The 53322-nt window shown below is 49.3% G+C and overlaps 1 protein-coding gene across 1 annotated transcript; it reads right to left on the bottom strand.

The window, feature by feature from the left end:
• Nucleotides 1–16394: 16394 nt before the first annotated feature.
• LOC147109857 (uncharacterized) lies at nucleotides 16395–28224 on the bottom strand. The gene is made up of 3 exons (XM_086003895.1): nucleotides 27885–28224; nucleotides 18694–19050; nucleotides 16395–16754 (listed from the first exon to the last, which is right to left on the bottom strand). Exons 1-3 carry the CDS (start codon nucleotides 27934–27936, stop codon nucleotides 16444–16446), a joined length of 720 nt encoding a protein of 239 aa, XP_085860021.1. The 5' UTR covers nucleotides 27937–28224; the 3' UTR covers nucleotides 16395–16443.
• Nucleotides 28225–53322: the final 25098 nt, after the last annotated feature.

Here is a 53322-nt window from a genome sequence, read left to right as displayed (position 1 = left end):
GACGCTGTGAGACCTTACCTGGTCTCTGGGGACTTTTATACCCCGCTCTGCCGCTCAGGATTCCCGCCGACGCACTGAGGCCTTACCTGGTCTCTGGGGACTTTTATACCCCGCTCTGTCGCTCAGGATTCCCGCCGACGCACTGAGGCCTTACCTGGTCTCTGGGGACTTTTATACCCCGCTCTGCCGCTCAGGTTTCCCGCCGACGCTGTGAGGCCTTACCTGGTCTCTGGGGACTTTTATACCCCGCTCTGCCGCTCAGGATTCCCGCCGACGCACTGAGGCCTTACCTGGTCTCTGGGGACTTTTATACCCCGCTCTGTCGCTCAGGATTCCCGCCGACACACTGAGGCCTTACCTGGTCTCTGGGGACTTTTATACCCCGCTCTGTCGCTCAGGATTCCTGCCGACGCACTGAGGCCTTACCTGGTCTCTGGGGACTTTTATACCCCGCTCTGCCGCTCAGGATTCCTGCCGACGCACTGAGGCCTTACCTGGTCTCTGGGGACTTTTATACCCCGCTCTGCCGCTCAGGATTCCCGCCGACGCACTGAGGCCTTACCTGGTCTCTGGGGACTTTTATACCCCGCTCTGCCGCTCAGGATTCCTGCCGACGCACTGAGGCCTTACCTGGTCTCTGGGGACTTTTATACCCCGCTCTGCCGCTCAGGTTTCCCGCCGACGCACTGAGGCCTTACCTGGTCTCTGGGACTTTTATACCCCGCTCTGCCGCTCAGGATTCCCGCCGACGCACTGAGGCCTTACCTGGTCTCTGGGGACTTTTATACCCCGCTCTGCCGCTCAGGATTCCTGCCGACGCACTGAGGCCTTACCTGGTCTCTGGGGACTTTTATACCCCGCTCTGCCGCTCAGGATTCCCGCCGACGCACTGAGGCCTTACCTGGTCTCTGGGGACTTTTATACCCCGCTCTGCCGCTCAGGATTCCCGCCGACGCACTGAGGCCTTACCTGGTCTCTGGGGACTTTTATACCCCGCTCTGCCGCTCAGGATTCCCGCCGACGCACTGAGGCCTTACCTGGTCTCTGGGGACTTTTATACCCCGCTCTGTCGCTCAGGATTCCCGCCGACGCACTGAGGCCTTACCTGGTCTCTGGGGACTTTTATACCCCGCTCTGCCGCTCAGGATTCCCGCCGACGCACTGAGGCCTTACCTGGTCTCTGGGGACTTTTATACCCCGCTCTGTCGCTCAGGATTCCTGCCGACGCACTGAGGCCTTACCTGGTCTCTGGGGACTTTTATACCCCGCTCTGCCGCTCAGGATTCCTGCCGACGCACTGAGGTCTTACCTGGTCTCTGGGACTTTTATACCCCGCTCTGCCGCTCAGGTTTCCCGCCGACGCACTGAGGCCTTACCTGGTCTCTGGGGACTTTTATACCCCGCTCTGCCGCTCAGGATTCCCGCCGACGCACTGAGGCCTTACCTGGTCTCTGGGGACTTTTATACCCCGCTCTGCCGCTCAGGATTCCTGCCGACGCACTGAGGCCTTACCTGGTCTCTGGGGACTTTTATACCCCGCTCTGCCGCTCAGGATTCCCGCCGACGCACTGAGGCCTTACCTGGTCTCTGGGGACTTTTATACCCCGCTCTGCCGCTCAGGATTCCCGCCGACACACTGAGGCCTTACCTGGTCTCTGGGGACTTTTATACCCCGCTCTGCCGCTCAGGATTCCCGCCGACGCACTGATAGGTAATAAAACTTGATTTTTCTCTCATCCAAACCACTTGTCCGTTTTAAAATCATTAATTATAAATTCCTCCACTCAGAACTGAAGGAGGGGTAGCGATTCTAAACCGCTGTTTGTAAATTGGTTTAGAGTGCAGCAGCAAAGGCTGCTGGCCAGCTAAATTACCATAAACCAGTTAAAAGATGCCCCCCTTACAAATGGCGAGCCAGGTAGGAGTGGAGGCAGGTTTTGATTTAATAAGTGGTCTGGATCTGGAGAAAGCATCAGCTCTTGTTTCTCTCGTTGTTTTCAGTATGTGGGTACCCCTGCGGATGTTAGCAGCAGCGTGTAGGCTTACCTATCATGGTATAGGTGGCTGGGTTAAGAAGGGTGAGAAGAGGGTGCAGGAGGAGGTTGAAGAGGCCAAGAATCGGGAGTCCCAGCTTGAAAAATGCCAGGCGGAGGTAGAACGCCTCAGAGAGGTGTATGAGGCCAGAGCTAGTGGTATGAGGGTGCGGGAAGAGAATGCACGCCTCACACTAGAGGTCACGAAATGCCAGGCATTTATAGAGCGCCTTGTGCAGGAAGTCACAGAGGCGAGGGACAGAGAGATGGGGCTACAAGAGGAGAATGCACACCTCACCCAAGAAGCTAGCGAGGGAGAGAGCCATGCGAGAAACGAGATAGAATTCCGAAAGTACCAAATCACTGAGGCCAGGGAAAATGAGATGAGACTGAGGGAAGAGAATGCCAGGTTTGGTGAAGCAGATCATTGCCCCTGTAGGGCAGAGATAGAGGCCTAGAAATTCAGTTAAGGCCCGCCAGCAGGCTAACGCCCAAAAGTTAGCGCTGCGCGCGGAGCCAGTTGCGCGCGCCAGAAATTCACTTATAGCGCCCCAAGTCGGAACCGGGCGCTGTTCCAGGGTGTGCCCGCCTCCGCTTGGGGCGCTGAAAGTGAATTTCAGTGCTCCAGCTGCCACTGCGCCACCCGATGCGGTGCGGCAGGCTGGGGTACTGCAGGCCTCCTCCTTCTCTTAAGGAGGAGCTGCCTGCAGCCGTGAGATCGCCGCTGGATTCTGCTGGCAAATGAGCCCGGCACCACGGAGAAGTGCCGGGCTCGCGGGAATCAGCCACCAATGCCACGGGGGGGGTGGTGTAGGAGGCCGGGGAGGGAGGTGCGGGCAGGCGGCCGCCGAAAAAGCGGCCGACCGCACCTCCACCTTAAAGCGCCCCAGTAGCGCAGCAGTACGGCCCCGTTTTTCAAACGCTGTTTGCGGCCGCTGCAGAAGAGGCGGCCGCAACTAAATATGGGGTTGGGGCCGGAAACGGGGCGGTACCGGGGCACTGCGCACACCGATGACGTCATCGGTGTCGGCGCAGCGCTACCGGCTACCGCCGCCATTACCGCAGCGCTGAATATCAGCGCACCCTCTTACACTGGCGCAGAAACCCTCTTTGGGCGAAAAGTGGGCGCAAAGCCTACTGAATTTCTAGGCCAGAAAGCCTTAACGTGGCTTTAAAGGTAGCAAGGGGAATGATTTGCGTGATCAGCCCGAAGGCAGGTCAGCTGGATTTTACTGGCAACCCAAATCAAACCGCCCCAGAGGCAACACCCAGGGAAAGGCTGGCTAGGGAATTAGAGACCCCAAGGCCGCAGCCCACAGCTCCGAGTCTTGAGGAGCTCTGGCAGCGAGGAGTGGTGGACAATGGGGTGGTAGGAGAACACCAGCAGGTCCCGCTATGCAGGCGGGGACCAAGATCAGTGTACCCCCTCCAACAACGGAGGTACGGTCCGCCTGTGAGGAGTGAGCCTGAGAATAGGAATCCTCAGCCCACAGCAAGTTCGAGTTCACAGGTAAGCACTGTGGCTTGTGTGGGGGGAGGAGCCATTCATGTTCAGAGTAAGCTGTTTAAGCCAGGGAACAGGGAAGGAGAGTTCTGGGACCCCTGTAGAGCAGGTCCAGTAGCAGAAATCCGGGACAAGGGAGGCACACAGGGGATAGTTTTGGCCCCAGACAAAAGGCAGGTCCAAAATTCCCCATTTAAAGCCACCTGGGTGAGGGAACATGAGTTTGCTGTCCATGTAAGTTCAAGTTCACAGCCTACAAAGACAGGCAATGTGGCTTGCTTCCAGGGAAAAGTTGTCCAGCCCACCAATTGGAACGCTTCACTACCCCAGTGGGACCCTAGTTTTGCCCAAAGTTCAAATTTAAAAGGATTAGGTGGCTCAGAAACAAAGAAACAGCAGCCTGGGATTAGAAATCAGCAGCTGCTGCCCATTCATTCACTGAAACTGCCCGCGCAGGCGCTGGTCTGGAGACAGGAATCCCCCAGTCTTCCGAACAGCAGATTCATGCAGGTGCAGTGGCCTGTTTAAAGGGACCAGCTTCCCAGCCCGCTTCTAGAGTGGTCCCTCCCCATGATGTGGGACCCTGGGGGGGGGCAGGGCTAGCAATCCCTCTTGCAGGAGACATAGGGAGGGAGCTGACACCAGGTTTTAAACATGGGGAGGAAAATTTCCAGCCACCAGCAGCGGGTGGTGAGAGTATACCTGCCCCCAGCACAGGAGTGGGCAGGGAAGAGCAGACAAACCCAGAGAGAGATTTGCACCGGCAGGCTGCCAGGTACATTATACAGTGCAGGCTATTTGGACATGGGGGAGAAGGTTCCCAGCCAGCTGGGGCTGTGACCCAAGCTCAGGGTCCGCCAGCCAAATTTTCCCCCATAGAGACACCCCTCAGAAGGTCTCAGCGGGTGCCCCAGCCTAAGGAAGCATGGTCACCCACTTTACAGTGGGGTAGGGTGGTCTCCCGAACCAGGGAGAAGCCAAAGAACAGGGGTCCCCACTCAACAGCCATAAGCTGCGGGGGACCAGAGACAGGAGGCAGTCCAGCTTCGCTGCAGCCAGCAGCAATCTGCGACAGTGCCAGAGATTAGCCTGGCCATCCGGAGTCGGGCAGCACTTGTATTATAGCTAGGTGTGCATATAGCTTGCTTTAAGGTGTAAATTTTAGTTTCATATAACCAGTTTGAAGTTTAAGTTTAAAGAGTTTAAGTTTACATGTGTGCCGAATGTTTGTATTTTGGTCCAAGGTCAAGGGACCCGACCATGTCTCCACCTAAGGCAGCAGGTCAGTGAGAGACCTGGCTGCATGTCCATTTAAGTTTTTGCAGGAGATTGGACAAAGAAGCTGCCCCGTTCGCCCAGCCCGAGCTGGGCATCGAATAAAGATACGGATACGGAATGTTGGGGATCACCTCGCCACTGGACGAATCCAGGAGACCCCGCAGCGATCTTCGGGAAAAACTGGACAAGGTCCGGAGGCACTTGCCTACTCCTCCTACGGGGAGGAGATGGCCCCAGCTGGGTGGGGCACGGCCCCCAACCCAGCACTATCCTGACCGAAGTTCACTTGCGGGAGACCTCGCTGTTGAGGAGTCATGATGGGGAAGCGCGGGCGCCTTGTCTGATAGGGACGCGTTCCCCGGGGGTGGGTGGTGATGGCCCGGGAAAGATCGTATAGGGAGGGGGAGACCCAAGAGTCGCGTGGGTGCGGTTGGGGGAGGGAGGAACTCACCCGGGGGCCCACGGGCAAAGAGGGTAAGTGTGGCTGGGAAGTGATGCGCTATCAATTACTCATAAAAGACTGAGAGTTAGAAGAGTAACTAAAGGCTTTTATTAACAACAGAATGGAGGTCTGCCTCGAGTGGTCGACCGGTCCAGGATACAAGGGCTGGGGAGCAGTCACCTTTATACTAGGACCTGTGGGAGGAGTCAGCCGAGGCATGTCCAGGCATGTACACAGTGGAATACAAACAGGACAAACAGGAATACAAACAGTGGTTTACCACAGGAAGGATGAGTGGGTGGCCGGATCTGGGTGGGGCCAGGGAGAGCCGCCACACAGGCACCCATCATTTTCTGCAGCCAGTCGAGGGAAGATGGGAGGGGGAGGGACTGGGAGTCGAGATCCCATGCTCCCCGGTCTCGGTCTGTGCTAAGATATATTTTAAACATGAGGGGTACCCCGCCTCCACAAAAGGACAAGGGAACGGCTTGGGGCTGGCGGACAGGCTGGTCTGTAAATCCATTCTGCCTGTTTTAAAGTTTAAGACAATCAACAGGGGGGTGTAAAGTACTTTTACTGCCCGGGTGAGAGGAGCAATACCCACTCGAATTTCGCAACCCATCATCGGCACGTGATGGTCAGGGTTTTATTTAAGCATGTTGTTTCAAATGTTTAATGTTTTTTTGTATCTTGTGTTACAGCCCCAAGTTGAGCAGAGGCGTAGGATCCTCTCCGTGCTTGGAATCATTTTGTGACAACTCCAAGTTGAGCAGAGGCATAGGACCCTCTCCGTGCTTGGGATCATTTTGATTACATTTTGTAATAAGTTATAACGTAAAAGGTGTTTGTAAATTTGGTTTACATTGTATAATTTTACAAGCGTGTAGGGGTATGAGGCCCCTTATTGAAAACTGAAGTATCTGTAAGATGCCTACCGTACCATGGTTTTCTTTTCTTGAATTTAAGGGGAATAGATGGGACGGGGATCAGTGGCAGATAGCTATTAGGTAAATACAGGGGATGGTTGTTTGTGAGGGGTCAGAAATTATTGCTCATTTCTTCAAGAGGATACTACAAGCGAGCTGGAAGTATCCAAGGGCGGACTGTAAGAATTCGCAATAATTTACAGTTCTGAAGATTAATTTTTTTTGATTAAAGAATCCCTGGGCGTTGTGCTTTTAAATTTCCAGGGATAAAAATGGCTGTCACCACATGGCCGAAGACAAAGGGGCTTGGAAAGCAGCTTTCTGTGTCTGGAAGTAAGGTTCAATGGAGACAAAACTTTACCACAGGACAATGCTTTGTTTACAAAGCATTTGAATGCTATTAGCATTTGTTTATATATTGAGTGGATACATCTAAACTGCAGAAGAGACTTCTGTATCTTGAATGGGAACTGTTTAAGAACTGAATGGATTTAAATCACCTAGCATTCTGGACAATAGAGCAGTTGTATTTCCCTTTTGTTTCAGCCCAGGGAGCTCCGGAAGACACATTAACCCAGTCCAACCACTCTGAGTTAGCCAATCACAGCTTTCTCTTGTGTATTGGACCCTTTGGGCGGGAATTTTGCACACAGCCCTTGCAGGGCAGAATGGCAGGACCTCACCAGGTATAAAAGATAGCTGCTGAGAAGCTATCACTCTCTCTTTTACTTCGCTGGACCACAGGTGAGCAAGGTGTTCTGACTCCTCAACAAGGCAACCTAGCAGGAGTTAGGGGGTGGTGATTTAAGGTAATTGCTAAGATTGTTTAAGTAACATTGGAGCCATTTTATCCCTCGTTTTCGCTGTCTGCAACCCCCTGTTATATAGTTTTACTGTGATTACTGTGTTCGTGTGGTATAGTTTATTCTTTTGATTGTAGATTATTTAGGTAATAAAACTTGATTTTTCTCTCATCCAAACCACTTCTCCGTTTTAAAATCATTAATTATAAGTTCCTCCACTCAGAACTGAAGGAGGGGTAGCGATTCGAAACCGCTGTTTGTAAATTGGTTTAGAGTGCAGCAGCAAAGGCTGCTGGCCAGCTAAAGTACCATAAACCAGTTAAAAGATGCCCCCCTTACAAATGGGACTAAAAGCCATCACATCCCCTGGACCCCTACATCCTCGGGTTCTACAAGAGATAACTGCAGAGATAGTGGGTGCATTGGTCGTGATTTTCCAAAATTCCCTTGATTCTAGAACAGTTCCAGCGGTGTGGAAGGTAGCAAATGTAACACCGCTATTCAAGAAAGGAGGGAGAGGGAAAACATCGAACTACCGTCCAATGTTTGCTTGACATCAATTGTCAAGAAAATGCTGGAATCCATTATTAAGGAAGTGGTAACAGGGCATTTAGAAAATCGTAATATCATTAGGCAGAGTCAACATGGTTTTATAAAGAGAAATTGTGTTTAACAAATTTATTAGAGTTTTTTTGAGGATGTAACTCGCAGGGTAGATAGTAAATTTGGATTTCCAAAAGGCATTCGATAAGGTGCTACATAAAAGGTTGTTATGCAAGATAAGGGCTCATGCGGTTGAGGGTAATTTATCAGCATGGATAGAGGATTGGTTGACGGACAGAAAACGGAGAGTAGGGATAAACTCATCATTTTCGGGTTGACGGGCTGTAACTAGTGGGGTGCCGCAAGGATCAGTACTTGGGCCTCAGTTATTCACAATTTATATTAATAACTTAGATGAAGGGACCGAGTGTAATGTATCCAGGTTTGCTGACGTTACAAAACTAGGTGGGAAAGTGAGCTGTGAGGAGGGCACAAAGAGCCTGTAAAGGGGTATAGACAGGTTAAGTGAGTGGGCAATAAGGTGGCAGATGGAGTATAATGTGAGGAAATCTGAGGTTATTCAGTTTGGTAGGAAGAATAGAAAAACAGAATATATTTTAAATGGTGAGAAACTATTAAATGTTGGTGTTCAGAAAGATTTAGGTGTCCTCATACAGGAAGCACAGAGTTAGCAAGCAGGTACAGCAAGCCATTAGGATGGCAAATGGCAAGACGGTCTTTATTGCAAGGGGGCTGTAGGACAAGATTAAGGAAGTCTCGCTACAATTGTGTAGGGCTTTGGTGAGACCACACCTGGAGTACTGTGCACAGTTTTGGTCACCTTATCTGAGGAAGGATATACTTGCCTTAGAGGCGGTGCAACAAAGGTTCACTGGATTGATTCCTGGGATGAGCGGGTTATCCTATGAGGAGAGATTGAGTAGATTGAGCCCATACACTGGAGTTTAGAAGAATGAGGGGTGATCTCATTGAAACATATAAGATTCTGAGGGCGATTGTAGGGTAGACTGAGAGGCTGTTTCCCCTGGCTGGACAGTCGAGAACTAGGGGGCATCGTCTCAGGATAAGGGGTCGGCCATTTAAGACTGAGATGAGGAGGAATTTCTTCACTCAGGGAGTTGTGAATCTTTAGAATTCTCTGCCCCAAAGGGCTATGGATGCTGAGTCATTGAGTATATTCAATGCTGAGATAGATAGACTTTTGGAATCTAGGGGAATCAAGGGATATGGAGATCGGGCGGGAAAGTGGAGTTGAGGTCGAAGATCAGTCATGATCTTATTGAATGGTGGAGGAGGCTCGAGGGGCCGTATGGCCGACTCCTGCTCCTAATTCTTATTGTTCTTATATAATATAACATAAAAACAGAAAATGCTGGCAATACTCAGCAGGTCAGACAGCATCTGTGGAGAGAGAAACAGAGTTAACGTTTCAGGTCGATGACCCTTCGTCAGAACTCTTATGTCCTTATGTTATGTATAGAGACTAAAGAAGCTCTGATTGGTTCCCTTGGATGACAAGTCCTGATTGCTGATTGGTCCCCTTGGAGGACAAGACACACCCAGCAGTTTCTCTGGAATGTGTAATTAGATCCTCCCAGCCGACGTAATCAGTTACTTTGCAAAGTGTAATTCGAGCCATTCTGACTGCGAACTCCAGACAGAACAGAGCTCACTTGGAACAGACAGGGCTCACCCTCGCGGGTTAAGACCATCTCCCACCCCCCAAACAACTTCCTGACCTCCCCACCCACCCAACCTCCTGAGCCCCTCCCCACCCCACTCAACCTCCTGAGCCCCTCCCCACCCCACCCAACCTCCTGACCTCCTCCTCACCCCACCCAACTTCCTGACCTCCTCCCCACCCCACCCAACTTCCTGACCTCCTCCTCACCCCACCCAAAATCCTGACCCCCTCTCCACCCCACCCAACCTCCTGACCTCCTCCTCACCCCACCCAACTTCCTGACCTCCTCCCCACCCCACCCAACTTCCTGACCCCCACCCCACCCAACTTCCTGACCCCCTCCCCACCCCACCCAACTTCCTTACCTCCTCCCCACCCCACCCAACTTCCTGACCTCCTCCCCACCCCACCCCACTCAACTTTCTGACACCCTCCCCACCCCGCCCAACTTCCTGACCTCCTCCCCACCGTCACGTCACGTCAGAATGTGAATTCTCAGTGTAAGGACGTGCCGAAATGCTGTAGTTGCATTTTACAGCCAGTCGGTCATGTTTCAACGTCCCAGTGTCCTGTATCACTGTATCCACTGACACTTGGTGAGCATCATCATGGGGGTGGGGTGGGTTGTGCTGCGGCGGGGGGGCGGTGTGCTGGGGGTGTGTGCTGGGGTGGGGGTGTGTGCTGGGGGGGTGTGCTGGGGTGGCAGGGTGTGCTGGGGGGGTATGCTGGGGGGTGCTGGGGTGGGGGGTGTGCTGGGGGTGTGTGCTGGGTGGGGGGTTGTGCTGGGGGGGTGTGCTGGGGGTTGCTAGGGTGGGGGGGAGTGCGTGCTGGGGGTTGCTGGGGTGGGGGGGTGTGCTGGGGGGGGTGCGGGGGGTGGGGTGGGGTGTGTGCTGGGGGTGGCTGGGGTGTGTGCTGGGGGGTGGAGGGATGGGCTGTGTGCTGGGGGTGTGTGCTGGGGTGGGTGGGGTGTGTGCTGGGGGGTGGGGGGGTGTGCTGGGGTGGGGTGGGGGGGGTTTGCAGAGACGGCTAATAATGGAAGTCCTTATGCTTACACTAAATATTGCAACTTTCATATGCATCATCGAAAATTTACAGCCATGTTTAATTTGAACTGCATTCTCTTTCTGATCAAATGCTCCGCTTTACAGATTGTAGCAGTGAAGGATGAAATAAGGCTCGTGCTTAAAGCTTATCTCCGGGGTTTCCGCCAGTTTTGACGTGTGTTTTTACAGACTGACTTTGGATGAAAACTTGTTGGAAACAAATGAGATTTTCCCCACTCTTCCCTAGTAGAATAGTGTGTCATTGTGGAAGGATTCGTCGGCGGCGGATTAGGAGTCTGACGGGCCACCACGTGTCTATTCTTTCCATGGCCGTAAACATCTTTATTCCAGTTGATGAGGCCGGAGAGTCTTATGGGTCTGGCGCCCACACCCAGCAGAAAAGAGTATTTGGCTGGAATCAACCTGGAATTGTGAGTCAGATCTTACATTTCCACTCTCCAGTATTGTTGGAAACTGGGCTCGAAACCGACTCCTTTGGGCTCAGAGGCCACAATGCTACCAGTAAGTCAAGGCTCACTCGGGCAAACTGGTGCCAATCCATTGGTAGTTAAAAAAAAGCATAAGATTATAGTGTTTATTTCTACCCTCCACTTCACCCCTGCTCCGGCCTCTAGGGGGCGCGCTATTGTTGAATTTCCCTCCTTTTCTGCATACTTCATTTCTAACACAAACTTCCTTCAGGACGGTACGTGAATGCAAATCTTGGTTGAATGCAAATCATGTTAGACTTTTCACCCATCTTTCCCCAGGTGTAATTGACTGCCAGATGGTAACAAACAATCTCCAGATTACTACCAGTGCCACGTGCTAGTGAGTACAGATATAGGAAGATAGAGCAGATGAATGCGGGCTGGAGAGATGGTGTCAGAGGGGGGGCTTTAGATTCCTGAGGAATTGGAACCGTTTCTGGGGGAGGTGGGACCTCTACAAGCCAGACAGGTAGAACCTCAACGGGAAAGGGCCCAATATCCTCGCGGGGGATTTTGCTAGTGCTGTTGGGGAGGGTTTAAACTAGCTTGGCAGGGGGATGGGAACCTGAGGGTACAAGCAGAAGGGAGAAAAGCTAAGCTGGAAATAGATGATAGGGGTTCAGGTGAAGGGGTATTTAGGAAGGCAAATAGAAAGGAGAAGGCAATAGTGCAGGGCAACGACAGGGGTAACGATAACCAGAATGCATCAGGAAGGCGCAGAGCGTACATGCGTAAGAGTGCACCAGAAAATAGAGTCAGAGTAAGGAAAAATGATAAGATAAAATTAAAGGCTCTTTATCTCAATGCATGCAGCATTCATAACAAGATAGATGAGTTGACGGTACAAATAGAAATAAATGGGTATGATCTGATAGCCATTACAGAGATGTGGTTGCAAGGTGACCAAGGCTGGGAACTGAATATTCAGGGGTATTTAACATTTCGGAAGGACAGGCAGAAAGGAAAAGGAGGTGGGGTAGCTCTGTTAATAAAGGATGAGATCACTGCAGTGGTGAGGAATTATATTGGCTCAGAAGCTCAACATGTAGAGTCAGTTTGGGTGGAGGTAAGAAATATCAAGGGTAAGAAGTCACTGGTGGGAGTAGTCTATAGGCCCCCTAACAGTAGCTATACTGTAGGACAGAGTATAAATCAAGAAATAATGGGGGCTTGTAAGAAAGGTACTGAAATAATCATGGGTGATTTTAATCATCATATAGATTGGACAAATCAAATTGGCAAGGATAGCCTTGAGGATGAGTTCATAGAGTGTATTCGGGATGGTTTCTTAGAGCAATACGTTGAGGAACCAACCAGGGAGAAGGCTATTTTAGATCTGGTAATGTGTAATGAGACAGGATTAATTCATGATCAAATAGTAAAGGATCCCCTAGGAAAGAGTGATCATAGCATGGTAGAATTTCAAATTCAGTTTGAAGGTGAGAAACTTGGGACTGAAACAAGTGTTCTAAAGTTAAATAAAGGCAATTACAAGGGTATGAGGACAGAGTTGGCTAAAGTGGATTGGGAAAATTGATTAAAGGGTAAGACGGTAGATCAGCAGTGGCAGACATTTAAGGAGATATTTCATAAATCACAGCAAAGGTGTATTCCAGTGAGAAAGAAAGACTCCACGAGAAGGATGCACCAACCGCGGCTAACTAAGGGAGTTAAGGATGGTATCAAATTGAAAGAAAAGGCATACAATGTTGCGAAGATTAGTGGTAGGCCAGAGGCTAAAAAAAATAAGTGGGAGAAGTTAGAGTATGAGATTAAACTACCGAATAATATAAAAACAGATAGTAAGAGCTTCTACAGGTATATAAAAAGGAATAGAGTAGCTAAAGTAAACATTGGTCCATTCGAGGAGGAGACTGGGGAATTAATAATGGGAAATAGAGAAATGGCAGAGACTTTAAACAATTATTTTGGATCGGTCTTCACGGTAGAAGACACTAAAAACATCCCAATAAGAATAGATAATCAAGGGGCTATAGAGAGAGAGGAACTTAAACAATCTCTATCACTAGAGAAAAAGTACTAGGCAAACTAATGGTGCTAATGGTCGACAAGTCCCCTGGACCTGATGGCCTGCATCCTAGGGTCTTAAAGAAGTGGCTGCAGAGATAGTGGATGCGTTGGTTGTAATCTATCAAAATTCCCTGGATTCTGGAGAGGTCCCAGCGGATTGGAAAACTGCAAATGTAATGCCCCTATTCAAGAAAGGAGGGAGACAGAAAGCAGGAAACTATAGGCCAGTTAGCCTAACTTCTGTCATTGGGAAAATGCTGGAATCCATTATTAAGGAGGTAATAGCAGGACATTTAGAAAATCATAAGACAATCAAGAAAAGTCAGCATAGTTTTATGAAAGGGAAATCGTGTTTGACAAATTTGCTAGAGTTCTTTGAGGATGTAAAAAACAGGGTGGATAAAGGGGAACCAGTAGATGTAGTGTATTTGGATTTCCAGAAGGCATTTGATAAGGTGCCACATAAAAGGTTACTGCACAAGATAAGAGTGCGCGGGTTGGGGATAATATATTAGCATGGTTAGGGGATTGGCTAACTAACAGAAAACAGAGAGTCGGGATAAATGGGTCATTTTCCAGTTGGCAATCAGTAACTGGTGGGGTGCCACAGGGATCAGTGCTGGGGCCTCAACTATTTACAATCTATATTAATGACTTGGATGAAGAGGCCGAGTGTACTGTAGCCAAATTTACTGATGGTACAAAGATAGGTGGGTGAGCAAGTCTTGAGGAGGACACAAGGAGTCTGGAAAGGGGTATAGAGAGGTTAAGTGAGTGGGCAAACATTTGGCAGATGGAGTATAATGTGGGAAAATGTGAGGTTATCCACTTTGGAAGGAAGAATGAAAAAGCAAATTATTATTTAAATGGAGCGAGACTACAAAATGCTGCGGTACAGCGGGATCTGGGGGTCCTAGTACATGAAACACAAAGTTAGCATGCAGGTACAGCAGGTAATTAGGAAGGCTAATGGAGTGTTGGCCTTTATTGCAAGGGGTATGGAGTATAAAAAGGTTGAGGGAAGGTTGATGTAACTTCACAGGGCGCTAGTGAGACTGCACCTGGAGTACTGCGTACAGTTTTGGTCTCCATATTTAAGGAAGGATATACTTGCACTGGAGGTTCATGAGGTTGGTTCCTGGGATGAAGGGGTTGACGTATGACGAAAGGTTGAGCAGGCTGGGCCTATACTCATTGGAGTTTAGAAGAATGAGAAGTGATCTTATTGAAACATATAAGATTCTGAGGGGGATTGACAGGGTGGATGCTGAGAGGATGTTTCCCCTAGTGGGGGTATCTAGAACTAGGGGGGCACAGTTTCAGGATAAGGGGTCGCCCATTTAAGACGGAGATGAGGAGGAATTTCTTCTCTCAGAGGGTCGTGAATCTTTGGAATTCTCGACCCTGGAGAGCTGTGGAGGCGGAGTCATTGAACATATTCAAGGCGGAGATTGACAGACATTTGAATTACAAGGGAGTCGAGGGGTACGGGGAGCGGGCGGGGAAGTGGTGTTAAGGCCAAGATTGGATCAGCCAAGATCTTATTGAATGGCGGAGCAGGCTCGAGGGGCTGATTGGCCGACTCCTGCTCCTGTTTCTTATGTAAACAAACAGTAACCGTGGAGTTCATGAGGTTAAAGTTTCACCTGATGTTGCTGTCAGTGGATTATCTGTAGTGAGAGAAGTAGGTGCAGTTCCTACAGAAAATGACAACAAATTAACATAAATAAAGGAATTTGATCAAAATAGATACTGAGGCTGAAAATTATCGATGAAGGTCGTTGCAAAAACGACCTCAATGGTTGACTCATGTCCTTCAGGGAGGGACCTGGGCTACAGGGGACTCCCGTCCCACACTACTTGGCTCAATTTTACTGCCCTGAAGCAACCACGGATGGACAATAAACACGGTCTTACCAACGTCATTTGCAGCTTAAGAACAAACTGAACAATTAGGTATTTCTGGAGGTAGTGATTGGGGTTCAATGCATGTGAAGATTTGGTAGGAAATTTCCAATAGGTTCTGGATAGATTTTGAAATGTGCTTAGGGTTATACTAACACTGAAAAAGTTTCAACATAAAACAGCCATGTTAAAGTACGGGTGGAAAACTCATTAATTGTCATTACCCTGTCCAATAATATCACGGAGATGTTTCGACCTGCTCAAACGGCAATTAAAGTACTGGACATAGCAATGTCTTACAAAGAAGGTAAATGTCATTGGGATAAACATGACACCTTCACTCCCTGCTTTCAAATACCTGCTTGGAGCGAAGTTCAGCAAGATTATGTATGGACAGGGATCTCCCCAAGTATAAGTCAGGTACTGTCAGTGTGCAAATGGATTCTGTAGGAACAGTCTCCCACCCACTGCTACTTTACACAGAGCATTTGGGTTTATTGCTAACAGATTTTGAACATTGCACAATACCCACAATCAACTGTTGCCCATTTGTTGAAAGGATCCATAATTCTGGTACAAATTTCACTGTATTTACAGCTCACCGACCCCCGCCTCACACATACATACCAACATTGAATGGTTTACAATGTCTCATCTCCTGATTCATTCCTGCAGTTACTAGACTTTGGTCGGAGCGTTCCCACCTCTGAGTCAGAAGTGGTATGGGATTGAACAATGCGAGAGGATCACTAGTTTGATATCCAGTAGGATACACGGGTCCAGTGGGTGTGAGTGACCTCCATTAGGAAGCCCATAAGAGTTCGCCCTCTGGAACGAACCTCCCTATTGGCTGGTGTAAGGATGGTTACAGCCATGGAAGGAGTGTTCAGGTGGTGGCCTATCAGACTGTTAATCTGCCTGCGAATCCTTCCACTGCTGCACACTGTTCTCCAAGGGAAGTGTATGAAGGTACAAAAACCCACATTGACCATGTGCTGCTGCACTGTCAATCTTCAAGGTGCAACATTCTATTGAGAATAACATCAAATCCTCATAGAAAAAAAATCTAATGTCAATGGGAGTCAGGTGTAACACTCTACTGAGTGGGTTTTGGATGACACACAGGAAGATGGCAGCTGGTGTCGAGGCCAATCATCACAGCGTTAGGACTTCACATCTGGCGTAACTCAGGCAGGCATCCTTGGCCCAACCACCATCCAAATGTTCTGTCAGTAACATTTTCTCTGTCATAAGATCGGGAGTGGGGTTATTCGCTGACCATTCTGCCGTGGCCAGCTCCTTTCACACTTACAACAGGACAATGGCTGGTACGATTCGTACCACAGGAGTGCCTGTCGACGACCATCTCAAGCAACAGAAAGACCACCGCCTCCCCATGACCTTCAGCAGCACTGCAACTTCCAAACCAACTAATAGAATCCTGGCCAGAAGCTTAAACAGAGCACTCTGGATCCAGGAGGACGGCAGAGGCTGGTTACTGTGCGGTGATTTGGATCACCTCCTGACTGTTTGAAGCCTTTTCACTGCCTTCATTGCTCAAGTCGAGAGTTCAATGAAAGACTCACCAGCCGACCGGCTGTGTGCAGTCACAACAGCACTCGGGCAGCTCAGCACCAAGCAGGACAGAGCAGCCTGCCAACTCCACTTTCGACAAGTGATACTGGCGAGATATTGACATCAATCATGTGGGCAAATGGAAGTATAGTTTGAGATGCGGGCTAACCTGATATCTCCAAGAGACGACTATAAGAGCAAATCTTTCCATTCTTCAATCTTACAGTATATGTGTAGCATCCCGCATCGGGGAGTTGAAAATTATTGATGATTAAACTTCTGAAATCGAACTTGTGCCGCTTGTCTTCATGAATCAGCGCATTGTTCAGTTTCCACAGGATTTCAATCCCTTTCCAAGTTACTCGGGTATTTTCAATGCTCCAATCGATACTGTTGAAATAGGACAGCCCGGGCATCTCACAGGTCAGATTTACGGAGCTTCCCAGGGGAATCGGGCCGGCTGGGATCACAGACACTGTGGGAAGAGGATAACTGGTTAAACTGACAAAAGACACCATAGATTAAATTATGGCCTAGAACTGCATTCGCGGCCGAATACTTGCGCACAGGGTCAGGCGCACATGCTGCACACGTCATGTCACATAGTCCCAGGCACCACCTTAAATTCCTGCTTGAAACTCATTAAAATGACACACGTGCCACCAGCCCTTCCCCCACTGTGCAGTGCCATTTTTCCTGTTTCGGGTTAGGTCCGGAAATCGGGTGTGTCTCCCGACCCTTAACGGGAGACAGCAACTCTTAAAGGGGAGGTGCACTTTGTCTACAGACAGCGGGAAACGTTGTCAGAGGGATAACGTTGCTGCAAAAGATCCAATTAGGGCCCCAAGTTTCTTCATTGTCACGTTGGTGGCATTAATGCAGACAGTGGACGGGAGGAGGGACATCCTGTTCCCGAAACACCTCCACCGCCAGTGAGGAGAGCAAGGCAAGGAACGTTCATCCCAGCACATGGCTGCCACACTGAAAGACGTTCAATGACCTCAGGAGAGTTGTCAAGGTAGCGATACTGCTCTTTCTCCCTGCTCACAGCTCTACCACTAACAAGATCATTATTCAAAATACTCACAATACAACCACCCCGCTTCCCTTCATTCTCCGCAAATCAATGCAGCAAACCACTTTGGCTCCTTCTCCTCAAACTCACCACTATTACACAGTGCAGAATCACTATTCTATCAAGAAAGGCACAGCCTCAAAACAGGTAGGCCTATCGGGCCTTGGGCCTCATTAATGTCAGACCAATGTGCTGCAGGCACATGCTGGGCGTCCAGAGGCAGCTCGCCGGTGAAGACCAGGTTCAGGAATCCCTGCCTTGGTCAGGCTTCAGGGGTCGGTGCCTGGGTCGGGGATGAGACTGGGGTCTCGGGTCGGAGCTGGGGACGGGATTCAGCGTTCGGTGAACATGGCCTGTTTCAAGTGTCAGAGATTGGGGCCGGACTCGAGAATCGGGGATGGGGGCATGTGTCGGGGATCGGGTTCACGGCCATGGTTGGGGGTTGATGATAGATGTCTGAGCCAGGGATCAGGGATTGAGCCGAGTCAGGGATCAGGGCCTGGATCAGGATTTGCGGGGTTCAATGTTGGGGTCCCGGGATCAGCAGGTCGTGTTTGGAGCAACGTGGAGGGGGTGTTGGGAGGTGCAATGGGGCCCTTTAATATGTGATCTTACATTAGTTTGCTTCTTTGTAGCAGGCAATTCCTAGAGCTGGTTTCCAAGAGTACATCTGGAGAGGGGCCTGGCCGCCTCATGATAAACCAATCTTACAGAATTGGCCTCAAATTAGCAAATGCAAAGAGCCTAACGCCTGTTTCAGGCATTGGCAAAGGATGCCCCTCGCCTGTTCTCACCCAATATGTCAGGAGGCGCACTTTCAGTCGCAAATGTACACATTTCCTGCCCGCCATATTGGGACCTTACTAGTCCGAGCCTGTGGGCTGGAAATTCATTTTAACCGACAGTGTAGAACGTGTGGTCATGTGTTGTCCGCCTGTTACACCCGCCGCCCGATATTCAGCTCCACTGAAGTCAGTTTCTACCTCAATGAGATTTGAGCAGAAGTGCTGAGGGAATTTTCCGGAAATGGATCTGATCTTTACCGGTTGAGACTTTACTGCGGGATTTCCCATAGTTTTCACAATAAAGATAAATAAATTGCTGAGAATTTACATTTACTGAACAAGAAAGTGTTTCCGAGGCCTACAATAACCTGCCCAGCAAGAAAGCAACACTGTTTTAATGCTGCGTTTTTCCACATCACAAATTGTCAAGATGTTGGCATTTAAAGGCACGGAATTTAACGGAACAGTGGCGGATATACGGAAAATGGTGAAACAGTTTGTGTGAGACTATCATACACAAATAACTACACCATAAACTGCTTCCAGTAACTCACCATTAATCACTATGAGGCGGATTAACATCTTCTTCTCCTTGTGTCCAGAATACAGCAAACAGTCGTAATTTCCGGCATCTTCCATTGTCGCCGTGAACAAGAGAGAATAATTCCCCGTCCTGAAACCCTCAGTCTCAGCCAGTGTTATATGTGGGAACCGCGGGGAGCTGCACTCAGTGTTGTTCTTATCAATTGCACAAAGTGCCATCCCATTGTCTCCTGAGGCAGGTTGAAATGTCCACTGAATCTCATCAATTTGAGTCGGAGACCGGGAGAAACAAGGCAGCAAAACCGGGCTGGACCCGTTCGAAAGAACCAGTTCCGGAATATCTCCATCATCTCCATCCCTCGCGGTACCTGCACAGGGAGCAAAGTGTGATATTAAACGGGACTGTATGAGATTGGATAAATATCCACCTTTACCCACAAACTCTGTTCCCTGGGCACCAACACCATCCCTCTCCCTGGCCACTGCCTGATAAATATCCACCTTTACCCACAAACTCTGTTCCCTGGGCACCAACACCATCCCTCTCCCTGGCCACTGCCCGATAAATATCCACCTTTACCCACAAACTCTGTTCCCTGGGCACCAACACCATCCCTCTCCCTGGCCACTGCCCGATAAATATCCACCGTTACCCACAAACTCTGTTCCCTGGGCACCAACACCATCCCTCTCCTTGGCCACTGCCTGAGTCTGAAGCTGACTTTTCACAACCTTGGCGTCCTATTGGACCCTGAGCTGAGTTTCCCGCCCCATATTCTCACCATCGCCAAGGCCGCCAACACCCACCTCTGTAACGTTACTCGACTCCGCCCTGCCTCACCTCACCTGCTGCTGAAACCGTCAGCCAGGCCTTTGTTACCTCCAAACCCATTTATTCCACTTCTCCCCCGGCCGACCTCTAACTCGCAGAAAACTGAATATGTTATAGTAGAGGCACTCAGCTCATCGATGTGACATTACTCTGTCCAATAATTAAACCGAGCCTTTACACCAATAAAAAAACAAGGAGAAAAAGGGATCAATGTTCAGTTAAAATAGTGGATGCATTAACGCCAAACAAACAGGTAAACGTGACGGTGTTAAACTTGACGCAATAATTTCCTGCTTTCAAATTTCCCGCTGCTTTCCCAGCCCCGGCCCTGCCTTCCAGAGGGGCCTTTGTTTTGTTGCTCTCACATATTTGGAGCAATGCGCCGCCCCGCCGGTGAAGTGCTGCCCTTTTGATGGAAGGAGCCAAATTCCCGGGCAAATTTCGACTTGTTTGCACCGCCCCTCCCCCCGCCACTATCCCCCCGCCACCACACCCCCTCCCCACACTCGCATCGAGCGGATCCCAGTGTCTCCTCATCCAGTTTATTTCTTTAGTCGTTGCTCATTCAACCATCTGTTACACTTTGTGCTTCACTGCGAGCCTTTCAGATGCAGAGAGCTGTGTCCTGTGTGGTCAGAGGAGGTGGAACTAAGGGTCTGACAGTTGCTTGGTGTCAGCTCCCCTCCCCCAGCCCTGGCCACTATGTTACCCCGATGCTATCTTACAATTAATGTTGATGTGTTATCACATAATGCGATTCCACTCGCATGAGAATAGCGGGTCTTGGCTCGAACCAGGAAGCAGGACTATTGGCTGAAAATGTTACATTGTTGAGATACCGCAGCAAACGTGGGAGTCGAGACCAGAGTTGGTGGAACACAACTGCTTTAATTCACATCATGGCAAAGAGAGAGCTTGAAAAGCCCGCGCAACCACTTAAATACTCCCCAGACAGGAAGTGCTCCAGGCAGCCTGTCCCTGCGGGAAACAAGTTGCCGGAGGAAAGGGCCCCCGGCTGGGGGCGGCTGCTGCCGGCAGTGTGCCTGCGTAAACTGTCCGTGCCACCGTGAGCGTATTATGTCCAATGGTGGCGTGTCGCCACAGAGCTCCCTCCAGAATCCGCTTAGGAGGAGTGGACGAGTCGTGACGGTGGTCTAATGGTTCTGCCGGAGCGGCTCTGAGTGGTCACCGGTCTAGTTGGTGGGGCCGGGCGGTTTGCCACCGGCTGTGCTGGCTTGCTGGCGGGATGGCCTCTAATTGGAGGTCGGGCCACGGGGACCTGTTCCCCTGGTTCTGTGTGTGCTGGTTTGAGTCGGTCGATGGAGACTGTTTCGACCCTGTCGCCGAGTCGCAGCTTGAAAACCTTGTCCCCGGTTTGTAGTACCTCGTACGGTCCATCGTACGGGGGTCGCAGGGGTCCGCGGTGCGCGTCGTGTCGCACGAAGACGAAGCGTGCCTGCTGTAAGTTTGGCGGGACGTGAGGTGCGAGTTCGCCGTGTCGGTTGACCGGAAGTGGGGCGAACTGTTGAGCGGAAGAGAAAGAGTTGATCCGCTGCTATTCGGCCGACCAAGGTGTGGTAGCCTCCGGGAGGAATTCGCCTGGTACGCGCAGCGGTTGTCCGTAGACTAACTCCGCTGCTGAGGACTGGAGGTCTTCCTTGACCGCGGTGCATAGGCCTAGTAGCACCCACGGTAGTCGGTCAGTCCAGGTACTGTCCTGCAGGCCGGCGCGGAGTGAGGCCTTGAGTGACCTGTGGAAGCGTTCACACAGCCCGTTGGCCTGCGGGTGGTACGCCGTGGTTCGGTGGAGCATCACCCCAAGGTTGCGTGCTGTGGCCGTCCAGAGTTCGGAGGTGAACTGGGCGCCTCTGTCGGAGGTTATGTCGGCCGGTACGCCGAACCTCGCGACCCAGGTGTTAACGAACGCCCTGGCGATGTCGGCTGTGGTGGTGGAGGTCAGCGGCACTGCGTCAGGCCAGCGTGTGCAGCGGTCGACCATCGTGCGGAGATAATTTCGGCCTTGCGATGGCGGCAGAGGACCGACGATGTTGACGTGTACGTGGTCGAAGCAGCGGCTGGGTACCTCGAAGTCTCCCAGGGGTGCTTTTGTGTGCAGCTGTGCCTTAGCCCATTGGCAGGCGAGGCAGGTGTTGGCCCAAGTCTGAACATCTTTGCTGAGGCCACGCCAGACAAAGCGCTGGGAGAGGAGTTTGACAGATGCGCGGGAACCCGGATGGGAGAGCCCGTGGAGCGCGTCGAAGATGCGGCGGCGCCAGGTTGCAGGGACGACCGGCCTGGGTTGGCCGAGTGAGACGTCGCAAGTGACTGCCGTGGCTTCGGGCCCGTGCGCGACCTTGGCTAGGCGTAGCCCTGGCAGGCTGGTAGCCGCCGAGAGGAGGTCTGGGTCCGTGAGCTGGGCCGCTGCTAGTTGCGCGTAGTCGACCGCTAGGTGATTCGCGCAGATGGCGGGACGGGAAAGGCAGTTGGCGACAATGTTGTCTCTACCGGAGACATGCTGGATGTCCGTGGTAAACTCGGACACGGCCGCGAGCTGGCGTTGCTGCCTAGCAGACCAGGGTTGGTGTGCTTGGCCATCGCGTATGTGAGCGGCTTGTGGTCCACGTACGTGGTAAAGGGGCGGCCCTCCAGGAGGAACCTGAAATGGCGGACCGACAGGTGGAGCGCGAGGAGCTCGCGGTCGAAAGTAGAGTATTTGACCTCCGGGGGGCGCAGTTGGCGGCTGTAGAAGGCAAGTGGCTGCCACGCGCCATTGACCCACTGCTCAAACACGGCTCCGACCGCATGGTTGGAGGCGTCGATGATGAGCGCTACCCGGGCATCGGCCCTCGGGTGCGCGAGCAGGGTGGCGTCGGCGAGCGCGTTTTTGGTGGCGTCGAAGGCGGCTGACGTGTCAGTGGTCCAGGCTACGGCCATCTTGCCGGATTTACCTCGGAGGGAGTCGTATAGGGGCTTCATGAGGGCTGCAGCTCTGGGGATGAACCTGTTGTAGAAGTTCACCATCCCGAGGAACTCCTGGAGGCCCTTGATGGTTTTGGGGCGGGGGAATTGCTGGACGGCCTGCACCTTGTCGGGCAGGGGGACGGCCCCAGCAGGGTTGATGTGGTGGCCGAGAAAATCGATCTCGGCTAGGCCGAATTGGCACTTCGCCGGGCTGAGGATGAGCCCGTGTTGGGCTAGGCGCCCGAACAGGATGCGAAGGTGTTCGAGGTGTTCCTGTTTGGTGGAGCTGGCCACGAGAATGTCGTCTAGATAGATGAATAGGAAGTTCAGGTCCCGGAGGACTGAGTCCATAAGGCACTGGAAAGCCTGGGCTGCATTCTTGAGGCCGAAGGGCATCCTCAGGAACTTGAACAGGCCGAATGGGGTGATGACGGCCGTTTTGGGGATGTCCGCGGGGTGTACGGGGACTTGGTGGTAACCGCGCACCAGGTCGACCTTGGAAAAGACGGTTCGTCCGGCCAGTCGGGCCGAGAAGTCCTGGATGTGCAGCATCGGGTATCGGTCGGGGGTGGTGGCGTCGTTGAGGCGGCGGTAGTCCCCGCAGGGGCGCCAGCCTCCGCCGGGCTTGGGGGCGATGTGGAGGGGCAAGGCCCAAGGGCTGCTGGAGCGGCGGATGATGCCGAGTTGCTCCATGGTGGTGAACTCGGCCCGCGCGATTTCCAGCTTGGCCGGGTTGAGTCTGCGGGCGTGGGCAGAGACCGGGGGGCCGGTGGTGGGGATATAGTGCTCCACACCATGTTTGGCGGCTTTGGCCGAAAAGGTCGGGTTAGTGAGGGCGGGAAACTCGGCTAGAAGTGCCGAGTAGTCGTCCGTGGCACTGGCGAGGCAGTAGGTCGTCAGGCCGGCCGAACGGGCCGGGGTGAATGCGCCAGGGATGGGGGCCATAGTGTTGATGTCGACGAGGCGGTGCCTCGGAATGTCGACAAGGAGGCCGTGGGCGCGTAGGAAGTTGGCGCCGATGAGTGGGCAGAGGACCTTGGCTGTGAGGAACTCCCAGTGGTAGCGGCGGCCTGTGAGGTCGAGCGTGACCATGCGGGTGCCGTATGTGCGGATGTCAGAGCCATTGGCTGCGGCCAGCGTGATACCCCGTGCGCCGCGTTGGATTTCGAGGGCGGAGGCGGGGGTGATGCTGTGCTGGGCTCCTGTGTCGCACAGGAATCGGCGGTTGGTGCTGTCATCGGTGACGTACAGTAGGGGCCCCTTTTGCCCCGCGGCCATCGTGGGGGCCGGTGCGGGGGGGGGTTTGAAAGTGCACGGTGGCTTGCAGCGTTGGGCCCTAGTGCCAAAACGGGTGTGGTAGTAGCAGTGACCCGGAGTGGAAGGGCGGTCGGGCCTAGTGGGCCGGGGAGACCGCGTGGTCATTGCCGTGAGGTCGGGCGCGACGTCGCGGGCGGTCTGCGCGGAGAGCAGCCGGTCGGCCTTTTCAGCTATCTCATTCAGGTCCGTGGAGCCAGACTCCACAATGAGCGGGTGGATGCTGGCGGGGAGCTGCTGAATGAAAAGCGTGCGAAAGAGGGCGCCGGAGTTTTTGTCGTCCGAGAGGGACAGCATGTGGGAAAGCAGGTCCGACAGTGAAGCATCACCAAGGCCTGGGAGGTCGAGGAGTTGGCAGTTGCGCTGGTAAGAGGGCGCCTGAAATTTTTTAAGAAGCGCGGCCTTCAGATGTTTGTACTTGCCTTCCACTGGTGGATCCTGCAGCGCTGCCCAAACCTTGGGGACTGTGGCGTAGGTGAGCAAGGCGACGAGGTAGTCGTACTTCGTGGCGTCGACTGTGATGCTTCTCAGCCGGAATCTGGACTCGGCTTGAATGAACCAGGCCTCGGCCAGGTTCTCCCAAAAGTCCGGTAGTTTAACTGTGACTGCGTTTGTATCCGCCATGCTAGCTTAGGATTCGTCCTGAGCATCGGGGTCACCAGTGTTGAGATATCGCGGCAAACGTGGGAGTCGAGACCAGAGTTGGTGGAACACAACTGCTTTAATTCACATCATGGCAAAGAGAGAGCTTGAAAAGCCCGCGCAACCACTTAAATACTCCCCAGACAGGAAGTGCTCCCGGCAGCCTGTCCCTGCGGGAAACAAGTTGCCGGAGGAAAGGGCCCCCGGCTGGGGGCGGCTGCTGCCGGCAGTGCGCTTGCGTAAACTGTCCGTGCTGCCGCAAGCGGATTATGTCCAATGGTGGCGTGTTGCCACAACATAGAATTACATAGAATGTACAGCAGAGAAACAGGCCATTTGGCCCAACCAGACCATGCCAGCGGTTATACTTCACTTGAGCCTTCTCCCATCCTTCCTCATCTAAGTGTATCAGCATAACCCTCTATTCCGTTCTCCCTCATATTCTTATCTAGCCTCCCCTTAAATTCATCTAGACTCAATCACTCCCTGCGGTAGCGAGTTCCACATGCTCACCACTCTCTGGGTAAAGAAGTTACTTCCTTAAATCCATCTCGACGCCATTTTTCCCTTTTTTCAGTAAATATTGTGGAGCCTCACGGACTAAGATCGCTTTGCACAATGTGCAGCCTTGTCCAACGTGAGCTGAAACTTTTCAGATCATTCTATCTATGTCAATATTTAAATTATAAATTGCCCCCGCATTTCACTGAACGGAGCCCGGAACCACAGCGACCCGATACAGCGATTGCACACTGAAGACAGCAGTATCACAGGAGCTCTGAAACTGTGTCTTAACATAAGAACATAAGAAATAGGAGCAGGAGTCGGCCATTTGGCCCCTAAAGCCTGCTCCGCAATTTAATGAGATCATGGCTGATCTGACCTTGGGCTCAGCTCCACTTCCCTGCCCGCTCCCCATAACCCTTCACTCCCTTATTGTTCAAAAATCTGTCTCTCTCCACCTTAAATATATTCAATGACCCAGCCTCCACAGCTCTCTGGGGCAGAGAATTCCACAGATTCACGACCCTCTGAGAGAAGAAATACCTCCTCACCTCAGTTTTAAATGGGTGACCCCTTATTCTGAAACTATGCCCCCTAGTTCTAGATTCCCCCATGAGGGGAAACATCTTCTCTGCATCTACCTTGTCGAGCCCCCTCAGTATCTTATATGTTTCAATAAGATCACTTCTCATTCTTCTAAACTCCAATGAGTATAGGCCCAGCCTAACTGGTCTACAGTTTCCTGCTTTCTGTCTCCCACCCTTCTTAAATAGGGACGTCACATTTGCGGTTTTCCAATCCGCTGGGACCTCTCCAGAATCCAGGGAATTTTGGTAGATTGCAACCAAAGCATCCACTTTCTCTGCAGCCACTTCTTTTAAGACCCTAGGATGTAGGCCGTCAGGTCCAGGGGACTTGTCCACCTTTAGTCCCATTATTTTACCCAGTACTTTTTCATTAGTGATAATGATTGTTTTAAGTTCCCCCTCTCTATAGCCCCTTGATTATGTGTTATTGGGATGGTTTTAGTGTCTTCTACCGTGAAGACTGATGCAAAATATTTGTTCAAAGTCTCTGCCATTTCCCTGTTCCCCATTATTAATTCCCCAGTCTCATCCTCTAAGGAACCAACATTTACTTTAGCTATTCTCTTCCTTTTTATATACCTGTAGAAGCTCTTACTATCTGTTTATATTTTTTTGCTAGTTTACTCTCATAATCCAGCTTCTCTCTCTTTATTACTTTTTTAGTCATCCTTTGCTGTTTTTTAAAAATGTCCCAATCCTCTGGCCTTCCCCTAATCTCGGCAACATTGTATGTCTTTGTTTTCAATTTGACACCATCCTTTACTTCCTTAGTTAGCCACAAGTGGTTCTCCCTTCTCTTAAAGTCTTTCCTTCTCACTGGAATATATTTTTGTTGAGAGTTATGAAATATCTCCTTAAATGTCTACCATTGCTTATCAACCATCTTACCCTTTAATCTATTTTCCCAGTCCACTTTAGCCAGTTCTGCCCTCATGCCATTGTAATTGCCTTTATTTAAGATCAGGACACTGGTTTGAGACCCAACTTTCTCACCCTCCAATTGAATTTGAAATTCAACCATGCTATGATCACTCTTTCCTAAAGGATCCTTTACTATGAGATAATTTATTAATCCTGTCTCATTACACAGTACCAGATCTAAGATAGGCTGCTCCCTGGTTGGTTCCACAACGTATTGCTCTGAGAAACCATCTCGGATACACTCTATGAACTCTTCCTTGAGGTTGCCTTGGCCAATTTGATTTGTCCAATCAATAGGAAGGTTAAAATCGCCCATGATTGTTGCTGTACCTTTCTTACAAGCCTCCATTATTTCTTGATTTATACTCTGTCCAACAGTATAGCTGCTGTTAGGGGGCCTATAGATTAGGCCCACCAGTGACTTCTTTCCCTTATTATTTCTTATCTCCACCCAAACTGATTCTACATCTTGCTCTTCTGAGCCACTTTCATTTCTCACTACTGCACTGATCTCATCCTTTATTAACAGAGCCACCCACCTCCTTTTCCCTTCTGTCTATCCATCCGAAATGTCAAATACCCCTGAATATTCAGTTCCCAGCCTTGGTCACCTTGCAACCACGTCTCTGTAATGGCAATCAGGTTATACCCATGTATATCTATTTGTGCCATCAACTCATCTATCTTGTTACGAATGCTGTGCATTCAGATAAAGAGCTTTTAATTTTGTCTTTTTACTATTTTCCTGTGCTTTGACCCCACTTTCTGATGCACTCTTATGTTTATACGTTCTGTCCCTTCCTGTCACACTCTGGCCACCATTACCCCATCAATACCCCGCTCTATTGCCTTCTCCTTTCTCTTTGAATTTTTTAATTCCCGCTCACCTGATCCCCCCCCCCTAGTATTTAGTTTAAAGCCCTCTCTACAGTCTTGTCTTTTGTCGAATACTGTTGCTCATTCTCGTGTTTCAACAGCAGACGATCACCCAGCGGGAGCAAGTGAATCTAACATGGAGACTGATGGCCATTTCTGGGCATAATTTACGGTAGTTTGAATTGCTGATCCATTATTAACGATGGTGTTGTTTTAGTAAACTTAGCGAATAAGGAAAATGGCGGGGTCATGAACTGATTGTGCCTCGCGCTGTTTCAAATGCCGCTTCTACACAGATCCTCAGTCTTATCAAACAAGTGATATCGTCAGTCATTGTTACATTCAAAATAACTTTGTGATTAATTTGATAATTCTTGCTACGCGTTTGCCAATACCGCACGGAATATAAGCAAAGTCCACTTTGAAATGCAGCTACCGTTTGGAGACCACAACACGGAGGCATTAGACCGATGGGGACAGATATATCTACACAAGCAACAGTGCTGGAGACTATGATTGTCAATACTCGACTGAAAATAAAATTGAATGTGATTATAGATCATACCTGGATTTAGAACGGCCAGTAGAAGGGAGACCTCGAGAACGGAACACCTCATACTTGCTGCTGTTGAGTCTGAACTGGACAGAGAGAAATGACCGAACGTGTTAGTTAGCGAAGCAAGAGGAAGTTCTCGTTTCCTTCTGTTAAAAATATTTATCAGGCTCGGTCACGTGATTATTGGTTAGAATTTCCTCAGTCACTAACTTCAATAGTTAGATTCAACATCAAGACTTGGCTTCACCATCAATAGGGGTAGACAACATTCACGGTGCTTAATTCCTAGATTATCACCGTCTCGAACAAGAATAAGCCCAGCGACCATCCCGGGCCCTCAACAGCACCAACATTGGCGAATGACCCAACAGCCTCTTGAAAGACAACATTGCGGAGAAGCTTAACTGTATCAAGTGTAACAACACAGTGACTAAAGAGCAGGGCAGAGGCTGGGTACTCTGCGAGGATTGACTCACCACTTTCCCCCTCAATGTCTCTCCACCATTTACAAAGCTCTCTTCAGGAGCATGGTGTATACTTCCCACTCACTTGAATAGGTGCAGCCTAGACAGCCCACACAATGTTCAAAACAATGAAGCACCATGTTTTTTCGGTCTGCACCCGTGCCACTGGATTCAGTGGCCCCACCACATGCACACTGCACCTTGAAAGGGGAAAGGTAAAGAATAAAGTTCGTGTAGAGTAGAGTTGAATGACGGGGGCTCGGTTCTATACAGACAATGGTCAAGGAGAGCAGGGTGCAACCATAGGAGGGGCGGTACTGAGGGAGTGCCGCACTGTCGGAGGGGCAGTACTGAGTGAGCGACGTACAGTCGGAGGGGCACTATTGAGGGAGCATCGCACTGTCGGAGGTGCAGTACTGAGGGAGTGCCGCACTGTCGGAGGGGCAGTACTGAGGGAGCGTTGCACTGTCGGAGGGGCAGTACTGAGGGAGCGCCGCACTGTCGCAGGAGCAGTATTGAGGGAGCGCTGCACTGTCGGAGGGGCAGTATTGAGGGAGCGTTGCACTGTTGGAGGGGCAGTACTGAGGGAGCGCCGCACTGTCAGAGGGACAGTACTGAGGGAGCGCCGCACTGTCAGAGGGGCAGTGCTGAGGGAGCGCTGCACTGTCGGAGGGGCAGTACTGAGGGAGCGCCGCATTGTCAGAGGGGCAGTAATGAGGGAACGTCGCACTGTCAGAGGTGTCATCTTTCAGATGAGAGGTTAAACCCGAGGCCCCATCTGCCCGCTCAGGTGGATATAAAAGATCCCGCAGCCACTATTTCAAAGAGGAGCAGGGCAGTTCTCCCCGCTGTCCTAAGGCCAATATTTATCCCTCAACCAACATCTGGTGATGATCACATTTCTGTTTGTGGGAGCTTGCTGTGCACAAACTGGCTGCCGGGTTTCCTACATTACAACAGTGACTACACTTCAAAAAAAAGTATTCATTGGCTGTAAGGAGCTGTGGGACATCCTGAGGTAGTGAAAGGCGCTATAGAAATGCAAGTCTTTCTTTCTTCAATCAAAGGCTCACTCGGGGCGAGTTGGATCAGTGACTTGCTGTGCAGCAGATTGAAAGTTCCCGGTCTGTGCGGAGCCGCCTGATTGGTCAGTAGCCTGGAGCCCAGGGTTGCAGGACTGGTGGGGTGGGGGGTCGGGGAGTGTGCTCTGTACAAAAACCACTCACAACTGGGTATTTAGAACAAGAGTGGGAAGAGAAGAGCCGATAGGGCGTTTGTAAATCTGATGCCAAGGTGTCCATTTAATCCAGCGGGCTGATCCACCATGTGGGCCATCGCAACCGGTGCAGCATGTGTGTCCATTCGCACATGGGCGGGCCTTTCAAACCACGCCGGGAGGGAGGAGGGGGTGGAAAGGGGTGAGGGGAGGACAAAGGAGGTCACTGGATTGCAGTCGGGATCAGGAAGCCCGGTCGACGCTCCCGTCTCACACAGCCCAGGGAGGGCCCCAGTCAAACTGCAGCGTCGCCAAGGCGCTTTGCGATGGGCAGCGCGGTGAGATCGCGGGCGTGGCGGAGTGACGCTCGCGACACAGGCCGACCCCGAAGACCCCGCGGCCCCCCCTCTCCACCAGCTGGAAAGCAAGGGCCGATCAGTCAAACCCGCAGGCTCCTTCCCAGCACAGACAGAGGCCAGTCGGCCCCTCCAGCCTGCCCTCCTTCTGTACGCGAGCAATCCCCAAACCCATCCCACTGCCCCGCTCTCTCCATTGACAAATATTGATCCCAAATTCCCCCTTTCACAGAAGCCATGGTCTCGGCCTCAACCTCCTCCCCATGGCTTCAGTGAGGTGGAGGATTGGAGAAGCTGGGATTGTTCTTCGAGCAGAGAAGGTTTAGGGCAGATTTAACAGAATCATAGAATGATACAGCGCAGGAGGAGGCCATTCGGCCCATCGTGCCTGTGCTGGCTCTTTGGACCCACTCCCCTGCCCTTTCCCAGAGCCCAGAAAATGTTTCCTTTTCAAGTATTTATCCAATTCCCTTTTGAAAGTTATTATTGAATCTGCTTCCACCGGCCTTTCGGGCAGCACATTCCAGATCACAACAACTCGCTGTGTAAAAAAAAATAATCTCATCTCTCCTCTGGTTCTTTAACCAATCACCTTCAATCTGTGTCCTCTGGTTACCGACCCTTCTACCACTGGACACAGTTTCTCCTCATTTACTCTCAAAACCATTTATGATTTTGAACACAATCTTCCCCTTAACCTTCTCTGCTCTAAGGAGAAGAATCCCAGCTCCTCCAGTCTCTCCACATAACTGAAGTCCCTCATCCCTGGAACCATTCTCCTAAAGAGCGGCGTTCAAAATCATGAGGGGTTTTGATCGAGTAAATGAGGAGCAGTACTGAGGGAGTGCTGCACTGTCGGAGGGCAGCACTGAGGGAGCGCCACACTGTCGGAGGGGCAGCACTGAGGGAGCGCCGCACTGTCGGAGGGGCAGCACTGAGGGAGCGCCGCACTGTCGGAGGGGCAGCACTGAGGGAGCGCCGCACTGTCGGAGGGGCAGCACTGAGGGAGCGCCGCACTGTCGGAGGGGCAGCACTGAGGGCGTGCTGCACTGTCGGAGGGCAGTACTGAGGGAGCGCCGCACTGTCGGAGGGGCAGCACTGAGGGAGCGCCGCACTGTCAGAGGGGCAGCACTGAGGGGGCGCTGAACTTCATAGGTGCTGTCTTTCGGATGAGACTTTAAACCGAGGCCCCATCTGCCCTCTCAGGTGAACGTAGAAGACTCTGCAGCCTCTATTGGAACAAGAGCAGGGGAAGTTATCCCAGGTGTCCTGGGCCAATATTTACCCCTCAACCAATAATCACTAAAAACAAATGGTCTGGTCTTATTTTTAATCCATTCATGGGATGTGGCCGTCGCTGGTAAGGCCAGCATTTATTGCCCTTCCCTAACTGCCCTTGGGAAGGTGGTGGTGAGCCGCCTTCTTGAACCGCTGCAGTCCGTGTGGTGAAGGTACTCCCACAGTGCTGTTAGGTAGGGAGTTCCAGGATTTTGACCCAGTGACGATGAATAAACGGCGATATATCTCCAAGTCAGGATGGTGTGTGACTTGGAGGGGAAACTTGGAGGTGGTGGTGTTCCCAACATATTGCTGTTTGTGGGAGCTTGCTGTGCGCAAATTGGCTGCTCTGTTACCTACATTACAACAGTGACCACACTTGAAAAAGTACATCATTTGCTGTGAAGAGCTTTGGGATGTCCCGAGGATGTGAAAGTCGCTATATAATTGCGAATCTCTTTGTTGTCTATGGAACAATAGCGTCCCATCCCTGGTCAGTCCCTGGACACTCCTGCAGGGATCCTCCAGGACACTCCTGCACTGAGCCCTGGGTGCGTCTCTGTTCCGGGACCTGGTTCCTTTGTTTGCTGCGATGCTTCGATCAGCCACAGGATGAGATTCCTTCTTTGATCCCTTTCGATGTCCTTTAGGTGACTATCCCTCCCTCCCCTCCCCTCTCTCTCTCCCTCCCCTCCCCTCTCTCCCTCCCTCCCCTCTCCCTCCCTCCCCTCCCCTCTCTCCCTCCCTCCCCTCTCTCCCTCCCCTCCCCTCCCCTCCCTCCCCTCCCCTCCCCTCCCTCCCCTCCCCTCTCTCCCTCCACTCCCCTGTCTCCCTCTCCCCCCCCACCCCTCCGCTGCCCTGCTCCCCCACTCCCCTCTGCCCCTCTCTCCGGCCCCTCCCCCTGCCCAGCGAGCCCCGCGTTGCCAGGGCAATTTGGGGGCGCGAGGGCAATTTTGGGGCGTTTGGTCTCCCTGCCCCTGTGTGTCCCCCCTCTCCCTGTCATGTCCTCTCCCTGTCCTATCCCTCCCTCCCCTCTCTCCCTCCCCTCTCTCCCTCCCCTCCCCTCTCTCCCTCCTCTCTCTCCCTCCCCTCCTCCCCTCTGTCCCTCTCTCCGGCCCCTCCCCCTGCCTAGCGCCTGAGGTCCGGTGCCGTTGCTGAGGTCCCGCGCGTATCGCGCGGCTGATGGACGGCCGCTGCGTGCGGGCGTGCGGCGCATGCGCGGTGAGTGCAGGCGGCGCATGCGCGGTCAGTGCGGGCGGCGCATGCGCGGTCAGTGCGAGCGGCCCGCGGGAGCCGGCAAGGCCGTTAGCGAGCGGGAAACTTCGGGCGGCGCGCCCGCGCTCTGTCCGCGACACCTGAGAGGGGGAAGTAGAGAGAGACAGAGAGGGAAGAGGAGAAGGAGAGAGAGGGAAGAGGAGAGAGGGAAGAGGAGAAGGAGAGAGAGGGAAGAGGAGAAGGAGAGAGAGAGAGAGAGAAATTTTTTCAGCTTCAGGCCCCGAGTCCCCCCTGCGCGAGGAGGAGGGGGGGGGTTGCTAAACACAATATAAAACTCAAATAAATTGTTAATTAATTGCCTAACACATAATTGAAATATTTACCTTAGTTCCCTAACACACAGAAAGTGTGGGGGAAAAAATCGTGGAAAATCAAGATGGCGGCCACTCACCTCGGTTCAGAAGGATAAGGCCCGCCCACACACGCACCGATTGGTCGACCAGTCAGGTCACCGAAGCGTAGGATTGGTCAATCGTCGAGTCACTCGACACTCAACTGTTGGAAGACCTCGACGTCACACGGTCGCTAATGAGATGCTAATGAGCGGAACGCTGAACGTTTTTGGGATACCGCGGGCGGGATTTTTGTCCGGCCGAAACGTAAATACGCCTATGACCGGTCCGGAATCGCAAGCTTTCTTTTGAGGCGACGCGCGCGTCGGTACGCTCTGTAACTTCCAAACGTATAGAGACCAGGCGGACAGACAGACAGAAGAGCCGCTTTATATATATAGATACTAGCTGGGGAGCCCCGCGTTGCGAGGGCAATTTTGGGGCGCGAGGGCAATTTTGGGGCATTTGGTCTCCCTGCCCCTGTGTGTCCCCCCTCTCCCTGTCATGTCCTCTCCCTGTCCTATCCCTCCCTCCCCTCTCTCCCTCTCCCTCCCTCCCCTCCCCTGTCTCCCTCTCCCCCCTCCCCTGTCTCCCTCTCCCCCTGTCTCCCACTCCCCCCCTCCCCTGTCTCCCACTCCCCCCCTCCCACCTGTCCCTCTCTCCGGCCCCTCCCCCTGCCTAGCGCCTGAGGTCCGGTGCCGTTGCTGAGGTCCCCCGCATATCGCACGGCTGATGGACGGCCGCTGCGGGCGGGCGGGCGGGCGGCGCATGCGCGGTGAGTGCAGGCGGCGCATGCGCGGAGTGCGGGCGGCACATGCGCGGTCAGTGCAAGCGGCCCGCGGGAGCCGGCAAGGCCGTTAGCGAGCGGGAAACTTCGGGCGGCGCGCCCGCGCTCCGTCCGTGACACCTGAGAGGGGGAAGTAGAGAGAGACAGAGAGGGAAGAGGAGGAGAGAGAGGGAAGAGGAGAGAGGGAAGAGGAGAAGGAGAGAGAGGGAAGAGGAGGAGAGAGAGAGAGGGAAGAAAGAGAGAGAGAGAAATTTTTTCAGCTTCAGGCCCCGAGTCCCCCCTGCGCGAGGGTGAGGAGGAGGGGGGGGTTGCTAAACACAATATAAAACTCAAATAAATTGTTAATTAATTGCCTAACACATAATTGAAATATTTACCTTAGTTCCCTAACACACAGAAAGTGTGGGGGAAAAAATCGTGGAAAATCAAGATGGCGGCCACTCACCTAGGTTCAGAAGGATAAGGCCCGCCCACACACGCACCGATTGGTCGACCGGTCAGGTCACCGAAGCGTAGGATTGGTCAATCGTCGAGTCACTCGACACTCAACTGCAGGAAGACCTCGACGTCACACGGTCGCTAATGAGATGCCAATGAGCGGAACGCTGAACGTTTTTGGGATACCGCGGGTGGGATTTTTGTCCGGCCAAAACGTAAATATGCCTATGACCGGTCCGGAATCGCAAGCTTTCTTTTGAGGCGACGCGCGCGTCGGTACGCTCTGTAACTTCCAAACGTATAGAGACCAGGCGGACAGACAGACAGACAGACAGACAGACAGAAGAGCCGCTTTATATATATAGAATATTTATATGTAATTCATAAGACGATAGTCATTTCCTCAAACTCCCCGCCAATAGTGTTACTTGGAGTGAGGTGACGCCAGTTGGACCTGAGTGAAACAGTCGCTGTTACTTTGAGTTTTGTTCAGTGTTTCTTTGACACGAAAACTCACCGTCCTGTTCGGGTATTTCCAAGCTCGGGTTCGAGCTTCACTTTTGTACCGGTGACATTCGATTCTTCTGGGATCTTATGTTTCCACCCTCCGTTTACTCAGCACTGTCTGTATTTGGGGAGTGGTGTTCTGGGACCCCGGGCTTGGCCACTGATGCTCATTACTGACTTTATTTGGTTGTATTTAGTGAATTTAAGGCAGTGATCAAATGCTTGACCTAAATCGCTCACATTTCACTTGAGTTTAAAATGACATCGGAGGCCATTAAGTTGCACTGATCTTTCAGAATTTATTCGGATGGTATATCATTTCCGGCCATTGTATTACACAACCGTCTCATCACTTTAACACTGCCTCAGGCTTACAAAGCACAATTTTGTGCCCTCGGCTGCTATCTATAACCGGCTAAAGACTAAAATATGTTAAATAAACTGCTCAATGACAATGAATCAGACACAATTTGCTTGTTTAATAATGTTTGAATAACACTGTACATCAACATAGATTTTACTTGGACAATGTAGACACACATCAATCAGTTTGCATGGAAATATTTTAAATACAACACTGAATAATACAAATTAAAATACATTTTGGTCTGTCGAGCCTGAGTCAAATAAATTACACATTTCAACACTTACAACTTTTCAATTTTCAAATTCAGCTTCTGCTTAAACTTTCGTCGATACTTTCTTAAACTTTGAAAACTACCATAACTGCATTTTACTGATCATCTGTGTTATGTTCATTAATAACTAGTCATTTTTATAAAGAACAGCTAGCTTTTGCTAGACACTTTATTGAGCACATGTGGACTAGGTACAGTATCTGTAGAGGCCTCCATCTTGACTGCTGCCTTGTGGGTAGCCTAGTGCATCGTGGGTAGCCCACTCTTATATACATACAGCACCACCTAGTGTACCATTCCAGAATGACAGGTTACTGATCATTACATCCCCCTTCTTTGAGGTTAAACAAAATCAGTATCAATCAATATCAATCAATAACAACATAAACATCTTCAACAGTCAATACATTTTCAATGTAGTTTTCTTTGTACTCAAAGATTAAGTCTATCAGGCTTTTTTACTTCACGTGTGGATCTTCTCAGCACAGGTAAGTCTGATGTGTTTTCATGAGAGCCTATATGTGTTTTTGTGTTAGATTGTTCTGGTGGTGAGTGACAAGATTCAGTTGCGGCATTGTCATCGATTTGCTCTTCGATAGTCTCTTGTGTTTTTAGGAGGGAACGGCGGTTCCTCCTGAGAATCTGTCCTTCCTCAGTTCTAACAGTGTATGACCTTGGTCCTACTTCCTCAAGAACTGTAGCTTTCCTGTTCCATGCATCTGGATCCTCAATCCTGACAACATCATCCCTTGTCAATGGTTTAAGAGTTTTGGATGACTTGTCATAGTATGATTTCTGTTTCAGCTTTAACAGTTGAAGTCTCTGTCTCAGTTCCTTACTCTGCTTTTCTTTTGCACAGCAGGGTAGCATGGTACGCAACTTGCGACCCATTAGGAGTTCAGCAGGTGAAGAACCAGAGTCTAAAGGTGAGGCTCAGTAGCTCAGCAGGGCGAGATAAGGATCAGACTTGTTTTCTGTCGCTTTCTTCAGTAGCTGCTTGAGAACTTGAACACCTTTCTCTGCCTTACCATTTGACTGAGCATACAAAGGACTGGATGTGATGTGTTGAAAGTCATAATGTGCTGCAAACTGTTGCCACTCCTTACAGTTGAAGCACGGACCATTGTTGCTAACGGCAATCCTGGGAATTCCATGTCTGGCGAAGATGGATTTCACATGCATTATGACACTGCTTGCTGTGGTGCTTGAGAGCAGCGCCATCTCAGGATAGTTAGAATAGTAGTCAATCACTATTGGATAGTCTTTACCATTTAAATGAAAAAGGTCCATACCAACCTTTTGCCATGGTGCTGTTGGTATGTCAGCTACTATCATTGGTTCCTTTGCTTGTTTGTTTTGGTGTTTCTGACATGTCTCACATTTGCCTATCATGTTCTCAATGTCCTTATTTATGCCAGGCCAATAAACAGTGTCTCTTGCTCTCCTTTTGCATTTTTCAATTCCGAGGTGTCCCTCATGAATCCTTTTGAGCATGTCTTGACGTAGAGCCTGTGGAATTACTATTCTGTTCTGTTTTAGTAATAGTCCACTTGCGACACTCAATTCTGACCTTATGTGAAAATATTTTGGACAGGAACCTTTTGGCCAACCATGATGAATGTTCTCTATTACTGTTTGTAATACTGTATCTTTTACTGTTTCTTCTGCTATTTGCTTTGATTTTGTGTCTGACACGGGCAGCGCAGCAGTGACCATACTCACATGAACATCCACGTCTTCTTCAGTAGAGCTCACATGACTCATTGTGGGTGCTCGGGATAGTGCATCTGCTAACACTATGTATTTGCCTGGTGTGTAGATCAGTTCAAAGTCATATCTTTGCAGCTTCATCATGAGTCATTGAATCCTTGGAGACATCTCATTCAGGTTCTTTTTTATGATGGCAACCAGTGGGCTGTGGTCTGTCTCAACTGTGAAGGTGGGAAGTCCATATATGTAGCCATGAAACTTTTCCAGTCCATCTACCAAGCCTAGACATTCCTTTTCAATCTGGGCGTATCGACACTCAGTATCAGTCATAGACCTGGAGGCATAGGCAACAGGCTTCCAATCTTCACCCTCTGCTTGTAGCAAGACCGCACCTAGGCCATCTGTTGATGCATCCGTTGACACTTTGATTCTTTTTGTTGGGTCAAAGAAGGTGAGTACAGGTGTGGTTGTCAGCACTGTTTTGAGGTTTATCCACTCTTGTTCATGTCTTTCTGTCCATGCGAACTCATTTGTTTTGCGTAGCAGATCTCGCAGACAGGCTGTCTTGGCTGACAAGTTAGGAATGAACTTTCCAATGAAGTTTATCATCCCCATGATGTGTAGCACTCCTTTTTTGTCAGTGGGTCGGGGCATTTTGAGTATGGCGTTTACTTTTTCCATATCTGGCTCTATTCCATTACCAGATAGATTATCTCCTAGGAAAGTGACTTCCTGGATGCCAAACTGACACTTGGCTTTGTTGAGCTTCAGTCCATTCCGGCGTATGCTCTGTAGCACTTTAGTCAGTCTCTCACTGTGTTCTTTCAGTGTAGAGCCCCAGATGATGATGTCATCAACATAGACACGAACTCCTTCCAGACCTTCAATTGCGTGTTCCATCACTCTATGAAAGATTTCAGATGCAGATATTATCCCAAAAGGCATTCTGAGGAAACAATACCTGCCAAATGGTGTGTTGAAGGTACAGTATTTGGTGCTCTCTTCATCCAGTTTTAGTTGCCAAAATCCTCGTGAGGCATCGAGCTTTGTAAATTATCTGGCACCTGACATTTCACTGGTGATTTCTTCTCGCTTGGGAATCTGGTAGTGTTCACATTTTATGTTTGCATTTAAGTCCTTTGGATCCATGCATATTCTTAGATCATTGTTCTTTTTCTTTACACATACCATGGAGTTAACCCAGTCTGTTGGCTCTTCGACTTTCCTGATGACTCCTAGTGTGGTCATTCTGTCCAGTTCATTCTTGAGCTGGTCACGCAGGGGCGCTGGAACTCTTCGTGGCGCATGTACCACTGGCTGAGCATCCTCCTTTAGCTGGATCTTGTAAGTGAATGGTAGAACTCCAAAACCTTTGAACACATTCTGGAAATTATTTACTACAGAATCCACCGAGTCATCTGGTCTGCTTATGGCACAGTTTATACGGTATACTCTCTTGACCAGTTCTAAGTCCTCACAAGCTTTGTCACCCAGTAGTGAATCAAGTCCTTCAGCCACAACAGAAAACATGAGATGATGCACTTTGTCTTTGACTGTCACTTTAAGTCTGCATACACCTAAGCTATCTATTTTCTGTCCATTATAGTCCTTCAGTAGTACTGACTTTTTCTGTATTTTGGGCTTTTCTTTCATGTTTTTAATGTCACTCATACTGATTAAGTTTGCTTTTGCCAGTGTCCAGTTTCAATGTAACTAATGCTCCATTTATCTGCAGTGGGATCATCCATTTGTCCTCTTTTACCAATCTCCAGTCTCCGAAGTCAGAGGGAAGGAGAGAGGTAAAATGTAATCCAAGTGTGACGTCACCAGAAAGCGGGTAAGTGATTGGTTGGTAGGTATTTCTCTCTTTTTTAAGCTTAAACTCTGTGGTTTATAGTTTCTAAGGTGCGATATTCATCATCTAGAATCGGGGCAGAGGGTATTTAAAAATAATATTAATAAATTTAATTAATTACATAGAATGGGAGATCAGGTGATGTGTTGCTGCTGCAATATGTGGGAGCTGGTGGACACCATTGATGCTCACGGTGATCACATTTGCAGTAAGTGTTGGCTGCTTGAGGAATTCCGGCTCCGTGTTGAAGAACTGGAGTCCGAGCTTCAAACACTGAGACACATCAGGGAGGGGGAGAGTTACCTGGACTCTGTGCATCAGGAGGTAGTCACACCAGTTAGATTAATTAATTCAGATGTAGTCCGTGGCCAGGGTCAGGATGGTGTGACTAGAAGTGAGGCAGGTACGGGGATCCAGGAGGTAGTGTTGGAGGAGCCGCAGACCTTGCTCTTGTCCAACAGGTTTGAGGCTCTTACTCCCTGTGAGGATGGGAACAGGGACTGCGGGGAGGATGAGCAACCTGGCCACAGCACCGTGGAGCAGGGGGCCAGTCAAGTGGGGGGAGTTAAAAGAAATGTTGTAGTGGTAGGGGATAGTATCGTTAGTGTTCTTTGCAGCCGAGAGCGAGAGTCCCGAAGGCTGTGTTGCCTGCCCGGTGCCAGGGTTAAGGACATCTCCTCTGGGCTGGAGAGAAACTTGGAGTGGGAGGGGGAGGATCCAGTTGTCGTGGTCCACGTTGGTACCAATGACATAGATAGGACAAGGAAGGAGGTTCTGCTGAGGGAGTTTGAGCAGCTAGGGGCCAAATTAAAAAGCAGAACCACAAGGGTAATAATCTCTGGATTACTACCTGAGCCACGTGCAAATTTGGCTAGGGTAAATAAAATTAGAGAGTTAAATGCGTGGCTCAAAGACTGGTGTGGGAGAAATGGGTTTTGCTTCCTGGGACACTGGCATCAGTACTGGGACGGGAGAGAGATGTTCTGTTGGGACGGACTTCACTTGGCCAGTGCTGGGACTAGAATCCTGGTGAATCGAATAACTAGGGCTGTAGAGAGGGCTTTAAACTAATTAGTGGGGCGGGGGGAGGTTTTAAGAGAGCGAAAAATAAAAATGACAGCGGAGAAGGCAATAGAGCAAGGTAGCAGTGGGGGAATTAAAAACCAGAGCGTGTCAGGAAGGGACAGAATGTATAATGATGAAGGTAAAGTAGTAAAAGGGGTAAAAGCAGGAATAAATTGTCAGAAAACATATTTGAAAGTTCTTTATCTGAATGCACGCAGCATTCGTAACAAAATTGACGAGTTGACGGTGCAAATAACTACACATGGGTATGATCTGGTGGCCATTATGGAAACATGGCTGCAAGATAATCATGAATGGGAACTAAACATACCAGGGTATTTGACAATTAGGAAGGACAGACAGGAAGGAAAGGGAGGTGGGGTTGCTATGTTAATCAAGGATGGAATCACTGCAATAGTCAGAAATGATATTGGGTCAAAGGATCAGGATAGTGAAACAGTTTGGGTGGAGATAAGGAATAATAAGGGGAAAAAGTCACTAGTGGGCGTAGTCTATAGGCCTGCTAACAGTTGCAACTCTGTTGGTCAGAGTATAAATCAGGAAATAGTTGGGGCTTGTAATAAGGGAACAGCTATAATCATGGGGGATTTTAACTTTCATATCGACTGGACTAATCAAATTGGGCATGGCAGCATTGAGGAAGAGTTCATAGAGTGTATTAGGGATGGGTTCCTTGAGCAGTATGTAACTGAACCAACCAGGGGGCAGGCAATCTTAGATCTGGTCCTGTGTAATGAGACAGGATTAATAAAAAATGTCCTAGTAAAGGATCCCCTTGGAATGAGTGACCATAATATGGTTGAATTCCAAATTCAGTTTGAGGGTGAGAGAGTTGGATCTCAAACCAGCGTACTAAGCTTAAATAAAGGAGATTATGAAGGTATGAGAGTAGAATTGACTAAAGTGGACTGGGAAAACAGATGAAAGTGTAAGACGGTACAAGAGCAGTGGTCTACATTCAAGGAGATATTTCACATCTTTCAAGATAAATATATTCCACTGAGGAAAAAGGGGAGTAAAAGAAAAGACAGCCATCCGTGGCTTAGTAAAGTAATAAAGGATAGTATTCGACTGAAAACAAGGGCATATAAATTAGCCAAATCTAGTGGGAGGATAGAAGATTGGGAAGCATTTAAAAGCCAGCAAACAATAACTAAAAGATTAATTAAGAAAGGGAAGATAGATTATGAAAGTAAACTAGCAAAAAATATAAAAACAGATAGCAAGAGTTTCTACAGCTATATAAAAAGAAAAAGGGTGGCTAAAGTGAACGTTGGTCCCTTAGAGGATGGGACTGGGAAACTAGTGGTGGGGAACATGGAGATGGCAAAGACGCTGAACAAATATTTTGTATCAGTCTTTACAGTAGAGGACACTAAAAATATCCCAACACTGGACAAACAGGGGGCAATGGGGGGGGGGGGGGAGGAGCTAAACACGATTAAAATCACTAAGGAGATGGTACTTAGTAAAATAATGGGACTTAAGGTGGATAAATCCCCCGGACCTGATGGCCTACATCCTAGGGTCTTGAGAGAAGTGGCGGTAGGGATTGTAGATGCATTGGTGATCATTTTCCAGAACTCCCTGGACTCAGGAAAGGTCCCGGCAGATTGGAAAACTGCTAATGTAACACCCTTATTTAAGAAGGGAAGTAGACAAAAAGCTGGAAACTATAGACCAGTTAGCCTAACATCTGTGGTTGGCAAAATGTTGGAGTCCATTATTAAGGAAACAGTAACAAAGCATTTGGATAAACATAATTTAATAGGACAGAGTCAGCATGGTTTTACGAAGGGGAAGTAATGTTTGACAAATTTGCTCGAATTCTTTGAGGATGTAACATACAGGGTGGATAAAGGGGAACCAGTGGATGTAGTGTATTTGGACTTCCAAAAGGCAATTGACAAGGTTCCACACAAAAGATTACTGATCAAGATAAAAAATCACGGGATTGGGGGTAATATACTGGCATGGGTGGAAGATTGGCTATCTAACAGAAAACAAAGAGTTGGGATAAATGGTTCATTCTCGGGCTGGCAATCAGTAACTAGTGGTGTTCTGCAGGGGTCAGTGCTGGGACCCCAACTCTTTACAATCTATATTAACGATTTGGAGGAAGGGACCGAGTGCAACATATCCAAGTTTGCCAATGATACAAAGATGGGAGGGAAAGCAGTGAGTGAGGAGGACATAAAAAACCTGAAAAGGACATAGACAGGCTAAGTGAGTGGGCAGAGATTTGGCAGATGCAATATAATGTTCGAAAGTGTGAGGTTATGCACTTTGGCAGAAAAAAAATCAAAGAGCAAGTTATTATCTAAATGGAGAGAAACTGCAAAGTGCTACAGTACAAAGGGATCTGGGGGTCCTGGTGCATGAAACACAAAAAGTTAGTATGCAGGTGCAGCAGGTGATCAGGAAGGCCAATGGAATCTTGGCTTTTATTGCGAGGGGGATGGAGTATAAAAACAGGGAAGTCTTGCTGCTGTTATACAGGGTATTGGTGAGGCCACACCTGGAATACTGCGTGCAGTTTTGGTTTCCATATTTAAGAAAAGATATACTTGCTCTCGAGGCGGTTCAGAGAAGGTTCACTCGGTTGATTCCAGAGATGAGGAGGTTGACGTATGAGGAAAGGTTGAGTAGGTTGGGACTCTACTCATTGGAGTTCAGAAGAATGAGGCGATCTTATCGAAACATATAAGATTGTGAGGGGGCTTGATCGGGTGGATGCGGTGAGGATGTTTCCACTGATGGGTGAGATTAGAACTAGGGGGCATAATCTTAGAATAAGGGGCTGCCCTTTCAAAACTGAGATGAGGAGAAACTTCTTCACTCAGAGGGTAGTAAATCTATGGAATTTGCTACCCCAGAGAGCTGTGGAAGCTGCAACATTAAATAAATTTAAAATGGAGATAGACATTTTCCTAGCAGATAAGGGAATTAGGGGTTACGGGGAGAGTGCAGGGAAGTGGACGTGAGTCTAGATTCAGATCAGCCATGATCCTATTGAATGGCGGAGCAGGCCCGAGGGGCCATATGGCCTACTCCTGCTCCTATTTCTTATGTTCTTATGTTAACATTTTGAAATCCCACCTGACTTGCACCTTGTAGAAGGTGGAGAGGCTTTGAGGAGTCAGGCTATGAGTCACTCATCACAGAGCACCCGGCATCTGCCCTGCTCTTGTAGCCACATTGTTGATATGTAGGTCCAGTTAAGCTTCTGGGCAATGGTAACTCCCAGGATACTGATGGCGGGCGAACTTGGCAATGGCTGTACCGTTGAATATCAGGAGGTAGCTGGTCCTTTCTCAGTGGAGTTGGTCATTGCTTGGCATTGATAAGCTTGACTGTTAGCTGCCACTTGTCAGCCCAGGCCTGGATGTTGCCGAGCTCCTGCTGTAGGCTGGCACAGGGTGCAACAATATCTTAGGAGATGTGAATGGAGCTGAACATTTGGAGATTGTCAGCTAATGGTAACGGTGTTATACTGGTAATGTTACTGGACCAGTAATCCTGTCGGCCTGGACTAATAACACAGGGGACAAGAGTTCAAATCCCACCTCGGCAGCTAAGTAAAGAAATCTGGAATAAAAAACTAGTATCAGTGTTGTGTATGTACCTTTAAGAGAGAACTGCTTTTATGCTGTAGTACCGGCAGTGACCACACCTGTATATAAAGCAGTAGCAGGCTTCTGTACTTTCAGTTCAGCAGACTCTCTGTGCAGTAAACATCTATTATTATCGTTCTCCTGCAGTCCGTGTGTTATTAAGGCGCGGACACTACAGTGGCAACGAGCAGGTTTGAACTCACCTGCAGTACTGCATCACCTCACGGGGATCCATCCCTGGGAAGAAGCTTCTTGGAGGTCGAAGCCAGAGCAATGGGCGTCGACCGGGGGCAACCGCCCAGTGATCCATCGGAGTCCAGAGAGTTGCAGGGGAAGCTGTGGCGAGCTGGGCCTGGTTCTCCAATCAAGGTGTCCCAGCAAATCGGACTGGTAGCAGGTCGTGCGCTGACCCTCCCCGGACTACGGTGGGCTAGAGCTCGGGCGAGCGGCTCTGTAAGGGGGCCGAGCAGCGTCATCGGGAAGACAGAGAGAGAGAGGGTGGAGCGCACAGGGCGCGGCCGGTGCTGAAGAGTCGGGCAGCGTTGAAAAAGAGACGCGCAGAAAGCCGTGGGGCGCCGCCATTACCTGTTAGAACGCGAGGAGCAGCATTGGCAGCAAGGGGAAGAAGGAAAAGTGCAGGAGGCGCCATTTTAATCCTTTGGGGAAGAAGGAAAAGCGCGGAGGCACCATTTTAATCCATTGGGGAAGAAGGAAAGCACGGGAGGCGCCATTTTAAACCACCCAAGATGCCGAAGAGTGGCAGCATCACTGTTTTCGATAACGAAATAGAAGACTGGACCACGTATGTGGAAAGAGTTGAAGTGTACTGCAGGGCAAATGAGGTGGCCGCTGAAAAGAAGGCGTCGATATTCTTAAATTTGATGGTCGCAAGAACGTACGGCCTATTGCGAAATTTAATTACCCCAGCTAAACCAATGGAGAAAAATTTTGAAGAGATTGTCAATATCTTACAGGAACATCTAAACCCTACACCGCTGCTGATAGCAGAAAGGTTCAAGTTCCATAAACAAAACCAGCACAAAGACGAGAGTAATGCTGACTATCTTACGGAACTACGCAAGTTATCGACACACTGCCAGTTCGGAACAGGACTGGCAGATACCTTAAGGGATAAGTTTGTCTGCGGGCTCCAGAGTGAAGGAACCCAGAAACGACTACTTTCGGAAAAGGACCTTACGCTAGAAAAAGCTTTCAGCGTTGCAGTATCCTACGAAGCAGCATCACGGGGAGCTGCGGAAATACAACAGAAACCGCAAGAATATAGCACTAATGAAATGGCATATGGAGCAGAAAAGTGCTATCGCTGCGGCAGAACAACCCATGACCAGAAGGATTGCTGGGCTAAGGACAAAGTATGCAGGCAATGTGGAAAAATGGGACACATAGCACGAGTCTGCAGGTCGGGAACGAAAACCAACACTAAAAGAACTACTAAGGAAAAGTACAAGAAAGTAGAAAAGATGACGGACGGTAGTTCAGAAGACCAGAGTAGTGACAATGACTCCGGGAGCAGGGGACTAAGTTGTCTAAAGCTACACAACGTGATCGCAAAGGAGGATCACCAAACCATTTGGGTCACCCTCGTGATAGCAGGGTCCCAAGTAAAGTTGGAATTGGACACAGGATCAGCCCTAACAGTCATGAGTCGACGAGACTACGAGCGGCTATTCTCACACATTCCTTTGAAGGATATATCCATTCTCTTGAAGACTTATACGGGGCAAAAAAGTCTACCCCAGAGGAAAAATAAGGGTGCCCGCTAAATACAACGGCAAGGATACACAGGAACTGTATCTATATATACTACAAGATGGAGGACCACCATTATTGGGACGTGAATGGATCCGAAAAATACAATTGGATTGGCATTCCATTCAGGCACTAACTGTGGCTGACAAAAAAGTTGACGACGCCACACCTGGACGATGGTCAAAAATTCTAACTGATGCGAAAGAGGTGTTCCAGCAAGGACTTGGGACTCTAAAAGGCGTAACGGCAATGATAAAAATTGAAGATAATGTAAACCCAAATTTTTTTAAGGCCAGACCGGTACCGTATGCGATCCGCCCAGCCGTTGAAGCAGAGCTGGAGAGTCTGGAGTGTTCGGGTGTGCTGTCCAAGGTGGACTGGAGCGAGTGGGACACACCCATCGTCCCTGTAATGAAGAAATCATTGAGCAGCACGCCTGGGGAACCGAAGAAGATTCACATCTGTGGGGACTTTAAGGTTACTGTGAACCCAGTCCTTCACACGGTACAATATCCACTTCCGCGGATAGAGGATATTTTCACCTCACCAGCTGGGGGGAAATGCTTTACGAAGATTGATCTGGCCCAAGCTTATCTACAAATGGAGGTAGATGAATCATCTAGAAAATACCTCACGATAAACACTCACAGAGGTCTTTACCAGTACAATCGACTGGTATTTGGGGTAGCATCAGCTCCGGCTATTTGGCAGAGGGCGATGGAACAAGTCCTGCAAGGGATCTCGGGGACCCAGTGTTATTTGGACGACATCCTGGTTATGGGCGGAAATGACAGTGAACACCTTGCCAACCTGGAGCAGGTGCTCACTAGATTACAAGAATATGGACTACGAGCCAACCGCCCCAAATGCGAGTTTTTCAGGAAACACATCTCGTATTGTGGCCACGTGATTGATGAAGAGGGGTTGCATAAGTCCCCAGACAAGATTGAGGCAGTAGTCAAGGCTCCAGCGCCGGAAAATGTGTCACAACTGAGGTCGTTCCTCAGGTTGGTGAACTACTACCATAAGTTCTTGCCAAATTTGTCTACAATTCTGCACCCGCTGAACGCCCTGCTGCAAACTGGAGTAGCATGGAAGTGGAGTGATGAGTGTAGGCGTGCCTTTCAGAAATGTAAATGCCTAATTACTTCAAAAGAAGTATTGGCTCACTACAATCCATCACTACTGATTCGGTTGGCATGTGATGCATTTCCCTACGGCATTGGAGCGGTGCTGTCGCACAAATTCCTTGACGGTTCAGAGAGGCCAATAGCCTTTGCGTCACGCTCGTTAACATCAGCCGAGCATAACTAGGCCCAGATTGACAGGGAGGCCCTCAGCCTGGTGTGGGGGGTGAAGAAGTTCAATCACTACCTGCACGGGCAGAAATTCACCTTACTGACTGATCACCAGCCTCTTGTCTCCATTTTTAACCCAAAGAAGGGCGTTCCGGTGATGACGGCGCAACAGCTGCAAAGATGGTCCCTTTTTCTAGGAGCACATCAATACGACATAGAGTATAAGGGCACGAAACAGCATGGAAACGCTGATGGGCTGTCGCGCCTGCCGCTGCCTATGGTGGAGGAAGCACCTGCAGTGGACCCTGTTGAGATATTCCATTCGACCATAGTCGAATGTCTACCTGTTACAAACTCAAGTATAGAGAACGAAACCCTAAATGACCCGACACTCTCTCGGATCTATGATTTGACGGTGAAGGGATGGCCAGCACATGGTGACTCACTGTTGCCAGCATTCTCGCCAAGGAGAGAACAGCTGTCAGTGTGCCGTGGGACCTTGATGTGCGGATCCCGAGTGGTAATTCCACCCAAGTTGAGAGATAGAGTGCTCAATGAGCTTCATGATGGTCATCTGGGAGGGGTAAAAATGAAGAGCCTAGCCAGGGCGTTTGTGTGGTGGCCGGGAATCGATAAAGAAATCGAGGAAATGACCAAGAGATGCACAGGATGCCAGAAAGTCCAAAACGCTCCACCACAGGCCCCGCTACACCCATGGGAGTGGCCCTCATCTCCATGGCAACAGGTACACATTGATTTTGCTGGTCCATTTATGGACTCAATGTTTTTAATCGCCGTGGATGCACATTCGAAATGGCCAGAGGTCATCAAAATGTCCTCCACCACCACGGAGAAAACTATTGCAGTCCTATGGATCATCTTCACCAGGAATGGCTTGCCAGAACAGATTTGCTCCGACAATGGACCACAGTTTGTGTCCGAGGATTTCCGGATGTTTTTGAGGAATAATGGGGTGAAACATTACACATCCGCCCCATATCATCCAGCCACAAATGGATTGGCCGAGAGGTTTGTTCAAACCTTTAAAAAAGCAGTAAAGGCGATGTATAACGACAACATACCACTGCAACACAAGGTGGGTAATTTCTTGTTCGCTTACCGAAATGCGACACATGCAGTCACCAACCAATCTCCAGCCATGATGTTCTTTAACCGCGGGTTACGATGTCGCCTGGACTTGCTCAAACCAAACATAAGACGAGATGTTGAGAATAAGCAATTCCAGCACGTCAATGAAAGGCCAACCAGGAGCTTCAAGATAGGGCAACCAGTCTTGGCCCGCGACTACCGAACAGAAAAATGGCAGCCAGGAATGATATGCACACGGCAGGGACCACTAATGTACACAGTGGACGTTGGAGAGAGCATCGTGAGACGCCATGCTGACCAGATTCTAGAGTCACAGGAACAAGTCAAACCCATACCACGAGCATGCGCACCTGGTGATGAAACCGAAGTCTATCTCAGAATCAGTGGTATTGGAAGCTGACGAACCAACCAATGACAATGAGCCAGAATCGACTCCGCCGCAAGAACAGTATACTCGAGAAAGGCGCTATCCAGACAGGATCAGGAAGCCTCCTCAAAGACTGAATTTATAAATGTTTACTTTCAGCTGATGTATATAGTACAAAGAAAATTGTAATTGTAATTAGTTATTATTCAATTGTTAAATGAATGTTATGTACTGGTTATCTAAAAGGGGAAGAATTGTTGTGTATGTACCTTTAAGAGAGAACTGCTTTTATGCTGTAGTACCAGCAGTGACCACACCTGTATATAAAGCAGTAGCAGGCTTCTGTACTTTCAGTTCAGCAGACTCTCTGTGCAGTAAACATCTATTATTATCGTTCTCCTGCAGTCCAGTCCGTGTGTTATTAAGGCGCGGACTCTACAATCAGTAATTGTGACCACGAAGCTACCGGATTGTCGTAAAAACTCAGCTTGTTCACTAATGTCCTTTAGGGAAGAAAATCTGCCGCCCTTACCCGGTCTGGCCTGTATGTGAGTCCAGACCCTCAGCAATGTGGTTGACTCTTAATGGCCCAGCAAGCCACTCAAGGGCAATTAATGCGGGCCTTGCCAGTGATGCCCACATCCCGTGAATGAATACAACAAAACAATGGCCCCACTCAAGACCTTATGACAGAAGCAAGGTTGTTGGCGAAACATCTGGGCCAAGGATCCTGCATCCTGAATAACTCCTGCAGCGATGTCCAGATGGAACCTTCATGCCGTAATCTCAGACAAGTGAGAACCAAATACAATCTTAAACAAAACAAGGCAGTGAAGCCTAAGGCATTCCCTATCCACACGACATAGAAGACGATAGAAATCTGCCATTAAGGCGTGCAACTCACTGAGTCCTGCTCACAGAAGTTGCTGTCTTGAAAAAATAAAATAAACCTCACAGGAGCTCATGTGATTCAAAGTGTCATTACCAACATGCTTGGGAAAATGCAAATAACGGATGTGCATTTGACGACACTCTCCTTTATTGAGATCACATGCTGCCCTGCTGCCTCACCCTGAAACCCATATTCTGAGGAAACTTGGTGACAGTCGTGTTTCACCAGACCAAGATTGCAGGACAAGGCACATCACCTACAATTAGATCAAACTGCAACAAGGATGTAGTGGGCAAAACAGCTCCATAAAGCCCAGTACAGCCATGCTAGATACAAATTTCCTTTGCTGCCGATATCTCTACCACCAGTCGCTGCATGTTCAAGAGCCAGGCATCCAATTGAAAGTTTCAAAGGCCACTGTGGCAAGTACCAGATGAATGAGAGGGATCTCCCACAACCACAAGTCTTCCATCCAGGATTCTGGAGCAAAACTGGCAGGTTTTTTTTAATACGGCCACCAGAACTATCTCTGGATAGCTTTAATTTTTCTTTTATTAATTCCTGGGATCTGGGCATCGCTGGCAAGGCCAGCATTTATTGCCCATCCCTAGATGCCCTCGAGAAGGTGGTGGTGAGCCTCCTTCTTGAACCGCTGCAGTCCCTGTGGTGATGGAGGAATCTGGGACGTTGGCTGAAAGGTATGATTCTGTGAGTATGACTACGTCAGGCTGTTGCTTGACGAGCCTGTGGGACAGCTCTCCCAATTTTAGCACAAGTCCCCAGATATTAATGAGGAGGACTTTGTAGGATCGACTGGGCTGGGTGTGCCTTTGTTGTGTCCTAACCTGATGCCAGGGTCGATGCCGGGTGGTCTGTCTGTTTATTTCATTCTTATTGTATCTTTTTGTACAATAAGATTACAACTGAGTGACTTGCTCGGCCATTTCAGAGTGCAGTTCAGAGTCAACCACATTACTGAACCCCTGAACCACTTCACCACCCCTTGAATCCATTTCCCCACCCCATGGATCAATTTCCCCACCCCTGAACACCTTCTCCACTCCTGAACCCTTCCCCACCCCCTTCCCACCCTCTGAATCTCTTCCCCATTCCTTGAACCCCTTCCCCACTCCCGAACCCCTTCCCCACCCCCTGAATCTCTTCCTCACCCCCTGAACCCTTTCCCACCCCTGAACCCCTTCTCCATTCCCAAACCCTTCCCCACCCCTGAACCCCTTCTCCACTTCTCCACGCCCTGAACCCAGTACACAAAGGATAACAGGGAACGTTTCACTCCCGTCCTGGATTCGACAGCTCCATCCCCCCATTTTAATTCTAGTCACACCTCTCTCTATCTCCCTCTGTTGGTGTCTCTCTGTATCACTCACTGTACTCAGTCACACCTCTATCTCCCTCTGTTGGTGTCTCTCTGTATGACTCACTGGACTCAGTCACACCTCTCACTATCTCCCTCTGCTGGTGTCTCTCTGTATCACTCACTGTGCTCAGTCACACCTCTCACTATCTCCCTCTGCTGGTGTCTCTCTGTATCACTCACTGTACTCAGTTACACCTCTCACTATCTCCCTCTGTTGGTGTCTCTCTGTATCACTCACTGTACTCAGTCACACCTCTCTCTATCTCCCTCTGTTGGTGTCTCTCTGTATCACTGTACTCAGTCACACCTCTCAATTCACAATTCACAATTCAAATCGCTTTATTGGCATGATAAGTTACATCTTATGTTGCCAAAGCATCAAAATACATTTATGGTTGAGCACATAAACGCAGTTCTATTCATACAGTGTATAAACAGGTATATCCCTGAGTGTATAAATATACATTCGCATTGTTTATATATATTCATTTCTTAGTTTACTGGTTGTCCCTCTGTTCATGGCAAGCTGTAACATAGTGTGCCGCCAGTGTTACACAGCTTCTCTCCTCTCCCAGTAGGAATGGGAGTTTTTGGTTGTCATTCAGATTTCTGAATTCAGGGCATATTTGTGAGAATTTTTGGTAGAAATTCTCCCTGATGTCCTGATATTTTCCACAGGCTGTGAGGAAGTGCATCTCTGTCTCCACTACTCCCTGACTGCAGTGAGAGCATATCCTGTCTTCTCTTGGCAGCCTGGTCTGCCTGTGTCTGCCTTTTTCGATCGCTAGGCTATGTTCGCTAAGTCTGTACCTTGTCAAGGTTCTTCTCAGTTTGTTATCCTTTACCATGGTCAGGTAATCAGCTATGTTGTATTGTCTGTTTAGGGCCAAGTAGCAATTGAGTTTGCTTTGGGTTTTTGTTGTTTCTGCCCAATATGTCAGATATTTTTCCTTTTGCTTAGCGACGATTGTGTTGGGTCGAATTCTTTGTGTTACGCTGTCACTGTCCTGTGGCTGGTTATTGTTAGTAGTGTTAGAAGTTACTTCACTGAGTCCCAGGACTAGTTGACTGAGGGTATTCTTCTTTATGGTCAGCTCTTGGCATTTCAGGGCGTCGTAGTGATAGCATTGGGGGTTGCTCATTTGTAGGTGATTCCAAAATTTGGTGGCTCTTTTTTGGATAGTGATTATTAATGGATATTGGCCTAGTTCCGCCCTGCATGCATTGTTTACTGTTTTCCTTTGAGTCCGGAGGATACTTTTACAGAATTCTGCATGTAGGATCTCAATTCGGTGTTTGTCCCATTTTGCGAATTCTTGTTGAGTTAGCGGTCCCCATACCTCACTGCCATAGAGTGCAATTGGTTCAATTACTGATTTGAAAATTTTGAGCCAAATGCTAATTGGGATTTCTATTTGGATTGATTTTTTGATGGCATAGAAAGCCCTTCTTGCTTTCTCTTTCAGTTCATTCACAGCCAGTTTGAAGTTTCCCGTAGAACTGATTTTTAAGCCCAAGTATGTGTGGTTAGTGGTTTGTTCAATTTTGGTTGTTCCTACTGTGAAATTTATTTTGGGTCCCTGATGTTTGGATCTTTGCTGGAACACAAGGACTTTGGTTTTTTGGGGATTTATTGTCAGGGCCCAAGTCTGGCAGTACAACTCCAGCAGGTCCAGGTTCTGCTGTAGACCCTCTTTAGTTGGTGACAGCAGAACCAGGTCGTCTGCATAGAGGAGGAATTTAACCTTGGATTCATATAGGGTGAGGCCGGGTGCTGTAGATTGTTCAAGTAGTTTTGCCAATCCATTTATGTAAATATTAAAGAGTGTCGGTGAGATTGGCGAGCCCTGCGTCACCCCCCGCCCCTGTGGGAAGTATTTTGTTTGTTTGTCTCCAATTTTAACTGCACATTTGTTGTTTGTATACATTGATTTAATTACATCATATGTTTTCCCTCCTACCCCGCTTTCAATAGGTTTCAGGAATAAACCGTCATGCCAGATGGAGTCGAAAGCCTTCTGGAAATCTACAAAGCATGCGTAGATTTTGCTTTTGTTATGGTGAACGTGTTTGTCAATTAGGGTCTGTAGGGTGAAGATATGATCGGATGTTCTATAGTTTGGCAGGAATCCAATTTGGCTTTTACTCAAGACATTGTGCTCCTCAAGGAAGTTTATAAGTCTTTTGTTTATGATGCTACAGAATACCTTCCCCAGGTTACTGTTTACACAGACGCCTCGATAGTTGTTTGGGTCGATTTTGTCCCCACTTTTGTATATGGGCGTTATGAGTCCTTTGTTCCAGATATCAGGGAAATAACCGACACTCAGAACCAAGTTGAAGAGTTTTAGGATAGCCAGTTTCATTTTGTTGTCTGTGTGTTTAATCATCTCGTTTAGTATGCCGTCTGTCCCGCAGGCTTTTCCTGGTCGCAGGTCCTTGAGTTTTTCAAGAAGTTCATTTTCTGTTGTTATGGCGTCCAGCGGGTTTTGGTTATCTTTTATGGCCATTTCTAGCTTTTCCAGTTTTTGGCATATTTGGTGTTGCTCTGGTCTTAGTGTGTTTTTCTGGTATAATTTTTCAAAGTGGTTTACCCATGTGTCCCCATTTTGAATGGCCAAATCGTCGTGTTGTTTTTTGTGTAGTGTTTTCAAGTTTTCCCAGAAACAATTGGAATCAATGGATTCCTCCATGGAGCTGAGTGTATTCTTAATATATTGCTCTTTTTTGGTTCTGAGTGTGTTTCTGTATTGTGTTAGTGTCTGACAATAAATAAGGCGTAATTCCTTGTTTTCTGGATGTCTGTGTTTTTGGTTTGATATTTTTCTAAGTTTTTTCCTCATGTTATGGCAATCTCGGTCAAACCATTTTTCATAGTTTTTTGTTTTGGGTTTGTTCTTGCAAGCTTTCAAGTTTGCATTTGTTGCCAAATTATCAAAAATATTGTTTAGTTTAATAACTGCCCGGTTTATGCCTTCTTTATTGTGAGTGTATATGTTATCCAGAAAGGTGTCTAAGAGAGCTTGAGTTGATGCATTGCTAATTGTTTTCTGGTATTTTTCCGTGTCGTTTTTGG

The sequence above is a fragment of the Somniosus microcephalus genome, chromosome 12, assembly GCF_052327205.1.
Source record: "Somniosus microcephalus isolate GS21.2 chromosome 12, FLI_Smic_1.0, whole genome shotgun sequence".
Classification (NCBI taxonomy): Eukaryota; Metazoa; Chordata; class Chondrichthyes; order Squaliformes; family Somniosidae; genus Somniosus; species Somniosus microcephalus.
This window is presented reverse-complemented; position numbering and strand designations above follow the sequence as displayed.

Bases quoted from the DNA above. Each gene is read 5' to 3' on its own strand.
- LOC147109857 (XM_086003895.1), bottom strand. From the start codon at position 27,936: ATGAGGTGTTCCGTTCTCGAGGTCTCCCTTCTACTGGCCGTTCTAAAT. The intron at 19,051-27,884 runs GTATGATCTATA...CTCCCTGTGCAG, and splicing joins ACTGGCCGTTCTAAATCCAG to GTACCGCGAGGGATGGAGAT. The intron at 16,755-18,693 runs GTGAGTTACTGG...CTCTTCCCACAG, and splicing joins CCGCCTCATAGTGATTAATG to TGTCTGTGATCCCAGCCGGC.